Source organism: Heterodontus francisci, chromosome 4, assembly GCF_036365525.1.
Source record: "Heterodontus francisci isolate sHetFra1 chromosome 4, sHetFra1.hap1, whole genome shotgun sequence".
NCBI lineage: Eukaryota > Metazoa > Chordata > Chondrichthyes > Heterodontiformes > Heterodontidae > Heterodontus > Heterodontus francisci.
The window spans coordinates 139472402-139544490 of NC_090374.1; the positions used below are offsets into that span (position 1 = coordinate 139472402).

General features: G+C 42.5%; 1 protein-coding gene across 3 annotated transcripts; it reads left to right on the plus strand.

Moving 5' to 3' along the window:
• The first annotated feature begins 3451 nt into the window (after window positions 1-3451).
• LOC137369272 (caspase activity and apoptosis inhibitor 1) lies at window positions 3452-50950 on the plus strand. 3 transcript variants are annotated; one of them, XM_068030249.1, is made up of 6 exons: window positions 3452-3629; window positions 6316-6504; window positions 7231-7318; window positions 11105-11186; window positions 38335-38408; window positions 48723-50950. In XM_068030249.1, the coding sequence occupies exons 1-6, from the start codon at window positions 3525-3527 to the stop codon at window positions 49067-49069; spliced, it is 885 nt and encodes a 294-aa protein (XP_067886350.1). In that variant the 5' UTR covers window positions 3452-3524; the 3' UTR covers window positions 49070-50950. The 3 variants fall into 3 exon arrangements, with proteins under 3 accessions (XP_067886350.1, XP_067886351.1, XP_067886352.1); XM_068030250.1 differs by having other exon boundaries at window positions 3453-3629; window positions 7234-7318; XM_068030251.1 differs by having other exon boundaries at window positions 3514-3588.
• Window positions 50951-72089: the final 21139 nt, after the last annotated feature.

Below are 72089 nucleotides of genomic sequence, written 5' to 3' on the forward strand. Positions count from 1 at the left end.
CACAGAAACATGGTTGAGGGAAGGGCAGGACTGGCAGCTTAATATTCCAGGGTATAGAATCTTCAGGCGTGACAGGGGTGGGGTGTAAAAGAGGAGGTTGCATTGCACTACTGATCAAGGAGTCACTGCAATAAGGAGGATTGATATCTGAGAAGGTTCCTCAAATGAGGCCGTATGGGTAGAACTTAAAAACAAAAAGGGGACAATCACTTTGCTGGGAGTGTACTACAGGCCTCCAAACAGTCAGGGAGAGATAGAGGAGCAGATATGTAGACAAATCTCAGAGAGGTGTAAAAATAATATGGTAATAGTAGGGGATTTCAACTTCCCAATATTAACTGGGATAGTCTTAGTGCAAAAGGCTTAAAGGGGGCAGAATTCTTAAAACGCATCCAGGAGAGCTTTTTGAGCTAGCGCGTAGAAAGTCCTACAAGAGCAGGGGCGGTACTGGACCTAATCTTAGGGAATGAAGCCAGACAACTGGTAGAAGTATCAGTGGGAGAGCATTTTGGGGATAGTGACCATAACGCTAAGATTTAAGGTCATTATGGAAAAGGACAAAGATGGACCAGAAATAAAGGTACTGACTTGGGAGAAGGCCGATTTTCAATATGATAAAACAGGATCTGGCCAAAGTGGATTGGGAGCAGCTACTTGTAGGGAAGTCTACATCAGACCAGTGGGAGTCATTCAAAATGGAAATAGAGAGAGTTCAGGGCCAACATGTTCCCGTAAAGGTGAAGGGTAGGTCCAATAAGTCCAGGGAACCTTGGATGTCAAGGGATATAGAGGATTGGATCAGGAAATAAAAGGTGGCTTATGGCAGATTCAGAGGGCTGAAAACAGCAGAGGCCCTAGAGAAGTATAGAAAGTGTAGGGGGTTACTTAAAAAAGTAATTAGGAAGGGGGCAGGAAAAAACACTGGCGGGCAAGATAAAGGAAAATCCCAAGGTGTTTTATCAGTATATTAAGGGCAAGAGGATAACCAGGGAAAGAGTAAGGCCCAAAGAGGCAATGTGTGTGTGGAGTCGGAGGATGTAGGTGAGATTTTAAATGATTACTTTTTGTCTGTGTTCTCTTTGGAGAAGGATGATGTAGGTGTAGAGATCAGGGAGGGGGATTGTGATATACTTGAACAAATTAGCATTGAAAGGGAGGAGGTATTAGTGGTTTTAGTGGGCTTAAAAATGGATAAATCCCCAGGCCCATATGAGCTGCTATGTGAGGCAAAGGAGGAGATAGCAGGGGCTCCGACACAAATTTTCAAATATCTCTGGCCACAGGAGAGGTGCCAGAGGACTGGAGGACAGCGAATGTGGTACCATCATTCAACAAGGGTAGTAGGGATAAACCAGGTAATTACTGGCCAGTGAGTCTAACATCAGTGGTAGGGAAACTATTGGAAAACATTCTGAGGGACAGGTTTACTCTCCACTTGAAGAGGCAGGGATTAATCAAGGATAGTCAGCATAGCTTTGTCAGGGGGAGATCATGTCTAACAAATTTGATTGAATTTTTCGAGGAGGTGACTAGGTGTGCAGATGAGGGTAAAGCAGTTGATGTAGTCTACATGGACTTCAGTAAGGCTTTTGATAAGGTCCCACACGGAAGATTGGTCAAGAAGGTAAGAGCCCATGGGATCCAGGGCAGTTTGGCAAATTGTTCTACAATTGGCTTAGTGGTAGGAGGCAGAGGGTGATGATTGAGGTTTGTTTTTGCGATTGGAAGCCTGTGACCAGTGGTGTACCACAGGGTTCGGTGCTGGGATCAGTGCTGTTTGTGGTGTACATTAATGATTTAGATGTTAATATAGGAGGTATGATCAGTAAGTTCACAGATGACTTGAAAATTGGTGGTGTAAGTAGTGAGGAGGAAAGCCTGAGATTATGGGATGATATTGATGGGATGGTAGGATGAGCAGAGCAGTGGCAAATGGAATTTAATCCTGAGAAATGTGAGGTGATGCATTTTGAGAGGACGAACAAGGCAAGGGAATATACAATAGATGGTAGGACCATAGGAAATACAGAGAGTCAGAGGGACCTTGTTGTACTTGTCCATCGTTCACTGAAGGCAGCAGCACAGGTAGATAAGGTGGTTAGGAAGGCATATGGGATACTTGCCTTTATTAGCCGAGGCATAGAATATAAGAGCTGGTGGGGTGGGGGTATGATGGAGCTGTATAAAATGCTAGTTAGGCCACAGCTGGAGTACTGTGTACAGTTCTGGTCGCAACACTATAGGAAGGATGTGATCGCACTGGAGAGGGTGCAGAGGAGATTCACCAGGATGCTGCCTGGGCTGGAGCATTTCAGCTATGAAGAGAGACTGGATAGGTTAGGGTTGTTTTCCTTAGAGCAAAGAAGGCTGAGGGGGCACCTGATTGAGGTATACAAAATTATGAGGGTCATAGATAGGGTAGATAAGAAGAAACTTTTTTTCCTTAGCAGAGGTGTCAATAACCAGGGGGCATAGATTTAAGGTAAGGGGCAGGAGGTTTAGAGGGGATTTGAGGAAAAACATTTTCACCCAGAGGGTGGTTGGAATCTGGAACACACTGCCTGAAGGAGGTGGTAGAGGCAGGAACCCTCACAACATTTAAGTATTTGAAACGCCAAAGCATACAAGGCTACAGGTCAGTGCTGGAAAATGGGATTAGAATAGATAGGCTTGATGGCTGGCGTAGACGTGGTGGGCCGAAAGGCCTGTTTTTGTGCTGCATATCTTTATGACTGCATGAGAAGCTTGCTTTGTTTTGCCAGATTTATTTTGCTTTATATGAGCCAAAATTTAAAGTTTTGTATGTTACTGATGAAGTTTAAGTGGATTTATTACAAGATCAATACAACTGGTGTGCAATCCCTGAGTGCAGATTTATTGAGTATTCTAGGTCCAGCGCGACATTCTATTTGTCTCAAAATGAATTTAACAGCATCTCAAGCTGGCCATTTTAAGCCAACAGAGTGATATATTTACACATTTTTTGGGGGTATTTCTATGTCTGTAGTAGAATATCCTCTTTAGCAAAAGATAGGGAAGAAAGGAGAAGGGGTAGCAGTATTGATTAAGAACAACATTACAGTGCTGGAGAGAGAAGATTGCAAGAGGGGTCAAGGATAGAATCCAGTTGGAGCTAAGCAACATTAGAGGTACTATCACATTGCTGGCTGTATTCTATCATCCACCAACTACTGGGAAAGATATAGAGGAACAAATTTGCAAAGAAGTGCAAGCATTATAGAGCAATGATAATGGGGGACTTTATTAATTTCCCAGTCTATATTAGGATAATTAGTAGAAAGGGAGAAGTGTTTCGAGAATATGATGGAAAGTATTTTCTACTACAATATGTTTCCATTCCATTGAAGGGGGCATTGTTGGATTTGGTTCCGGGGGAGGGGGAGGGGGAGGGGGAGGGGGAGGGGGAGGGAGCAGCTCGCGGTCCTTCTCGAAAACAGTCAGAGGAAGAGGGAGTTGAGTGAAAGGGTCACTTCCGGCGCTGGTTTGCCGGCTGCGAGCGGGCGATGGCGGGGAAGAAATCGGCCAAAGACAAGAAGCGGAAGCGCTGCCACGGGGAGGAGAGTCACGGTGAGAGGAAATGGCTTAACTCGGACTCGAGCACCAACGAGGTGAGCGGCCGGCGCAAATGCAGCGGCGAAGAGGGAGCCCGCGCGTCAACCCCCCCCATCCCCGCGCGTCAACCCCCCCCATCCCCGCGCGTCCACCCCCCCCATCCCCGCGCGTCCACCCCCCCATCCCCGCGCGTCCACCCCCCCCATCCCCGCGCGTCCACCCCCCCCATCCCCGCGCGTCCACCCCCCCCATCCCCGCGCGTCCACCCCCCCATCCCCGCGCGTCCACCCCCCCCATCCCCGCGCGTCCACCCCCCCATCCCCGCGCGTCCACCCCCCCCATCCCCGCGCGTCCACCCCCCCATCCCCGCGCGTCCACCCCCCCCATCCCCGCGCGTCCACCCCCCCCCCAATCCCCGCGCGTCCACCCCCCCAATCCCCGCGCATTCCCTCGCCCCCAGTGTGCCCCTTCCCTGCCAGCTCGCCCCCAGTGTGCCCCTTCCCCGCCTGCTCGTCCGCTCCCAGCACACGCCCTCCCCTGCCCCCTCTTAGTGGGGTTACAGTTGTCACCTTCCAATCTGTAGGAACCATTCCAGAGTCTATGGAGCTTTGAAAGATGACTATTTCATCTACTGTCTCTACAGCCACCTTTTTTACACTTTGGAATGTAGATCATCTGGTCCAGAGGATGTATCTACTTTAAGTCCCTTTAATTTCTCCAGTACTTTTCTTTCACTAATATTAACATCTTGCAGTTCCTCGTTTACTCTCGTCCTTTGATTCTCCATTATTTCTGGGAGGTTTTTAGCATTTTCCTCCCTGAAGACAGACACAAAGGGCTGAATTTTACACGGCCCCAGTGGGTCAGATGGTGGCGTTGGGGCAGTGTAAATTGAGCGGGAGGCTCTGGGAGGCCTTCTCGACCAGCTCCCTCCTCCGGCCAACTTTACGGTGGTCGGGCGGGGGGGCTGCGCTGTGGGCGGGCACTTAAGGGTCCTCACCCGCCTCCACGGGTATTTTACCCCTGGCAAGCGGGCGTGCTGGGGACATGAAAGGCCTCCCGGCGATAGCTGCAGGCCTTTCTGCGCGCTGGGGGATGCCATGGCAGTTGGCTACAGGGTGCCCGGTTGAGGGCTGCCCCCGCCTCCCAACCCACCCCCGCCTCCCAACCCTCCCCCGGGACCCTGATGCCTCTCTTCCCCCAACCAAACGATCACCCTAGCCTCACCAGGACACGAAAGATCCCCCTGACGAGGTATGCCCAACTTACCTTCACTCCTGGCTCCATGTTGCCGGCTGGGCTGCAGTCCAAGCAATGGCCACCGCTCCCAGTGGCACCGCTGGGACCTAAGAGCTGCTGGCCCGCTGGTTGGACGGCAGCTAACTAAGCAGGACTTCCTCCCTCAAACGAGTGGAAGTCTTGCCTCGAGACAATAAAAGCCTGGGAACCTGTAAAATGCCGGATGGATCCCGGGCTAGGTGGAAGCGGGTTCGCCACCGACTTTTAGGTCGGTGGCGAATTCCCATCCACCTAAGGTAGTAGAATCCAGCCTGAGGTATTTGTTTAGTTTCTCTGCCATTTCCTTATTTCCCATTATAAATGCTCCTGACTCATGATCACACACCAAGAAAAAAACTTCATTTTTGCACACTTTGAAACCATGTATTTGCATTGTTGCATTTGCTAAGTTTTTTGGGGGCTTTTTTTCCCTTGTCAAATTTAAATATTTATGTCTGATCAGAGCGTGGTTTCTTAGTTTCAGTGACAGTTGAGGTCTGCTACCTTGTTGGACATTTGATCCTCTGTTTCTGTCCACGCATTGGTTTTAGAGTGTGAAAAAGTTGTTAGGTGTCCTTTTTGAGAATCAAAACCTTAGATAGACCCATTACTGAACAAAAAGTAGTTTAGTGAGTTGTAGGGATGGATCTCTATGATGTTACCTTGCTAGTCAGTGAATGTTAGACCTTATTTAGCTAATGTGTACAGGATTTACTGCTTCCATACTAAAAAGTGGAATATTTTGCATACTTTTACTCATTATTCTTTGGCAGTTTGAGTTAATGAGCACGTTGATGCAGCTCTCTGTCAAACACGTCTCCATATGAATATAGTCCCATCTGCTTTTACTGTACAACCTGGTTATTGCTATTTGTGTATATAATTTTTCCTCATCCATTCAGTCTTGGGTATATCCTCCTTGTTCAATGAATGTTGTTTGACTTTATATAGGTTTTGACTTTTCGTTCCCTTGTTTTCTTTCCAACATGATACAACTTGGAGCTTTTCGTTATTTTATGTTTGTTCAGATCTGGTTCAGTATGTTTCCCAGTGAAGCACTTAAAACAAGGAATTGGGAATGACCACCTTGTTAAAATGGATCACCAGTACTGTCTCCCAGGGTTGCATGCAAACCTCCTTGTTGCAGTGTGGCTGACAGGGCAGTGCAATTGGGAGGTTTCCCTACAGCATCAGGATATGCGACAGGTTCAGATGTTTTGGTATTCAGCCTTAAGGTTCAAAAATTTATAGAGCTGTATAATTTTCTTGTGGAGCCTAAATTGCATTCGAAGAATGAGTAATTGAAAACTTTTTGACATTTATCCTTCAAGATTGTGCATTATCTTCCTATTCACATTTTTGCAAATGTGGCAATGGATTCATTTCTTTTAAATTTGTAATAATTTTTGCTCTGTGTATTATGTGTTGCAATTGCAGTTCTGTAACTGTTTTGTGTCCTTGAAGGCAGGAAGAATTGCTTCAGAAAAAGAGACGACCAATGAGACCAGTGACTTGGAAGAAGGGGGCCTTGACCTCACTGTTGCCTTGAAGCCAATCAGTTCATATATCTCTGACAGAAAAGAAATGTTAGAACAATGCTTCAAAGTCATAGGGGAGAGAAAGCTTCAGAAAATGCTCCCAGATATTTTAAAGGTACTGCAGCAAAAAAAATCAAAGAAAATATGCTAGTGTACTGCATGTAACTTGGATATTTAATTTTTTTGTGTTCTGGTGAAATAAAACTCACTGCTTTCCCCAGGATATGTAAATGGGGAATGGGTTTTCTTATCCAAGCACCTGTTTTTTAAACTTTTACTCGACATGCATTGCGATCCCTTTCGACTCATGTTAATTCCTACCTCATAATTCAAAAATAACATTTTAACAAAGCTTAATCTTTGTAATACGGCCACAGATAATCCAGCTCAAATAAATATTCGTGTTCAGATAGATCTGGAAGAGATTGAATGGAAGTGGACTAAGAGAAGACAGGAAATTAAGGCACTAAACTAATCCAGAATCAGTTTTTATTAATGCTATTTGATAGCCTATGAAGTTGCTCAAAACCTGAAAAAAATTGGAATTGAGTAGATCTCAGAAGCTAATACCTCTGACTGGGCTTGCCCATAAAGTGACCTTGTGGCCTGTCCAGTAGCCAACTGCTTCAAATTGGTTAAATCTTTCCTTTCATGTTAAATGTATTCTGTTACATCTTGCTGTTTTCTCACTCTGGGAATGCCCAAATTCTTAAAACAGCAGCTTATTTTCACATGTTATGATCCAAAACAGTTTTTTCAGTAAGTGCGGTTGTATTTGCATTTGCCCAGGTAATGCAGTGGGATTATTTCTCGCAAAACAGTAATTGTATTTTGTCTCCAGCAGAACTGCTCTGTAGAAGAAATTAAGGCACTATGTTTGGAACAACTGACAATTTTATCTGATAAGAAACTTCTTCAAATTATTGAGGGTAAGAAGTAGTTGGTAACCTTTTTTTTTACTCATGGAAAAGGAACAGCTATTTGGCAGAGAATAATTTCCTGTGAAGATCAAATAATTTGTATACATTCAGTTTTGTCTGTAAACCTTCTTGAAGAAAGTCTGAATATTGTTTAAAGTATTTTTCCTCCTCCCTTTCCATTCTATTAATAATGAACTTTCATTGCCTTAACAACTGTACGTATAAAAGGCTGAGTTCAGAAGAGGGGGAACTAAAATGTTGACCATATGCTAAGTGTGTATAAGGGTTTATTCTTTTGCACAATAACTGAGCCATATTATGATCTAAAACTACTTAAATTAGTTAATACCTCCACTAAAATAGTGAAGAAAGGAACATGATCCCTGGTAATTTACAGGCTTAGTATAATTTGACTTAAATATAGATCACAGCATTGCAGCCAGCCCAGTTCTGATTCGGTTGCTGGAGATTTTTGTGTACAAGTCTAATCATGCTAGATGCTACCATGTTCTTATAAATATAGCTGTAACTGCTGATTATGAAAGATATGTTTGCCTGTGTCAAGGAGTCCAATTACTAACGAGACGTTTGTACAAGATGAAGCAAAGTGAGAAGGGATGACTTTCTCGAAAGGCATGCTGAAAGGAAGAAAAATGCCAAAGCTAAGTGATACAAAGGAGTAGGAGAGAGATGTATTTCCCTCGATCTTGGTAGTGTGGAGGAACAGAAGGATCTTAGGGTCCACGTCCATAGATCCCTCAAAGTTGCCACCCAAGTTGATAGGGTTGTTAAGAAGGCGTATGGTGTGTTGGCTTTCATTAACAGGGGGATTGAGTTTAAGAGCCGCGAGGTTATGCTGCAGCTCTATAAAGCCCTGGTTAGACCACACTTGGAATATTGTGTTCAGTTCTGGTCGCCTCATTATAGGAAGGATGTGGAAGCTTTAGAGAGGGTGCAGAGGAGATTTACCAGGATGCTGCCTGGACTGGAGGGCATGTCTTGTGAAGAAAGGTTGAGGGAGCTAGGGCTTTTCTCATTGGAGCGAAGAAGGAGGAGAGGAGCCTTGATAGAGGTGTACAAGATGATGAGAGGCATAGATAGAGTGGATAGTCAGAGACTTTTTCCCAGGGCGGAAAGAGCTATCACCAGGGAGCATAATTTTAAGGTGATTGGAGGAAGGTTTAGGGGAGATGTCAGAGGTAGGTTCTTTACAAAGAGAGTGGTGGGTGCGTGGAATGCGCTGCCAGTGGTGGTAGTAGAAGCAGATACATTAGGGACATTTAAGCGAATCTTGGATAGGTACATAGATGATAGTAGAATGAAGGGTAGGTAGTTAGTTTGATCTCAGAGTAGGTTAAAGGGTCGGCCCAACATCGTGGGCCGAAGGGCCTGTACTGTGCTGTTCTATGTTCTAATTTATTGATTTAGTTTCTCAGCATCTTGCTGGACACTGAAATTAGTGAGATACCTGGCTTTTTTTTTGCTTGCACAAGTAGTCAATGTTTTCCCACACACTAGTTGAGTGATGCAGTGTATTACAGATAGATGTCCATCTGTCAGTTGTAATGAAAGGCCACAGATCTGAAACGTTATCTCTGCTCCTCTCCAGAGATGCTGCCCTGACCTGCTGAATATTTCCAGCACTTGGTGATTTTTTACCATCTGTCAGAAGTAAATTTGATCGATCTTTCTCTATCTCTCTCTCTTTTACCCCCTCGGTGTTGTTCCCGCCCACCCCCCCTTTTCATGCACCCCCCTCTCCGCCTGCCCTTCTCCGCACCCCCCTCCGCCGCTCCCCCTCCCCGCTCTGCCCCCCCCTTCTCTGATCCGCCCCTCTCCACCCACCTCTCTCTCGCGACCCTCTCTGTCTCTCTCGACACCCCTCTCTCTCTCTCGACACCCCTCTCTCTCTCTCGACACCCCTCTCTCTCTCTCGACACCCCTCTCTCTCTCTCGACACCCCTCTCTCTCTCTCGACACCCCTCTCTCTCTCTCGACACCCCCCTCTCTCTCTCTCGACACCCCTCTCTCTCTCTCGACGCCCCTCTCTCTCTCTCTCTCGACGCCCCTCTCTCTCTCTCTCGACGCCTCTCTCTCTCTCTCTCTCGACGCCCCTCTCTCTCTCTCGACGCCCCTCTCTCTCTCTCGACGCCCCTCTCTCTCTCTCGACGCCCCTCTCTCTCTCTCGACGCCCCTCTCTCTCTCTCTCTCGACGCCCCTCTCTCTCTCTCTCTCTCGACGCCCCTCTCTCTCTCTCTCTCTCGACGCCCCTCTCTCTCGACGCCCCTCTCTCTCTCTCTCGACGCCCCTCTCTCTCTCTCTCGACGCCCCTCTCTCTCTCTCTCGACGCCTCTCTCTCTCTCTCGACGCCCCTCTCTCTCTCTCTCGACGCCCCTCTCTCTCTCTCTCCGCCCCTCTCTCTCTCTCTCTCTCTCTCTCTCTCTCGACACCCCTCTCTCTCTCTCTCTCTCTCGACACCCCTCTCTCTCTCTCTCTCTCTCGACACCCCTCTCTCTCTCTCTCTCTCTCGACACCCCTCTCTCTCTCGACACCCCTCTCTCTCTCTCTCTCTCTCGACACCCCTCTCTCTCTCGACACCCCTCTCTCTCTCTCTCGACACCCCTCTCTCTCTCTCTCTCTCTCGACACCCCTCTCTCTCTCTCTCTCTCTCGACACCCCTCTCTCTCTCTCTCTCTCTCGACACCCCTCTCTCTCTCTCTCTCTCTCTCTCTCGACACCCCTCTCTCTCTCTCTCTCTCTCGACACCCCTCTCTCTCTCTCTCTCTCTCGACACCCCTCTCTCTCTCGACTCCCCTCCCTCTCTCTCTCGACACCCCTCTCTCTCTCTCTGATCAAGGAGAAATTTCTCATCTCTGAAATGCACCCGCGGGCCTGATAGAAGCCTTTGGCGGGTCCTGGACAACCCTGTTCTAGACTCACCAGCCAGGGGAACATCCTATCTATATCCACCCTGTTAGAATTTTGTAAGTTTCAAAGCGACCTTTGAAACTCTGGAGAATATCGGCCCAGTTTCCTCAATCTCTCCTCATAAGACTTGGGATTCATGGCTCTGCTCTGGCAATTTGTACGGTAAGGGTAACACCGTGTGAGATGGGAAGTCTCAATGTGGGAATAAATTGTCAGAACAAACTGTGCCATCCACTTCCATGTAAGATCAGCTGTTTTTGTTTTGTTCACACGTTGCGACGTGTTGTAAAGCAAGCTGTTGCATTGTAATGCTAATTTTGCTTGTTACATTTAACCGGCAAATGCAGTATTTGATACCTTGTGTGTGGACAGTGTAATTTTTTTGTCCGTTACAACAAGATGCTATGCAATCTCCCTGTCCTGTCCCCAGTAGAGAAAGAACATGAAAACCAGAAAGGGAATATACAGTGTAGATTCACCTGGGTGATATCAGGGAAGAGAAACTATTTTGAGGAAAGGCTTGAAATTCTGGGATTATTCTGCTGAATATGTGAAATCTTCACATGTTATATTGATTTTTGATGTTGATAATCACACATTTAAGGGAACCATCATGACGATGCACTGGAAGCTGTTGTCATGATGGAAATGTAATACTTTTGATCCAAACATTAAAAGAATTAATACATAATGCGGGTCAAACTGATATTAATTCTGTGATCTGATATATTCTGTGTTTTTGGTAACGGCTTATCAAATCTGATAATGGCTAAATTCTACATTTGCAAATACAACTTTTAAATATTCCAACGCAACTCCAGGCTCCCCATTAATATCACAATATTCCAATCAATATTTTTATTCTAGGTGATGACCTTGGTTCATCTGATACTGAAGAAGAGATAGGAGAGCATGACAGACACAAGAAGAAACTGGAAACAGAAAGTCAGTAAGTGCAGTTTTTAATTTTTCAGGAATGTATGTTGGGCGTCTGAAGGTGCTTGCAGTGTACAAAGAAACTATCTTGATTTTTTTTTTCTGTTAAGCATAATTAATGCCATGTCTGTATATACACCAAATGAATTCAAACTAATTTATTTTAATGAAATTACGATCAAAAAGATTTCATGTCCTTTTCAACTGCGTCTCAGCGAGGGTTATATGAGTCTTGTCCGTATTATCCTCATTTTGTATGTTGCAAGCCTGTTAGTGGGAGCTGCAGAGGTCTGTGACACTGCTCCTTTTAACCTTTTTATAATGGTGGAGCTGTGAGACTATTGATCATTGAAGAATTTGATGTAAGTGTCTCATGAATAATTGGACATTTTGTAGAATGTTCTTTTATGATGGAAGTGATGGAGAATAGTGCGTAAAAAGTTATTCATGTCAATTCACTGATTTTGTATTGATTATATATGCGAAGATTCCAACAGCACACCCTATGGAGGAGCAGGGTATCACTAACAGCACGTTCTCGATTTCCTTGTTTGTCTGCAGATGCCACAAGTTGATGTCAATTTTACATTGTAATGATGGCGAGTGCCAACAGTTTTGCCGTCATTACAATCGCAAACTCCTAGCCATTACTTCTTTTGACAACTAAAGATGTCTTTGTTGGTCCAGTGGGTATAAACTTTGGCCTTGTTCACTCATTGCTTTGACTTGTGCTTGGATGCAACCAAAATGATGTAAAAAATCTAAACCATGTTAATCCTCTTGATTCATTTATCCAGCAATAACTATCGGCCAAAACCCTCCCCGCCACTAAGCTACCTGCAAAGAGAGAATCTGACTCTTAGAATAGGTCTCATATCTATGCTGTCAGACTCATGGATGGAGAATACTATTGTGGAAAGTTATCCCTTTCATTTGAAGGGAAATTCTTCTCCAGTTTGAGGTTATTTTATCAGATTAGTACTTCCTTATCAGTGTACTCTCAACTGCGGATCGCCTAACATATCATTTAAAACTTTCCAAATTAAAGAAAGATCCAAACAAATCGTACCATCTATTAACCCCTGAATGAGGCTAACCAAACCAGGTGTCTTTAAATCAACAAATTAACTCTTCAATGAGAAGAATTAAATTCTTAAACACTATGAAGATATAAACAACATTTAAAATAGAAAAAATGGAGTCCTTGCAAATTTACAGTCCAGTGTTGCTCGAAGTCCTCACAGGATGTTGCTTTCCTTCTCCAGCGAATTTCACCAATTAACGACTTGCAAACACTTTCAACAGAATCAATCTGACTTTAGAGTTTGAGGGATAAAAGATTGTCCCAGTCTAACTTCCCTTTCTTCAATTTAAATTACCAGAGATCTCTGTTTTGGCTTGATGTTTTAGAATTTTGAGAGATAATAATTAAACAGACTAAAATCCTCTTCCTTCAGTTTAAATGGTTGAGAGCTCCTTTTCAGGTGTGCTCGTCACAGCTGTGTCTTCTGTCTGTTAGAACAAACTGTCATCCTAATAGCAAGTTTAAAACTGAATTGTAACAAATGTATCGCATCAGGCTCACTCCCAGTGGCTATATCTATGGTAACGAGAATGCACCCTTTGAATCGCAGTCTCCAAATGGCTGTTTCTAAGGCAACGAAAATGCACCTTTCTATAACTCCTGAGCCTTGTTAGTTCTTAAAGCAATACTGATCCCTTGCAAGCCTTAAAGGCAAACCGCATATTCCCGAAAAAAACCACAGGACCGTGACACCTCTCCCCCAGTGGAATAAAACGTCATTCCTGAAACACGTTTCATTACAATGGATAAAAAAAATACAAATTGAAAGAACGCTAAAAAAACTTTTTCACGCATTTACAGATATACACATTTCTAAAAACAAATGTTTAGACTATAGCAACAAGTTTCACCAGAACATTTCAGCTTTAAATTTTCAAAAGGTTGTTCCAATTAACCCATTTATAAATTTCCAAGCATAGTCTTCCAATTGTTTTGTGTTTTCCTTCCATGTGTCCCTATTGTCCATCACCTCAGCCAGGTGAGCTGCACAGCTAGGAGCACTGACTACTACTGGGCTCGCTATTCTCTGAGAAATATCTCAAGTACCCCTTAACTTATGTGGCATCACTTGACACTGGAAAACATTGTCTGGTGTAACAGAAGCTGATTTTTTCTTACCCTGGGGTGTCAAAGGAATTTGACAGTATCCTTCCAACACATCTGTTTCTTTAAGACACATTGTGTTTGCCACTCTGTCCATACAGTCCTTTAAATGAGAATTTGGGTAGGAATCTGCCGCCTTTACCACACTGACATTTCTAGAGTCTATACAAGTTTGAGCTGTCCCACCAGGTTTAGTCATCAAGACCATCTGCGAATTCCAGCTGTCCTGACTAGGTTCAACTAAGCTGCCCTTCAGCATGCATTGTACCTCTGCTTCCACTTGGGCCTGTCTGTCTGGACCTAAGCAACAAGGATGTCGTTTTAAAGGAGTGGCTCCCCCTATACCCACATCATGTATGGCTAAGGTTGTACATCCTGGCTTATCCCTACAAAGTTTTTGAAACATTGTGAAAACCCTGGTTAGGACTTCATGCTGGTTTTCCTCTAAGTGTAAAAGCCTATTGTTTAATTTTCCGAACCATTCTGCATTCGCTGATTGGATAGTTGGAGGTTCAATATGAGAAGTTCCTCAGCCTACTTCAGCCTCATCCTCACTATCCTTTTCCTTCTCCATAGTCCCGATTACCGGACCTGCCAGTACTGGCTTATCCTCCTCCCTGCGGTAATATGGTTTGAGCAAATTAATGTGACACAACCAGTTCTTCATCCGGCGATCAGGGGTCTCAATCAAGTAATCTACCTTACCCACTCTTTTGATCGCTCTAAATGGGCCACTGAACCGTGCTTACGCTGGTTCTCCCTGTGACGGTAACAACACTAATACCTCATCCCCTGGTTTTTTGGTAGGTTGTGGTTTTCTCACTGTTTGACAGGTGTGGCATGCCCTACAAAATTGTCTCACATCCTTTGTAAGACCTGGCTAGTAGTAATGTTTGCTTATCTGTGATTTTGTCTTCCGAATTCCCCTATATCCTGCAAAAGGAATGTTGTGTGCTAACCTTAATAATCCTTGTCGATATTTAGGTGGTACCACTATCTGTTCAACAACTGTCTAGTCTTTGTCGGCAGGTGTGTGAGGTGGTCTCCATTTCCTCCTCAAAACCCCGTTTGCCATATAATAGCCTTCCGGAACTCCTTTCACCTCAGCTTCTGACAGAGCTGTCTGTGCTACTTGGTAGATCTCAGCTTACTGTGCTGCAATGATAGACGATCTGTTAAATATCTCATTTGGATTATCTAAATCCCCAAATAAGGTTTCAGATGCCTGATTATCTATTTGTGGTGCCCCTTTTATCTCCGACAATGGATCCTGTTTAGCCATTGCTCGGGTAACTACACACGCAGGAAATATTCTCGGAACTTGCTCTTGTAATTGCTCCATTTCCTTAATTTCACATGGCTGCTCTGTAACCATAGGAGAAACTGATATTTTTGATCCTGCCAAATCATTTCCTAGGAGTAGATCAATTCCCTTTACTGATAAACTGTGGACAACACCTACAGTTACTACCCCAGTTATCAAGTCACTCTCTAGGCGTACTTTATACAAAAGGTACAGGTATACATACTTCGCCAATTCTATTTACTAAAACTTAAGCGTTCAAGGTACTCTCTGGTGGAAACCTCATATCTTACCCCAGCAAGAATGTTTGGGTCGCTCCTCTATCCCTGAGTATAATGATAGGTTTTCCTGCTTCACTTACAGGATACAGAGTTACTCTCCCCTTTGACAAAAATTCATTATAACTCTCAGGTATTTTATTCTTAACCTCTACACTCCTCTTAGCTTTAGTATCTGGTTTCACATTCACAGCTGTTGTTAAAGCTATAGCCTGGTCTGCTATACTCTCAGTCAGAGTCTTTTCCTCTGCACTAACTTTGCATACCCCAACAAGTCCTATGGGTTTACCTCGCAATTTCCAGCACTCTGAACGAAGAAGACCTGTTTTGTTGCAATGATAACACTTTGGCTTGCGAACGTCACTTCTACCCTCAGCACCTTCCTTTCTGACTCGAGGAGGTGATCCTGGGGCAGTCCCAGCTGTTCCTTCTTGTCCCCGGCTACTTGCCTTCCTTTCACTCTCCCACTTCCTATCTTTCTCGGGTTTATGGGGGTGACGGACAAAATAGGCTGGCTTATTCACAAGCTCAAAATCATTAGCAATCAGATTACCTGTGAGTGACTGTTAGTGCGCCTATCCGATTGACATGTTAATTTTATCCCGAATTATCATGTCTAAATGCGTTCCCACCACCCATGTTAAGCTGACTGGCCTGTAATTACTGGGTTTATCCTTGCACCCTATTTTGAACAAGAGTGTAACATTTGCACTTCACCTGTCTTCTGACACTACACCCGTATCTAAAGAGGATTGGAAGATTATTGCCAGTACCTCCACAATTTCATGCCGTACTTCCCTCAGCATCTTTGAATGCATCCCATCTGATCCTGGTGACTAAGTATAGCCAGCCTTTCTAATACCTCCTCTACCAGTTTTTAACCTATCCATTATCTCAACCACCTCCTTTTTCACTATGACTTTGGCAACATCTTCTTCCTTGGCAAAGACAGATACAAAGTACGCATTTAATACCTCTGCCTCTATGCGTAGATCCCCTTTTTGGTCCCTGATCAGTAATGTCATAGAATTGTAGAATGGTTACAGCACAGAAGGAGGCCATTTGGCAACTCTGCAAGAGCAATTCAGCTAGTCCCACTCCCCTGCTCTTTTCCCATAGCCCTGCATTTTTCTTCCCTTCAGGCGCTTATCCAATTCCGTTTTGAAAGCCATGCTTGAATCTACTTCCACTATATTTTCAGGCTGTACATTCCAGATTGTAACCGCACGCTGCATGAAAAAGTTTTTTTCCATGTTGACTTTGATTCTTTTGCCAATCACTTTAACTGTGTCCTCTGGTTCTCGACCCTTCTGCTACAGAGAACAATTTCTCTCTATCCACCCTTTCTGGACACCTCATGATTTTGAACGCCTCCATCAAATCTCCTCTCAACCTTCTCTAAGGAGAACAGCCCCCAGATCTCCAGTCTATCCATGTAATTGAAGTCCCTAATCCCCAGAACCATTCTCGTAAATCTTTTCTGCACCCTATCTAAAGCCTTCACATCCTTCCTAAAGCGCAGTGCCCAGAATTGGACACAATACTCTAGTTGAGACCAAACCAGTATTTTATAAAGGTTCACCATAACTTCCTTGCTTTTGTACGCTATGCCTCTATTTATAAAACTCAGGATTCCTTATGCTTTTTTCATCACTTTCTCAACCTGCCCTGTCACCTTCAAAAATTTGTGCACATGTGCCCCCCTGTCCCCACATCTGTCTGTTTCTGCACCCCCTTTAAAATTGCACCCTTTTAAAAGTGGTGTCCCAGTTGCAAAACAGATAAACCAGAGGTGGTGGCACAGTGGTTTACAGTGAAGGCAGCCCTGGGAGTCCTCAATATTTGACTCTGGACCCTGTGAAGTTTCACGGCATCAGGTCAAACATGGGCAAGGCAATTTCAAAGAACAGTACAGCACAGGAACAGGCCATTTGGCCCTCCAAGCCTGCGCCGATCTTGATGCCTGCCTGAACTAAAACCTTCTGCACTTCCGAGGACCGTATCCCTCTATTCCCATCCTATTCATGTATTTGTCACAATGCCCCTTAAACGTTGCTATCGTACCTGCTTCCACCACCTCCCCCGGCAGCAAGTTCCGGGTACTTACCACCCTCTGTGTAAAGAACTTGCCTCGCACATTCCCTCTAAACTTTGCCCCTCTCACCTTAAACCTATGTCCCCTAGTAACTGACTCTTCCACCCTGGGAAAAAGCTTCTGACTATCCACTCTGTCCATGCCACTCATAACTTTGTAAACCTCTATCATGTCATCCCTCCACCTCCGTCGTTCCAGTGAAAACAATCCGAGTTTATCCAACCTCTCCTCATAGCTAATGCTCTCCAGACCAGGCAACATCCCGGTAAACCTCTTCTGTACCCTCTCTAAAGCCTCCACGTCCTTCTGGTAGTGTGGTGACCAGAATTACACGCAATATTCTAAGTGTGGCCTAACTAAAGTTCTGTACAGCTGCAGCACGACTTGCCTATTTTTATACTCTGTGCCCCGACCGATGAAGGCAAGCATGCCGTATGCCTTCTTGACTACCTTATCCACCTGCGTTGCCATTTTCAATGACCTGTGGACCTGTACGCCCAGATCTCTCTGCCTGTCAATACTCCGAAGGGTTCTGCCATTTACTGTATACTTCCCACCTGCATTAGACCTTCCAAAATGAATTACCACACATTTGTCCGGATTAAAGTCCATCCGCCATTTCTCCGCCCAAGTCTCCAACCGATCTATATCCTGCTGTATCCTCTGACAATCCTCATCTCTATCCGCAACTCCACCAACCTTTGTGTCGTCCGCAAACTTACTAATCAGACCAGCTACATTTTCCTCCAAATCGTTTATATATACTACAAACAGTAAAGGTCCCAGCACTGATCCCTGCAGAACACCACTAGTCACATCCCTCCATTCAGAAGAGCACCCTTCCACTGCTACCCTCTGTCTTCGATGACTGAGCCAGTTCTGTATCCATCTTGCCAGCTCACCTCTGATTCCGTGTGACTTCACCTTTTGCACCAGTCTGCCATGAGGGACCTTGTCAAAGGCTTTACTGAAGTCCATATAGATAACATCCACTGCCCTTCCTTCATCAATCATCTTCGTCACTTCCTCAAAAAACTCAATCAAATTAGTGAGACATGACCTCCCCTTCACAAAACCATGCTGCCTCTCGCTAATAAGTTCGTTTGTTTCCAAATGGGAGTAAATCCTGTCCCGAAGAATCCTCTCTAATAGTTTCCCTACCACTGACGTAAGGCTCACCGGCCTATAATTTCCTGGATTATCCTTGTTACCCTTCTTAAAGAAAGGAACAACATTGGCTATTCTCCAGTCCTCTGGGACCTCACCTGTAGCCAATGAGGATGCAAAGATTTCTGTCAAGGCCCCAACAATTTCTTCCCTTGCCTCCCTCAGTATTCTGGGGTAGATCCCATCAGGCCCTGGGGACTTATCTACCTTAATGCTTTGCAAGACACCCAACACCACCTCCTTTTTGATAATGAGATGACTGAGACTATCTGCACTCCCTTCCCTAGGCTCATCATCCACCTAGTCCTTCTCTTTGGTGAATACTGATGCAAAGTACTCATTTAGTACCTCGCCCATTTCCTGTGGCTCCACACATAGATTCCCTTCCCTGTCCTTGAGTGGGCCAACTCTTTCCCTGGTTACCCTCTTGTTCTTTATATACGTATAAAAAGCCTTGGGATTTTCCTTAATCCTGTTTGCCAATGACTTTTCATGACCCTTTTAGCCCTCCTGACTCCTTGCTTAAGTTCCTTCCTACTGTCTTTATATTCCTCAAGGGATTCGTCTGTTCCTAGCCTTCCAGCCCTTACGAATGCTTCCTTTTTCTTTTTGACTAGGCTCACAATATCCCGTGTTATCCAAGGTTCCCGAAACTTGCCAGACTTATCCTTCTTCCTCACAGGAACATGCTGGTCCTAGATTCTAATCAACTGATGTTTGAAAGACTCCCACATGTCAGATGTTGATCTACCCTCAAACAGCCGCCCCCAATCTAAATTCTTCAGTTCCTGCCTAATATTGTTATAATTAGCCTTCCCCCAATTTAGAACCTTCACCCGAGGACTACTCTTATCCTTATCCACAAGTACCTTAAAACTTATGGAATTATGGTCACTGTTCCCGAAATGCACCCCTACTGAAACTTAGACCACCTGGCCGGGCTCATTCCCCAATACCAGGTCCAGTACGGCCCCATCCCTGGTTGGACTATCTACGTATTGTTTCAAGAAGCCCTCCTGGATGCTCCTTACAAATTCTGCCCCATCCAAGCCCCTAGCACTAAGTGAGTCCCGGTCAATATTGGGGAAGTTAAAATCACCCACCGCTACAACCCTGTTACCTTCACATCTTTCCAAAATCTGTCTACATATCTGCTTCTCTCCCTCCCGCTGGCTGTTGGGAGGCCTGTAGTAAACCCCTAACATCGTGACTGCACCCTTCCTATTCCTGAGCTCCACCCATATTGCCTCGCTGCATGACCACTCCGAGGTGTCCTCCCGCAGTACAGCTGTGATATTCTCCTTAACCAGTAATGCAACTCCCCCACCCCTTTTACATCCCCCTCTATCCTGCCTGAAGCTTCTGAATCCTGGAACATTTAGCTGCCAATCCTGTCCTTCCCTCAACCAAGTCTCTGTAATAGCAACAACATCATAGTACTAAATGGATTCAACTCCGATCAGATCGAGCAACTCAAAACTGGGCATCCATGAGGTGCTGTGAGCCATCAGCTGCAGCAGAATTATATCCCACCACAATCTGTAATCTTGTGGCCTGGCATATCCTTCACTCTACCATTACCATCAAGCCTGGGGGACCAACCCTGGTTCAATGAGGAGTGTGGGAGAGCATCCCAAAAGTAGCACCAAGGGTACCTACAAATGAGGTGCCAACCTGGTGAAGTTACAACATAGTACTAAATGCAAACTAAACAGCGGAAGCGACATGCCACAGACAGAGCTAAACAATCCCACAATGGATCAGATCAAAGCTCTGCAGTCCTGCCACTTCCAGTCATAAATGGTGGTGTACAATTAAACAACTAACAGGAGTTTCCATGAATAACCCCATCCAAAGTGATGACGGGATCCAGCAGCTGAGTGCAAGAGACAATGCTGAGGCGTTCGCAGCCATCTTCAGCCAGAGGTGCCAATTGGATAGTCTATCTTGGCCTCCTCCCGAGATCCCCACCCTCATAGAAGCCAGTCTTCAGCCAATTTGATTCACCCCAGCTGATATCAAGAGATGGCTGAGTGCACCAGATACAGCAAAGGCTATAGAGCTAGACAACATCCTGACTATAGAGCTGAAGACCTGTGCTTTGGAACTAGCCATGCCTCTGGCCAAGCTGTTCCAGTACAGCTACAACACTGGCATATATCTACCAGTGGGGAAAATTGCCCAGGCATCTCCTGTCCAGAACACTAACTAGGAGCAGGAGTATACCATATGGCCCATCGAACCTGCTCCACCATTCAAAACAATCATGGCTGATCTTAGGATTCAACTGCACTTTCCCGCTCACTTGCCATACCCCTTGATTTCCCAAGAGACCCAAACACTATCTATCCCAGCCTTAAATGTATTCAATGAGAAAACAGGATAAATCCAATCTGTCCAATTATTGCTCCATCAGCCTACTCTCCGCAATCATTGACAAAGTGATGGAAGGTATCACTAACAGTGCTATCAAGCAGTGCTTACTCAGCAATAACCTGCTCAGTGATGCTGTGTTTGGGTTTCGCCAGGACCACTCCAGCTCCAGACCTCATTACAGCCTTGTCTTCAAACTGAACTTTCAACAAACAGAGAAATCTACAAACACCCCAGGCCTGCAACTAAAGAGAAATTGACCTCCGAGAAAATGCAACAGGTTTACTGTGAACCCTGAAACCCTACCTCACTTCAAACCACTTGCCCTTTTTCCTCTATCTGTCGTGTGTGTGTGTGTGTGTGTGTGTGTGTGTGTGTGTGTGTGTGTGTGTACACTTGAGTGGGTGCGGTTGTGAAAATTTCGGGAGAAGACATATTGCGCAATAAATAATTAATCTTCTGTTTTCAACCTACAAGAAAATCTGTCGCTGTCTGTTTATTTGTCAAATAAAATACAAAGGGGTTAAAACCCTAATGACAAAAACACTTGCTGCGGTCAGGTGGGAGTTGAACATTGGCGACCACCCACACCCCTCACCATGTGGCCGTAACTTTGTACGTAAATCACAAAAGTCTGCATGCAGGTGCAGCAAGTAATTAGAAAGGCAAATGGTACGTTGGCATTATTGCAAGAGGGATGGAGTATAAAAGCTGAGTGTTTCCAGCATCCGGAGTATTTTGCTCATATAAAAACAGGAAGTCTTGCTACAACTGTAGGAGGCATTGGTGATCAAATCAGCCATGATCGGATTGAATGGCAGAGCGAGCTGGAGGGGCCGAATGGCCTACGCCTGCTCCTCTTTCTTATGTTCTTTAATTCTGTTTTAGGAATATAGAATATAACAAAGACACTATTGTCAGCTTATCGTCAATTAGATACTTCCTCAGTCTATCCCATACTGTAGTATCTGTATGACAATGAGAGGCAGCCAGCATTGGCTTAGCTGATGTGATTCAATCTAAGAAATCTCATGGAAAATGGAAAGTGGAACTTCCAATGATGTAGCTTATTTGACCTTTTAGAATGCTTTTGATACTGTTCCATAAAAAAGACTTGTAATTAAACTAAAAGCCCTTGGAATCCAAAGTAGAAAATGGATATTTCTGTTTAAGGAAAGGAAGAGTAACTATATGAACAATAATGACAGTTTGGGAGCTGGTGTTGAGTGGGGTCCCACGATAGTTGGTGCTGGGACCCTCTTCTAATCTAAATTCATGACCTGATATTGAAACCGCAATACAACTTTCACATTTGCTGACAGCAATAAAGCGGGAAGAGCAACAGAGTCCAGAGTATACAGCAGAAGATTTGTAGGACTTATTGGTTTTGCAATGAAGCAAACTAACAAATTAAGTATAACACTAATGTTGTAAAGTATTAACTGATGGTCAAAAATGTGCTTTGTTTGGATACAGTAAATGGAATTGAATTATCAGAAGGAGATTAGAAAGGGTCCTGAGAAGAATAATAGATACACACTGGCGAAGCAATTTTTTTAAAATAAGTAATAGAATGCTGGCATGTATAGGCAGAACAGCGAAATCATCAGAGGTTATGCTAAGGGTTTGAAATGCACTAATATGACCATGCTTGCAGAACTCTTCTGTTCTGGTCACTATGCCTCAAAAATATACATACATGGGGCAGCGTGCAGAGACGAGCAGTATGTTGAATCCCAAATGTAAAAGAGATGAGTTATTAGAAAATATTAGATGTACAAAACAAATATCCAGAAAGAAGGCAGTTAAGGATGGACCCTACTCGATGTAAATGAAGTCAGCCAAAAGTATTACTGAAACATAAACCTGAAAAGTAGGACCGGAGGGCATAAATTTAAATGTGTGAATTTAGAATGGATATTGGGAAGACTACTTATTCAAAGGTGATAAGTGTGTGTAGTAATCTGCCAGAGACAAAGCATGCCTATTATGTTCAAAATGTACCTAAATTCTACAAGAGCTAGGGTGTTGCTGAAGGAATGAGCTTAATGAGGTGAAATAGCCTTTTGTCAGCCTTTACTTTCGTTATACTGTTGTCTGTAAGCAGGCAATGGGAATTGTAAATGCTGGAATTTCAGCTGGTTGCCCCCAAGAATTGTGGGGCTCTTTGAAAGTGCATTGTTGAATGCATAGCATTAGTAAATGCAGTCAATTGTAATATCATAAACTTCTGCAGGATTGCATTTCTTCAGGTTGCAAATCACAATGAAGAACTTGTTATATTTTGAACAGGTATGTAATAATATCAGGGACTTATAACCAGGAGAAACATACATTTAAAAATGTTTTATCTGGCTGTGTTCATGGGGATCAAAAGTGAAAAAGAGTGAAACAGTTTTTCCTCTTAACATTGTTACCCAATTTGTCCCAGAAAATCAATGATGGAAATCTAATCCATTTTGTTCTCCTCTGTTATCTCTAACCTATTGATATCACTATTACATAATATTGATCAGCGAATAGATGACAACAGTAATAAGAGGACTGATCTCCAGTGCTGAATAGATAGAAATGTTTTGTGGTAATTAAATATTTTGCATTGGTGTAATAGAAAGCATTATTAGGAAACAAAATTAGGATAAATATATGTGTATGTATATGTATATAGTGTGTTTTTAATAAGACAAAGCAAGCTGAAAATACAAGTAGTGTTTCCTAAAATAGTAACCATAAAATGAGGGGTTAAACATAGATTATACAGTGTTACATATCAATGTTCAAACATTATTAAACATTACTTTTGTAGCAATTATCTCAGTCTAGAATAACTGATTCAAAGTTCATTATTTAATATGGTATAGCAACCTAGAGCAATATGTTGAAGGTGCCACAAGTACTTTAAAAGTTTGCGTTAAGTGTAATATACATTTTTATCCAAATTCTTAGTTATTCTCTGCAGTTCAATCCCTGTACATTTTACATCTTTAGATCAAATTAATAGTAGTATTGAGAAGGATATTGTAGTTATGTGTTGAACATGTGTGGTAGCCAAGTTGGTCAGATTTTTAAAATAAATTCAAAGTAGCTCGTGTTTCAGTGAATGTCAAATGGTCAGCAAACTCTGTGCAAAATAATGCCTATTCCTGTCAGCAATATTTAGATTTGTTTATTTAATAGCAGCGCCTGATGGACAAAACCTATACTGTGGGGGAAACAAATCAGGTTTTCCACGTTGCCATTCAAAGCAAGAAGGAAATGTGTAAAATAGTTTGCATTATTTTAATATATAACTTCAGGCTAATGCTGCTAAAGGAACAGCCACTCCAATAAATAATAATTGAATTTGGGAAACTGTTGAAACAAGTGATTTGTCATTATATAAAAAAAAAAGTGTAAAGTTGAAAAGCATGTTGTAGAAATGTCCCATTAAAAGCTATGTAAACATATAAGAAGGTGACATTTTCTAGCAGCACCCGCCTGATGAGCTACAAAAATCACTCGGTTCAGTCAGTGTTTACTATTTCCATGTGTTCTGGCTATTATAAAATAAGTTGATCTCTCATGGCATTATACATAGGGAGTCGAGACCAAAGGCCAGTGGAGGTGGGAAACAGGACCCTGGTCTGGTTTTGGGTCTGAAACCTGCCTCCTCTGGGAAGTTTTTTCAAATTGCATTTTTCAAGTGGGAAAGCCATTAATTGTTACGGAGTCAGGTTTCTTGCCCTCTTAGAGCCAGTGAGATTGAAAATGGCAGTGGGTCCGATCAAATGTGAGGCTCATGTATAGTTCCACAGCAGCCATCACTGAGGCTTCTGGTTGTCCTGAGGGAGAGACCTGCCAAGGGGAAGTGAGACCTCACAGGGGAGCTGGAGGCCTGGCACTCGAGCTAGGTCAGACCCTCGCTTCATTGATGCTGACCTGGATCTAATGCTGGAGGCCATAAGGGAAAGGAGGGAGGTCCTCTTCCCGGAGGGTGGCAGGAGGAGGCCATCTCGTCGTGCAGCAGGAGCACCTCTCTATTCAGTGTTATCCCCCTCCGCTCGCTCTTCCTCCTCTTCTCTTACCTCCTGCTCCTCTCCCGATGAACTATCTCCTTCCAGGGCTTCACTATCCTCAATGTCCACACCTCTGGAGGGCCATGTTTTGGAGAGCGCAGCAGACCACCATAATGACTGACACTCATGCAGGAAGGCATTGGCAGGAGCCACCCAACCGATCCAGGGCACTGGAATCGCATTTTCAGAAACCCAATGGCCTGCTCAATTACAAGGCAACTCTCTCTCCACACGCGCACATGTGTATTGATGTTTCTTTTTTGATTTGCACTATCGTGCATTTTTTTTTGAAGAGTAAGCAAGTGGCCTTTCTGCAGACACTTGTCACTGATGCTCTTGATGTGGCAGCAAAGGGTTGAAATTCAGTAACTCAAGTGACTTGGTTGTCAGCTTTTCCTGCTTTTGCTATAGTGAAAGACTTGCTTTACACAACCAAAATCAGAAGTTTTGTATGTAGGGAATCATGTAAACCTGCATTGTTTCTCTTCATGCCACAATATGTTGGAGTGCCAGCACACTTATTATTTACTTTGGTTTACTTGATCTTATCTGTTTTGCAAAAAATACTTTAATGAAGTTACATTTTAATTATGCTATGTTTTTAAAGAATAACTGTCTATCTTGATCCATCAGTCCAGCAGAAGTTCTCAGCATAACACTGTCTAAAAGGATGGCAATACTTTGCAGACTCACCCCAACAGGCTACATGACCTTGTAAAGAAGGAAGGCTGGTGCAGTCAAAATCCTTTTTGGAGATACTGGTTTAGATGTTAGCAAAGATGTGATTTGCATTGGAGTTAACCTATGCCACAAATAGTATTGTTTAATATCATTACTGTCTACAAATATTTTTAAATTTAACCTTTGATGATTTTTTGTGTTTTATGCAAGATTGTTGTAGTAACTCTTTTTTCCTGCAGATTACTGATTATCCATAATGTTGCATCTCTGGGCATGCAGTAAAAATTAAAGATACATGATGTGAATGTTTAAAAATAGCTCTTGTGTAATTAATTGCAAGTGATCTTCCTACTGTGATATTTTTCTCCCCTCGCCCCATTTTCTAAAAGTAGGACTTCAGAATTTTACTGAAGCTTACCTTGAAGTCCAGTTTTTTTTTAAACATACTGGGCTTAATCTGTGTCTGTTTACACCAGTGATTTTTGAAGCTTTTCCGTGCGAGGGCCCTCACAAATATTAATACAGTCCAGCGATTCTTTGTCCAAGCTTCCAAAAAACAGAATCTACTACCCAAAATAAATAGTGCTATTGTTACAGAACTTTATTGGTATACAAAAATGATGTACTCAAGTCAATAAATCCCCCAAAAAAACAGAATTCTAATAAACTTGGGAATCCCCATGGAAATTCTTTGGGGAACCTCTTGCATCTAAGTACCCCAATTCGTAAACCCATGCTTCATACATTTAACAGCTGAACCCCAGGTCGATAACAAAGTCTGTATATGATTACTAACCATAGATTCACTTGTCACCTGAGATTCTGGAGTGAAAGCAGGAGCTAGACCAGGGAAAAACAAAAGATTCTTGAAGATTGGCTGATATATTGTACAAAACAAGAGAGGACTGATTGATTGCAAGGTCCCTGGGTGTTCCACAATTGGTATATGAGGCAATGTTAGAAAAAAAGCCCAGGTTTGAAGAGGAGGTATAGACTGTAAAAGTTAGGTTTGGAGATGAGGGTAAAAGCTTTTTTATTTATTCATTCTCAGGAAATGGACATTGCTAGCAAGTCCAGCATTTATTGCCCATCCCTAATTGCCCTTGTGAAGGTGATGGTGAGGTGTTGTCTTGACAACTGAGTAGCTTGCTAGGCCAGTTTAGAGGGCAATTAAGAGTCAACCACTTTGCTGTGGGTCTTGAGTTGCATACAAGTCAGACCGGGTAAGAACAGTAGATTTCCTTCCCTAATGGACATTAGTGAACCAGATGAGTTTTTGTGACAATCCAGTAGTTTCATGGTCACTAGCTTTTTATTCCAGATTTATTTAGTTAGCTGAATTTAAATTTCCCAGCTGCCATTAATGGGATTTGAACTCCTATCTTTGGATTACTAGTCCAGTTTCATAATCACTATGCTACCATTCCCTATCTAGGAGATGAGCTGAATTCCTGTGGCAGTCAAAAGATATAGGTAAGCTGAGTGAGTTTGTGTTCATTCATGAGATCTATGTTGATTTTCACCAAAAACCCAAATAACTCTTTTTCTACCGCATGCCTTCTAGGAAGGTACTCGGGCTGTTGTTATCTTCTTGGTTTACCATGCAAACTCTTACTAAATCATAGGACCATCAGGCTTGCACTTTGTAGCATTTTTGGTGCTCCAAACCTTCTGGGAAAAGTCAGCAGGGAGATAGCATCTTCCTTGATTGAGGGCCATTCAGATTTTATAAGCTGTTCAGGGATGGACATATGTATGTAGTATCCTAACACATCTGTTTTGAAGAAACTGATAGTAGAAAAAAAAACAAAGGAAAGTAACCACAGAATTGTACAGGGGACACTGGCTGGACAGCTCGAGATTTATCCTTTGACAGGAGTTGGGATGTCAGGCCAGATGAAGTGATGGAACAAGGTCTTGGAGATAATTAGAGATGTGGGTGAGGACCTAGAAGTCGTTTGGAGGGGGGTGAAGATTTGTAGAACTCTTGTGTAAGAGAGGACATGTGTAGCAGCATTGACTTCTCAGCCTGTCTTCCTATTCATTTTGCCCTGCTGGAACTATTCTGCATATTTTCTTACATAAAAAAGTTATTTATTTTTCTATGTAATTTAGAAACACTCTTTGTAAGACAGGGCAGATTGGATTTTAGAAATTCTTGTTGAGCCTTGTGGTAGAAGTCTTTTGGGGTTAGAATTGAAGGATACTGTATAATGTAATCGTGTATGATATTAGGAGGCAATGTGGTTTCTTAAGTACATTTTCTAAAGGGACAATGACCCTGCAGGTTTTCTAACACTTTATGTATGCTGAATGAACCACTTGAATATAGGTTTAGACAAGGTGCACATTTCATGAGGGAGAAAATTGTTTTATCTTTCATTAATTTCGGTCTTGTAAGGTTTAGTTGTATTTATTCAGATTGTTTGTCTGCATTGTGAGCACCATGTCACATAACTATTCATGTTCTCTAATTTTGTATTGCCATCAGTTTTCATCTTGTAGAGCAAAAACCCATTAATACTGTAGAAGTTGTGTTCAAATTTCACTCGTTGTCCTTTAACATTTCCCCAAGTGTAGTTATTTTTGATAGAGTAGCCGAGTTTCCTCACCTTGGCCTGTCATCCCTCAGCTGCTCGGTCCCGGCCTTGCCGCTCCCTGCCCAGAGATGTGGTGGTGGGGAGCGAGGGGTGATGGGGCAATGCGGAAAATTAGCGGGTGGGTGGAGGTGGCGAGGCTGGGAGTGGCAGGGGGAAAGCAGTGAGGCGGGGTGCGAGCGACGAGTGCGGGAGGGAGCAGGGTATTGGAGGGAATGGAGGGTTGCTGGGGGTGGTTAGAGGTGGTGATCGCAGCCATTGAGGGGGTTTGGGTTTAATTTGTTTTGTGTCAAATTGAGCAGTGCCATCTTTATTACTGGCAGCTGCCTGAGATGTAACAGACAATGATGTTTCAGTCGATGAAGCTGCATTTGCTCATGTACCAGCACTGTGCCACCTAGTGGTTGCGTGGTCAGCAAACACAGCCTTTATTCCATAGGCTTCAACTTTGCCTATCAGCCTGTTATGTAGCACTTTATCAAATGCCTTTTGGAAGTCCATGTACATCACATCAACCCTCTCTGTCTTTTAACACTCATGTATCAAATAGAGATAATATCAGTGGGCAACCACAAATGCAATTTGTTTCTTCCAATCCTCGTCTAAAAACTGTGGTGCAGCTGTGATTTTATTACTACTGAAAACAGCACAATATATCATTTAAAATGGCTAGTTGTCTAACATGCCTAAACTAATTTTAAAGGACTTGGAAGTCAGCCTTTTCAAGAGGCTGTTGATGCATTTTTAGGCTGGTGAAAATGACAAATCACTCATGCTGAAAAAATTTGGTTTCATGGTGCTTCTGAATTATTGAAAATAAAGTTTATAGTCTGGTGGAACATGTTAAAAAACACCATTGTTCTGCTCAATACTTCAAAATGTATTGCTGAATGCATAAACAAAATCTAACATTTTAAATCTCTGGTTCAAAGACTCCTCCCTGGAATTAGTCATTTTAGGTACACAGGTTGAATCTGATTGTTAAAGCCCAATGGGCACTGAATTTTTAAAAGTTCCAGCGAGTGGTGACCTGACAACAGCACTAAATGAGTGGTGAATCTTTCAGGAGGCAAACCAACTACATAAAAATCATTGAAACTACAAGAATTGAGTGAGAAGGTTGTGGGAGGAAAAGGCAAATTGAAGGTGCAAGAAGTTTAAAAGGCTCATAACATTGGCAAGATGAGTGGTAAGGCTGAGGACTTGAAGAGTTTTAGAAACCAGCAAAAGATTGCCACAAAAATGGTAGAGAAAATAGAATACAAAAATAAACTAGCAAGAAATATAAAACAGAATGTGGAGCTTCTATAAGTATGTAAAAAGGAAGAGAGCAGCAAAAGTAAACATGACTCCTTTTAGAGGCTGAGACAGAGGAAATTATAATGGGAATACGAAATAGCAGCGTTAGAAAAATAATTTGTATCTGACTTCACAGTAGATGACACAAGAACCATTACAGAAATAGTGAGGAACCAAAAGTTTAATGAGTGAGGAATGTAAAGTAATTAACATTAGTGTAAGAAATTGCTGTCTAATGACCTTGTAAAATTTTCAGAAATTAATTGGCTATAGAAATAACCCACTCTCTCTCCCTTAAGAAAGATTGTATATAGAGCATTGTGTATACAGCATTGATGAGGCCACACCTGGAATATTGTGTGTAATTTTGGTCCCGTTGCCTGAGGAAGGATATACTTGCCAGAGGGATTGCAGCAGAGGTTCACCAAACTGACTCCTGGGATGATGGGATTGTTCTTTGAGGAGAGATTGAGGAAACTGGGCCTGTGTTCTCTGGAGTTTAGAAGAATGAGAGGTGATCTCATAGAAACTTACAAAATTCTTAAAGGGATAGACAGGGTAGACGCAGAAAGGATGTTTCCCCTGGCTGTGGGGTCTAGAACCAGGGGGCACAATTTCAGAATAAAGGGCAAGCCATTTAGGACTGAGATGAGGAGGAACTACTTTACTCAGCGTGGTGAATCTTTGGAATTCTCTGCCCCAGGAGGGTGGTTAAAGCTCAGTCAATAAGTAAGTTCAAGACAGAGATTGATAGATTTCTAGTTACTAGTAATCAAGGGATATGTGGATAGTGCGGGAATATGGCGTTGAGGTAGACGATCAGCCATGATCTAGAATGAGGGACCAGACTGAAAGGGCTGAATGGCTTACTCCTGCTCCCAAGTTCCTATGATTCTATAGCAGCCTTCCAGAGCTAACAGCATAGGCCTGTTATCTCCGCCAAGAACATAACTCTAGGCACAGACATTTGTGTAGGCATTCCTGGAATTGATAAGATGGGACTTATTTAGAGATACAGCACTGAAACAGGCCCTTCGGCCCACCGAGTCTGTGCCGACCATCAACCACCCATTTATATTAATCCTATACTAATTCCATATTCCTACCACATCCCCATCTGTCCCTATATTTCCCTATCACCTACCTATACTAGGGGCAATTTATAATGGCCAATTTACCTATCAACCTGCAAGTCTTTGGCATGTGGGAGGAAACCGGAGCACCTGGAGAAAACCCACACAGACACAGGGAGAACTTGCAAACTCCACACAGGCAGTACCCAGAATTGAACCCGGGTCCCTGGAGCTGTGAGGCTGCGGTGCTAACCACTGCGCCACTGTGCCGCCCACATATCTAAAACAAGCTTTCTGGAAGAAGATAGCAAGATGTCCGTTCAAGGGATAAGTGAGGAAGTGATCAAGGGGCTGGAATATGGTGGGGTGGGGGGGGGGGCGGTGATCTACTTTGATGAGTCCCCTGGCAATTGGACAATTGAGTCGGAAGATGTAATTGAATGAGTGATTGGCATATGATATCTACCAGCCCCTAGAGATAAGGTAGGTAAACAGGCACCTGGGAAGTGAAAATTATATCGGACAGAGGCAAGGGCCAAAGGAGAAAAGATCATTACCGCTAGCTACATAAATCAAAACACCTCGCCTCTTCCATCTGCGCATTCGATCTGGGATCGGTATATTGTCCGCTTATTCTGTTGTATTTGAACTATGGTTCTGTCACTTCTCAATAAACTACTTTAAAACACTTGTAATTCCAACTCTTGAGCAATGTGACCCTTATCAAATCTTACATTTTGAAAGAAAAAGTACTGGAGAAATTAATGGGACGAAAAGCTGACAAATTCCCTGAAACTGGTGGACTATATTTTATGGTTCTAAAAGAGGTGGCTGCAGAGCTACTGGATGCACTGTTTGTGATCTTCTAAGATTCCCTAGATTCTGAAATGATCCCAGTGGATTGGAAGGCAGCAACTGTAACATCTCTATTCAAGAAAGGAGGGAGAGAAAACCAGGAAGTACATGCCAGTTAGTCTGTCATTAGTATTTGGAAAAATGCTGGAATTCATTATTAAGGAAGTGGTAATGACACTTAGAAAATCATAATTTGATTAGGCAGAGTCAATGTGGTTTTATGAAGGGCAAATCATGTTTGACAAATTTATTCCTTTTTTGAGGATGTAACTAGCATGACATAATGGGGAACTAGTGGATGTAGAATATTTGGATTTTCAAAAGGCATTTGATTAGGTGTCAAACAGTAGGTTGTTGCACAGGATAGTGCCTCATGGGCTTGGAGGTAATGGCATGGATGGAGAATTGGTTAGAGGACAGAAAACAGCGTAGGAATAAACTGATCTTTTTCAGGTGCTGGGAAGATCAGTGCTGGGGCCTCAGCTGTTTACAATCCATGTTAATGACTTAGCTGAAAGGACTGAGTGTAATGCATCTAAGTTTGTTGATGATACAAAGCTAGGTGGGAAAGTAAGCTGTGAGGTGGACATAGTCTGAAAAGGGATATAGATAGGTTAAGTGACTGGGTAAGAAGGTAACAGATGGAATATAATGTGTGGAAATGTGAAGTTATTTACTTTGGTTGTAAGCATAGAAAAACAGAATATTTTAAAATGGTGAGAAACTATTAAATGTTGGTGTTCGGAGGGATTTGGGTAGCCTTATACACAGTATAAAAGGGGGAGTTTTGTGCTCTCCCCCTCAGCGGGTTTGGAGGCGGAGAGAGCATAAAATCGGTTGGGACAGTGGCTGGTGGGCCTCCCTCCACCAAAATTTAGTCTGCGGCAGGAAGGACTGTGAATGGCCTTCCCACCCCACTACCAATTGAGGCCCTTAACCAGGCAATTAAGGATCTCTTCTTGCTGCAGCCATAATTAGCTATGCGAAGGGCAGCCCGGTCACTGAATGGGAAACATGGTACAGAAAGACACTTAGTGCCTGAACGAGGGATCCCACCGACATCAGGAAGGGAGGGGCCCGCTAAGAGCCACCCCCACTGCCCTTGTTGCTGACCACTCTCCGTGATCCCCACCTCACGATACACCTCCCGCCCTGAGATGCCTGAGGCCTAGTTCCAGTGACGCTCCTCGGTGTTCCTCCAGCAGCAGCCACCACCTCTGCAGCGGTGCTGCAGCTACCAGCAGCTGATTGGCTGGCAGCTCTCCAAGGGTGGGACTTCCAGCAACAGGTTCCTTGATCCCGTGGAAAGCCTGATTGGCACTAGGTTCGGCGGGACTTCCAGAGAAGAGGCGACACAAGGATCTCAGTGTTGCTTTTTCCGGACATCAAGACCCCTTCTGCCAGGATAAAATTCCCCCTAAAGTTAACTTGCAGGTACAGCAAGCAATTAGAAAGACAAATTGTATGTTGGCCTTATTGTAAGGGGGTTGAAGTACAACATTAAAGAAGTCTTTCTGTAATTGTACAAGGCTTTGATGAGACCACACCTAGGAGTACAGTGTACAGTTTTGGTCTCTGTACCCAAGAAAGGATACATTTACCTTGGAGGTAGTGCAGCGAAGATTCACTAGATTGATTCCTAGGATGAAAGGGTTGTCATTTGAGGAGAGATTGAGCAAAATGGCCTATACTCTCCTGAGTTTAGCAGAGATAATCTCATTGAAACATATATGATTATGAAAGGGTTTGACAGTGTAGATGCTAAGAAGCTGTTTCCTCTGGCTGGCGAGTCTAGAATTCAGGGTGGTAGTCTCAGGATTAGGGGTGGCCATTTAGGACTGAGATGCGAAATTTCTTCACTTCTTTGAATTAGGAGCAGGAGTAGGCCACTTGTCCCCTCAAACCTGCTGTGCCATTCAACAAGATCATGGATGATCTGATTATAACCTCAACTCTACATTCCCGCCTACCCTCAATAACCTTTCACCCCTTTGCTTATCAAGAATCTATCTACCTCTGCCTTAAAAATATTCAAAGACTCTGCTTCCACCACCTTTTCAGGAAGAGAGTTCCAAAGACTTGTGCTGGCTGTTTGAAAGAGCAATCGCACTTAGGTGCATGTTGCCACTTTTTATCCATAACCCAATAAGTTCCTCATCCTCAAAATACCTGTCTAATTCCTTTTCATAATTATTTATGGAATCAGCTTCCACCACTTTTTCAAGTAGAGCGTTTCAAATCCTGACAGCTTTCTGAATCAGAAAGCTTTCTCCTCATCCCCACCCCCCCCCCTAGATATTTTGCCAGTGACCTTGAATCAATACAGTGTGGTCATTGATCCACCCGCTAGAGCAAATAGTTTTTCTCTATCTACTCTATCCAAACTCTCATCATCTTGAACATGCCTATTAGATCACTTCTTAACTTCTGTTCCAAGGAAAACTGTCTTAAAACTTTTCCTTCCTCTTATAACAGAAGTCTGTCATCCCTGGTAACATCCCGGTAAACCTTCTCTATTAGATCCTTAAATCTTTCCTGAAGTCTACCCAGAATTGCCCACAATACTCCAGCTAAGGCCTAACCAGTGATGTATAAAGTTCTCTCATGATATGTTTGCTTTCATATTCTATTCCTCTATTTACAATCTCAAATTACCCATGTGCTTTTTTATTTTAAAAAATCCTTATTAACTTAAGGATTTGTGTATATGGACACCATTTTCTCATTTGCTGGTGTATATGGACACCTCTGCTGATTTACACTTGTCAAAATTATGCCATTTATGGTATACTTTCCATATTCCTCCCAAATTGCATCACTTTACATTTCTCCGCACTGAAATTCATCTGCCATGCTTTTGCCCATTTCACCAGCCTGTGTCTGTCATCCTTCAGCCAATGATAATAAAATAGCTATATGGGAAAAATTTCTCAATATTGTTTGTTCTTCTATTGATGATCAATCTACGGCCCCGTTGTTACCAGTTCACCAACCAGTGGAAACAATTGTTCATCATTTACAGTGAAAATTTTTCACTATTTTTTGAAAACTCATTTGGTCACAGCTCTCCCATTCCTCACACTTAATCTTTTGGTATTTTCCGTCACTGGGAAAATAAATTTTCAGAGCCTGCATAACTCGATCACGTGTTCCCAGTATCTAGTGAATCTTAGCATACTCTTTTCACAGCTCCAATGCTGCAATTAGTTCCAGAGATGTAGAGGAAAGGATAGCGAAGATGATTCTCGACAGGGGCGCGAGTAACAGGGTAGTTGTTATGGGGGACTTTAACGTTCCAAATATTGACTGGAAATACTATAGTTCGAGTACTTTAGATGGGTCAGTTTTTGTCCAGTGTGTGCAGGAGGGTTTTCTGACACAGTATGTAGACATGCCAACCAGGGGCGATGCCACATTGGATTTGGTACTGGGTAATAAACCCGGCCAGGTGTTAGATTTAGATGTCCTTAAGTTAATAAGGTGAGCACTTTGGTGATAGTGATCACAATTCGGTTAGGTTTACCTTAGCGATGGGCAGGGACAGGTATATACCGCAGGGCAAGAATTATAGCTGGGGGAAAGGAAATTATGATGCGATTAGGCAAGATTTAGGATGCGTAGGATGGGGAAGGAAACTGCAGGGGATGGGCACAATCGAAATGTGGAGCTTATTCAAGGAGCAGCTACTGCGTGTCCTTGATAAGTATGTACCTGTCAGGCAGGGAGGAAGTTGTTGAGCGAGGAAGCCGTGGTTTACTAAAGACGTTGAAGCGCTTGTCAAAAGGAAGAAGAAGGCTTATGTTAGGATGAGACGTGAAGGCTCAGTTAGGGCGCTTGAGAGTTACAAGCTAGCCAGGAAGGATCTAAAGGAAGAGCTAAGAAGAGCAAGGAGAGGACACGAGAAGTCATTGACGGATAGGATCAAGGAAAACCCTAAGGCTTTCTATAGGTATATCAGGAATAAAAGAATGACTAGAGTTAGATTAGGGCCAATCAAGGATAGTAGTGGGAAGTTGTGTGTGGAATCAGAGGAGATAGGGGAAGTGTTAAATGAATATTTTTCGTCAGTATTTACAGTAGAGAAAGAAAATGTTGTCGAGGAGAATACTGAGATTCAGACTACTAGGCTAGATGGGATTGAGGTTCACAAGGAGGAGGTGTTAGCAATTTTGGAAAGTGTGAAAATAGATAAGTCCCCTGGGCTACATGGGATTTATCCTAGGATTCTCTGGGAAGCCAGGGAAGAGATTGCAGAGCCTTTGTCCTTGATCTTTATGTCGTCATTGTCGACAGGAATAGTGCCGGAAGACTGGAGGATAGCAAATGTCCCCTTGTTCAAGAAGGGGAGTAGAGACAGCCCTGGTAATTGTAGACCTGTGAGCCTTACTTCGGTTGTGGGTAAAATGTTGGAAAAGGTTATAAGAGACAGGATTTATAATCATCTTGAAAAGAATAAGTTCATTAGCGATAGTCAGCACGGTTTTGTGACGGGTAGGTCGTGCCTCACAAACCTTATTGAGTTTTTTGAGAAGGTGACCAAACAGGTGGATGAGGGTAAAGCAGTGGATGTGGTGTATATGGATTTCAGTAAGGCGTTTGATAAGGTTCCCCACGGTAGGCTATTGCAGAAAATACGGAAGTATGGGGTTGAAGGTGATTTAGAGCTTTGGATCAGAAATTGGCTAGCTGAAAGAAGACAGAGGGTGGTGGTTGATGGCAAATGTTCATCCTGGAGTTTAGTTACTAGTGGTGTACCGCAAGGATCTGTTTTGGGGCCACTGCTGTTTGTCATTTTTATAAATGACCTGGAAGAGGGTGTAGAAGGGTGGGCTAGTAAATTTGCGGATGACACGAAGGTCGGTGGAGTTGTGGATAGTGCCGAAGGATGTTGTAGGGTACAGAGGGACATAGATAGGCTGCAGAGCTGGGCTGAGAGATGGCAAATGGAGTTTAATGCGGAAAAGTGTGAGGTGATTCACTTTGGAAGGAGTAACAGGAATGCAGAGTACTGGGCTAATGGGAAGATTCTTGGTAGTGTAGATGAACAGAGAGATCTTGGTGTCCAGGTACATAAATCCCTGAAAGTTGCTACCCAGGTTAATAGGGCTGTTAAGAAGGCATATGGTGTGTTAGCTTTTATTAGTAAGGGGATCGAGTTTCGGAGCCACGAGGTCATGCTGCAGCTGTACAAAACTCTGGTGAGACCGCACCTGGAGTATTGCGTGCAGTTCTAGTCACCGCATTATAGGAAGGATGTGGAAGCTTTGGAAAGGGTGCAGAGGAGATTTACTAGGATGTTGCCTGGTATGGAGGGAAGGTCTTACGAGGAAAGGCTGAGGGACTTGAGGTTGTTTTCGTTAGAGAGAAGGAGGAGGAGAGGTGACTTAATAGAGACATATAAGATAATCAGAGGGTTAGATAGGGTGGATAGTGAGAGTCTTTTTCCTCGGATGGTGATGGCAAACACGAGGGGACATAGCTTTAAGTTGAGGGGTGATAGATATAGGACAGATGTCAGAGGTAGTTTCTTTACTCAGAGTAGTAGGGGCGTGGAACGCCCTACCTGCAACAGTAGTAGACTCGCCAACTTTAAGGGCATTTAAGTGGTCATTGGATAGACATATGGATGAAAATGGAATAGTGTAGGTCAGATGGTTTCACAGGTCGGCGCAACATCGAGGGCCCAAGGGCCTGTACTGCGCTGTAATGTTCTAATTTGTTTTGTTAAAAATGAGTATTGTCATGCTAGACCCCCACCTGCCAAGAATGAGGCCTATTAATTTCACTATATGGACATTAAATTTCAAACTGTTGAAGTGAAGAAAGGACTTGTTTAAAAATTCACCAGGCCCTTGGCTGGAAAAATATTTTTGCATACTAACAGCCAGTGCTTGGAAGGACAAAGGGGCTATTCCCTGATCCAATTTAACCCACAATGAACTATGTGCACCAGGTATTGTGTGTAAGGAGAGACATTCCAGGATCGGCCATGACAAGAAAATCCACAAACAGACATGGTCAGACGAGCTAGTCACATGACTAACCGGATTGGCAACATGGGTTTTTCTGAATTGTACAGTTTGAACTGAGAAAGACTGTTTGCTCCTGGAGTGAGAAGACCTCTCCTGTATGCTCCCATCTCTTTCACAAGCCTCTGGACCCACTGAGGATACATGAACTTCGAGAGAAAAGTCTCCTACATCAAACAAGCTTTAAGAAGAATACTGGGCCCCAACAAAAAGCAAGACCTACCTACAATCAAGGACTTTACAGTGAGCTCGAAGAAGAGTAACCAAAATCAGCTTCAGATATTGTCTCAAACCTTTCCACTTTATTTCTTCTCTTTTCTGTCTCTATCTGCATGTGTGTATCGCATATGCGTGCTAGCATGGACGTGTTGCGTATCCATAGGCGTTTAACCGATAAGTTGAATAAATTTCAACCTTTTTTCTTCAAACCCAAGAAAGCATGTTTGGCTAGTTACTTTGCCTTATAATTGGAAGTTAGTGAACAAGGATTCACTAAAGGGGGAGCTAAAAACAGTGTTTTAAAAATTAAACCCTGTTACAATAAGACAAGGTGAAGGCTGAGAGGGAACCCTAGACACCTTTCTCACCTGGCCGTAACAGTATTTATTCAAGAAAATTTGGGAGCCATTATTTGAAAATATGTAAATGGTTGACTGCTATGTAGTTCTGAGTAATTGATCCTGAACAAAAAATATTGCACGTGTATTTTGTCAATTTAGGTTTTGTGCAGCTCCTCTAAGCAAACTAAAACATCATAGGAAGTTGATGGTAATTAATTGATGAAAGGTATGCATATGTCTCTGAATGTACGGCATTCCAAGGAACATAGTAGTAGGTATGGCTATTGGTTGCAGTGCTAGATTTTCCTACCCTGTTCGGACAATATTTTGTGGAAGCAATAAGTATTAACCGAATTTCTTTTATATATTTGTGTTTTTTGTACAGTTATATCGCTTGCTTTTAGTTAGTGACATTGTTGCTAAATTTTGTACAGCATGTACTACCTCAAAATGGCCACAAGATGGTAGAAGTTGTCTTAGAATTTTTCTTCTGCTGTTATTGGATACTGTAATTTTAAATTTTGTTTATTAACCTGCATTGTTAAATATATTCTGACAAAAAAAAGAGAAAAAAAGAACAAGCTATGAAGTTTGACATTGTTCTCCAGACAGGATAACATTATAGATTCCACCTCTTCCTACAAAGAGTGCAATGAACAAGAGGCACCTGAACTGAAACAGGGTAAGTTAAATTTAAATTGGTATTGGGATGCTGCATTTAATTTTTTTAAATGTTTTTATAACATTTGGGAGTACCCTTTGTGACTTGAATTAACAAGTTTTCATAATTATAAATAAGATCAAGGAAATTATTTTAGTTTTGCCTAAAATAAAAGCAAAATACTGCGGATGCTGGAAATCTGAAATAAAAACAAAAAATGCTGGAATCACTCAGCAGGTCTGGCAGCATCTGTGGAAAGAGAAGCAGAGTTAACGTTTCGGGTCAGTGACCCTTCTTCGGAACTGTTCCGAAGAAGGGTCACTGACCCGAAACGTTAACTCTGCTTCTCTTTCCACAGATGCTGCCAGACCTGCTGAGTGATTCCAGCATTTCTTGTTTTTATTTTAGTTTTGCCTAAAGTTTGACTTCTTGATTACCTGTTTTATTTCTATGAAAATGGATGTCAAACATTAATATAATAACTCTTTGCTATTAAATTATTCCAGTTATCAAAATTGGGCTGATGATTCAACTGTTACTGGAATGGCCATTTTGTTTATATCGAAACATGAAATATTTCTGGTGTCAAAAATTGTACAAAACGCATAGGTTAATGAACACTAGAGGGTGCCATTTTACAGGCATTTCTTTAGTGTTGTATCCTTTTCATAAATTATGCTGTAGATTCCATTCCAGTGTTCCCTTCTGATTCCTGATTTTGTTTCATTATAAACTGTAATTTGTTGAACCTTAACAAATGAAGAAATAAGCAATTTTGCATTGATTAATTCTATGCAAAAATAAAAGGAATTTTCCTGTGCCCATTTAAACAGGAGTATGGCAAAATATACCCCTCGTGTCCAGAAACACAAGTAAACTTCTGTTGGAAAAGGCAGGATACCTTGTCAGTGTTATGCAGATAGCATTTTAGCTGTTTGGATAGGGTGTCAGCATTTGCTTACAAAAATCAGTGTTTACTGGCCAACCTCTCCGGATAGTCATTCCTACAAGAGTCCTGCTGCTACTAGAAGGGATCCTGGCTGCTGCATACTGTAGATGAATGCTTGTAAAGATAGACACCTTCCATTTGCAGCAAGACTCTGGTAGAGGTAGTGCTTAGGAACAGGAGGAAATGGATGCCATTGAAGGATAAAGGGAAAGAAAGGGGAATAGATGGCAAAATAGTGGTTTGTGCTATTATACATTAGTAATTTACATCATGTTAAATAATTGATAGACCATGTCAAACACATCTTTAAAGAAATGAAAAGTTTTGTGCTTGATCTTTTACATGTGCCTTTCAACTGACATATACACTTACTCTAGCTGTTTAATTATGCATTTTTGTTCCCTTGCATATCAACAGAAAAGCCTGTGAAGTATATGGTTTCTGGCTACAGGTAGTAGAAAAATCATCAATATCACTAACGTGATGGTTGATACAGTTGACATTATCGCAAGTTAAGCATAGTTAGCTGCAGTTCCTCTTTAACTTGTTTACGCTATTGCCGCATTGTGGCATTTGAAATGTAAATGCCACAGGTCAAAAATAGTGCTGCAGCAGTTACTCTCTTTAAACGTTCTCAACAGTAAAGATTTGAAACTTGTTATCCTTAATTTAGTGATTCAGCACTATTGATTCATATAAATTATATGAAAATTATTTTAGAAGAATCCAAAGTGTTAAAAGTATTTGGTGCAGTGTTTCAAATTGCTCTTGCATTTTATCAGCTTTAACGATCTGAAATGCACAACAATAAAGTTGCTTTAGTGACACCTACAACACTGGCACCTACCCGGCAATGTGGAAAATTGCCCAGGTATGTTCCATGCACAAAAAGCAGGACAAGTCTGACCTGGCCAATTACTGCCCTATCGGTCTACTCTCAATCATCAGCAAAAAGATGGCAGAGGTCATTGACAGTGCTATCAAGCAGCACCGGTTAAGCAATAACCTGTTCAGTGATACTCAGTTTGGGTTCCACTGGGGCCACTCAGCTCCTGACCTCATTACAGCCTTGGTCCAAACATGGCTAAAAGAGCTGAACTCCAGAGGTGAGGTGAGGTGAGAGTGACTGCCCTTGACATCAAGGCAGCATTTGACCAAGTGTAGCATCAAGCAGCCCTAGCAAAACTGGAGTCAATTGGAATTGGGGAAAACTCTCCACTGGTTGGAGTCATACCTCACACAAAGGAAGATGGTTGTAGTTGTTAAACAGGCAGATGTCTATTCATCAAAATGAGGAAACCGTTGACATTGTCTGATCCACAACTGTTTTATTGTCAATTCATAGTTCAGTCCAAATATCAGTTCCCACTCTTCCCTTCTGGACTAACTCTCTGTCCAGAGACAACTCCCCAACCAAGTGAAAACCCAACCCTTAAATTCAAAACTATAATGAGCATCACCTGCTCTCTATTAACACTGAAATGAGTCCTGTTTAATTAAAAGGACCAGCATTTTCAATATTGTCAGTAGTTGTTGGAGGTCAGTCATCTCAGTCCCAGGATATTACTGCAGGAGTTCCTCAGAGTAGCGTCCTAGACCCAACCATCTTCAGCTGCTTCATCGATGACCTTCCTTCCATCATAAGGTCAGAAGTGGGGATGTTCGCTGATTGCACTATGTTCAGCACCATTTGTGACTCCTCAAATACTGAAGCAGCCCGTGTCCATATGCAGCAAGATCTGGACAAATTCCAGGCTTGGGCAGATAAGTGGCAAGTTACATTCCTGCCACGCAAGTGCCAGGCATCTGGAGGGGAGGGTGAGTTGTGAGGAGGATGCAGAGAGGCTTCAGGGTGATTTGGACAAGTTTAGTTTAGTTTAGAGATACAGCACTGAAACAGGCCCTTCGGCCCAACGAGTCTGTGCCGACCATCAACCACCCATTTATACTAATCCTACACTAATCCCAAATTCCTACCACATCCCGACCTGTCCCTATATTTCCCTACCACCTACCTATACTAGGGGCAATTTATAATGGCCAATTTACCTACCAACCTGCAAGTCTTTTGGCTTGTGGGAGGAAACCGGAGCACTCGGAGAAAACCCACGCAGACACAGGGAGAACTTGCAAACTCCACACAAGCAGTACCCAGAATTGAACCCGGGTCGCTGGAGCTGTGAGGCTGCGGTGCTAACCACTGCGCCACTGTGCCGCCCATAAGTTGAGTGAGGGGCTAATGCATGGCAGATGCAATATAATGTGGATAAATGTGAGGTTATCCACTTTGGTAGCGAAAACAGGAAGGCAGATTATTATCTGAACGGCTATAAACTGAGGGAGGGGAATATGCAGCGAGACCTGGGTGTTCTCTTACACCAGTCACTGAAGGTATGCATGCAGGTACAACAGGTGGTAAAAAAGGCAATTGGTATGTTGGCCTTCATAGCGAGAGGATTCGAGTACAGGAGCAGGAATGTCTTGCTTGCAATTATACAGGGCCTTGGTGAGGTCACACCTGGAATATTGTGTGCAGTTTTGGTCTCCTTATCTGAGGAAGGATGTTCTTGCTACAGAGGGAGCCAGCAAAGGTTTACCAGACTGATTCCTGGGATGGTGGGACTGATGTATGAGGAGAGATTGAGTCGGTTAGGATTATATTCGCTGGAGTTCAGAAGAGTGAGGGGGGAATCTCATAGAAACCTATAAAATTCTAACAGGACTTGAAAGGGTAGAGGTAGGAAGGATGTTCCCTATAGTGGGGGAGTCCAGAACCAGGGGTCATAGTCTAAGAATACGGGGTAAACCTTTCAGGACTGAGATGAGGAGAAATTTCTTCACCCAGAGATTGGTGAGCCTGTGGATTCGCTACCGCAGAAAACAGTTGAGGCCAAAACATTGTATATTTTCAAGAAAGAGTTAGATATAGCTCTTGAGTCTAAAGAGATCAAAGGGTATGGGGCGAAAGCGGGAACAGGCTACTGAGTTGGATGATCAGCCATGACCATTATGAATGGCGGAGCAGGCTCGAAGGGCCGAATGGCCTACTCCTGCTCCTATTTTCTGCATTTCTATCTCGAGAGAGAATCCAACCATCTCCCCTTGACGTTCAATGGCATTACCATCGCTAAATCCCCCACTATCAACATCCTGGGGTCACCATTGACCAGAAACTGAACTGGACCAGCCTCAAATGCTGTGATTGCAAGAGCAGGTCAGAGGCTGGGGATTCTGCGGCAAGTAACTCACCTGGCTCCCCAGTGCCATCTACAAGGCACAAGTCAGGAGTGTGATGGAATACGATCCACTTGCCTGGATGGGTGCAGCTCCAACAACACTCAAGAAGCTCGACATCATCCAGGACAAAGCAGCCTGCTTGATTGGCACTCCATCTACCACTTCCAACATTCACTCCCTCCACCACTGACGCAGTGTGTGCCATCTCCAAGATGCACTGCAGCAACTTACTGAGGCTCCTTAGACAGCACCTTCCAAATCCATGACCTCTACCAGCTATAAGGACAAGGGCAGCAGATGCGTGGAAACACCACCACCTGCAAGTTCCCCTCCAAGCCACGCACCATCCTGACTTGGAATTATATCACCATTCCTTCACTGTCGCTGGGTCAAAATCCTGGAACTCCCTTCCTAACAGCACTGTGGGTGTACCTACCCCACATGGACTGCAGCGGTTCAAGAAGGCAGCTCACCATCACCTTCTTAAGGGCAATTAGGAATGAGCAGTAAATGCTGGAATAGCCAGTGAAGCCCACATCCCCCGAATGAATATAAAAAACCTTGCCAAGCTTTCTATGCTGTGGAGATTTAGTTAGTCTGTGAAGGTTTGTTCTGTATTCGGCATCTTGCACTGCATGGGCAGAGGCGAAGGCTTTTTTAAAATTGACATCCAGAAAAGTAGCAGCCCTGAATATCAAATTGGAGATAACCAATGTCTTTCTGGGTACGGTAACTACTGGAATCTAAACCCTCACCCTAGTTCAGTGACTAAATGTTGTGAATGTATTCTTACTTAAGCCAAGACAATTCGGCATATTTAAAATATAAAACAAAACTCAAAATCAGCAAAAATCTATGTAGCCCTTTCATTTGATTCCTTTCTATCCACCACATAGTTTGCACAACTGTAGTTGTCGCAGGTTTATGTCCTGAGCGAAATAACCAAAAGTTAAAGCTCCCTGACAAACTGAAAGGTCTCTTTTGAGCCAAGCTCAAGTTTAATAAGCTAACATTATATCTGTTCTACCCTAATAAAATACATTCCGCAGATGACCTTTCTACATGCCCAAAAGGACTGGTAATATATTGTAATATTGATAATTTAGTCTCCTTGCTACCAAAAAGGGAGTAGTTAATGTACGCAGAAAGGCATTGGTTATCTCCAATTTGATATTCAAGGCTGCTACTCTTCTGGATGTCAATTTTAAAAATGCCTTCGCCTCTGCCCATGCAGTAACGGATGCCGAATTTTCAAGATGGCAGCCATTATTGTAAGGGGTGGCATTGTATTAAAGCATTCAAGGCTTCATTGTAGCTAGATTAAAATTGAAATATATACCTGTGATGTAAAGGATACACTTAAAGGAATGCAGTATTTGTTTATTTAGAAGGGAGCCCTCTAATTTACTGGTAACCATCATATGAAAGTTATCATATTTTTTTACATTTATAGAATGCTGCATTTGTAGCTCCTTATTGAATATCCTGTGGCTGTGTGTGAAAATTAGTTGTGCAAGACTAGTTGAACAACATCTCAGCCAAGAATTTTCTTACTGACCTTGGTCAGCGTGACTAAGGGAAAGAGTAGGCAGGGAGCAGATGATGTACGCAAAGGGACTGGTGGTCTGAGGTGCATTTGTTTTAATGCAAGAAGTGTAGTAGGTAAGGCAGATGAACTTAGGGCTTGGATTAGTACCTGGGAGTATGATATTGCTATTACTGAGACTTGGTTAAGGGAAGGGCATGATTGGCAACTAAATATCCCAGGATATCGATGCTTCAGGCAGGATAGAGAGGGAGGTAAAAGAGGTGGAGGAGTTGCATTACTGGTCAAAGAGGATATCACAGCTGTGCTGAAGGAGGGCACTATGGAGGACTCGAGCAGTGAGGCAATATGGGCAGAACTCAGAAATAGGAAGGGTGCGGTAACAATGTTGGGGCTGTACTCCAGGCCTCCCAACAGCGAGCGTGAGATAGAGGTACAAATATGTAAACAGATTATGGAAAGATGTAGGAGCAACAGGGTGGTGGTGATAGGAGATTTTAATTTTCCCAACATTGACTGGGATTCACTTAGTGTTAGAGGTCTAGATGGAGCAGAATTTGTAAGGAGCATCCAGGAGGGTTTTCTAGAGCAGTATGTAAATAGTCCAACTCGGGAAGGGGCCATACTGGACCTGGTGTTGGGGAATGAGCCCGGCCAGGTGGTTGAAGTTTCAGTCGGGGACTACTTTGGGAATAGTGATCACAATTCCGTAAGTTTTAAAATACTCATGGACAAAGACGAGAGTGGTCCTAAAGGAAGAGTGCTAAATTGGGGGAAGGCCAACTATACCAAAATTCGGCAGGAGCTGGGGAATGTAGATTGGGAGCAGCTGTTTGAAGGTAAATCCACATTTGATATGTGGGAGGCTTTTAAAAAGAGAGGTTGATTAGCGTGCAGGAGAGACATGTTCCTGTGAAAATGAGGGGTAGAAATGGCAAGATTAGGGAACCATGGATGACAGGTGAAATTGTGAGACTAGCTAAGAGGAAAAAGGAAGCATACATAACGTCTAGGAGGCTGAAGAAAGACGAAGCTTTGAAAGAATATCGGGAATGTAGGACCAATCTGAAACGAGGAATTAAGAGGGCTAAAAGGGGTCATGAAATACCTTTAGTAAACAGGGTTAAGGAAAATCCCAAAGCCTTTTATTCATATATAAGGAGCAAGGGGGTAACTAGAGAAAGGATTGGCCCACTCAAGGACAAAGGAGGAAAGTTATGCGTGGAGTCAGAGAAAATGGGTGAGATTCTAAACGAGTACTTTGCATCGGTATTCACCGAGGAGAGGGACATGACGGATGTTGAGGTTAGGGACAGATGTTTGATTACTCTAGGTCAAGTCAGCATAAGGAGGGAGGAAGTGTTGGGTATTCTAAAAGGCATTAAGGTGGACAAGTCCCCAGGTCCGGATGGGATCTATCCCAGGTTACTGAGGGAAGCGAGAGAGGAAATAGCTGGGGCCTTAACAGATATCTTTGCAGCATCCTTAAACACGGGTGAGGTCCCGGAGGACTGGAGAATTGCTAATGTTGTCCCCTTGTTTAAGAAGGGTAGCAGGGAAAATCCAGGTAATTATAGACCGGTGAGCCTGACGTCAGTGGTAGGGAAGCTGCTGGAGAAGATACTGAAGGATAGGATCTATTCCCATTTGGAAGAAAATGAGCTTATCAGTGATAGGCAACATGGTTTTGTGCAGGGAAGGTCATGTCTTACCAACTTAGTAGAATTCTTTGAGGAAGTGACAAAGTTGATTGATGAGGGAAGGGCTGTAGATGTCATATACATGGACTTCAGTAAGGCGTTTGATAAGGTTCCCCATGGTAGGCTGATGGAGAAAGTGAAGTCGCATGGGGTCCAGGGTGTACTAGCTAGATGGATAAAGAACTGGCTGGGCAACAGGAGACAGAGAGTAGTAGTGGAAGGGAGTTTCTCAAAATGGAGGCGTGTGACCAGTGGTGTTCCACAGGGATCCGTGCTGGGACCACTGTTGTTTGTGATATACATAAATGATTTGGAGGAAAGTATTGGTGGTCTGATTAGCAAGTTTGCAGACGACACTAAGATTGGTGGAGTAGCAGATAGTGAAGGGGACTGTCAGAGAATACAGCAGAATATAGATAGATTGGAGAGTTGGGCAGAGAAATGGCAGATGGAGTTCAATCAGGGCAAATGCGAGGTGATGCATTTTGGAAGATCCAATTCAAGAGTGAACTATACAGTAAATGGAAAAGTCCTGGGGAAAATTGATGTACAGAGAGATTTGGGTGTTCAGATCCATTGTTCCCTGAAGGTGGCAACGCAGGTCAATAGAGTGGTCAAGAAGGCATACGGCATGCTTTCCTTCATCGGACGAGGTATTGAGTACAAGCGTTGGCAGGTCATGTTACAGTTGTATAGGACTTTGGTTCGGCCACATTTGGAATACTGCGTGCAGTTCTGGTCGCCACATTACCAAAAGGATGTAGATGCTTTGGAGAGGGTGCAGAGGAGGTTCACCAGGATGTTGCCTGGTATGGAGGGCGCTAGCTATGAAGAGAGGTTGAGTAGATTAGGATTATTTTCATTAGAAAGACGGAGGTTGAGGGGGGACCTGATTGAGGTGTACAAAATCATGAGAGGTATAGACAGGCTGGATAGCAAGAAGCTTTTTCCCCAGAGTGGGGGATTCAATTACTAGGGGTCACGAGTTCAAAGTGAGAGGGGAAAAGTTTAGGGGGGATATGCGTGGAAAGTTCTTTACGCAGAGGGTGGTGGGTGCCTGGAATGCATTGCCAGCGGAGGTGGTAGACGCGGGCACGATAGCGTCTTTTAAGATGTATCTAGACAGATACATGAATGGGCAGGAAGCAAGGAGATACAGACCCTTAGAAAATAGGCAACGTGTTTAGATAGAGGATCTGGATCGGCGCAGGCTTGGAGGGCCGAAGGGCCTGTTCCTGTGCTGTAATTTTCTTTGTTCTTTGTGTGAGGTGCCTGTGTGTTATATAACTGCCTCCATCCTGCACAACTCAATGTGTAACTCTTAATGTTCAGCCTGTAGATGGTAAAATCTCTATTTTTTAAAAATAAAGATTATTACAAAGTGGAAACAAAAAGACAAACACATAGTACAAACCAAATCCCTTTTGTGTTCATGTAAATGTTTCTTTTTCCTTCACCAACTTGTGAATTTGATAATCATAACCCACCCTTGAGTTTCACATTGTTTATGTTATAAATAACATAAAGTTGCTTAGGGCAGTGGAAATGGGTGGGTTATGTCTTTTTTTTTGCTTGACAAACTTAGAATGAAGTTAGGAAATTCCCTTTTGGTCTGCATGTGAAATGTTATATTTAAATTGTTTTATTGTACGTTGTGAAGAGAGATCCAAGGTTGGTTCCATGAAACCCCTGCGGGGAACAACTATTTTCTTGTTGGTGACATTATTTCACAGTGCAAATTAAATATGATTCTTCAGTTAGAGGAAGTTTCTCCAGACCCTTTTGCTACATTCCAATTGCTATTCTGAGCACATAAGGGTTTTTAGGGTGGGAAAGAGGCATGGAGGAATAGTTTTAACTCTAGTTTGACATTCATACACCACTCAGAAGCTTTGATGATCTAGCCAAGAATTGTACCAAATGGGAACCTTCCCATGCCAGTTGAGAGGGGGCCATTGATGGGATTTGTGGAGGTGTATTGTTGAAAATGATAGTGTTTTAAATGGGATGGGGTGGTATCCTTGTAGTCCAGTATCTATTCTTTAGACCACTTATATCACATTAATTTTAATATTAATTTCAAAAACTGATGCATTAAATTAGGGCGACGCAGTGGCACAGTGGTTAGCACCGCAGCCTCACAGCTCCAGCAACCCAGGTTCAGTTCTGGGTACTGCCTGTGCGGAGTTTGCAAGTTCTCCCTGTGACCGCGTGTGTTTCCGCCGGGTGCTCCGGTTTCCTCCCACAGCCAAAGACTTGCAGGTTGATAGGTAAATTGGCCATTGTAAATTGCCCCTAGTGTAGGTAGGTGGTAGGAGAATGGTGGGGATGTGGTTGGGAATATGGGATTAATGTAGGATTAGTATAAATGAGTGGTTGTTGGTCGGCACAGATTCGGTGGGCCGAAGGGCCTGTTTCAGTGCTGTATCTCTAAATAAATAAATAAATGTACTCGTATACATTCAAACCAATGATTTATTCACTCAGTTAAATATTTACACATTTCATTTAACCACCATTTTAATATTCTGGAAATTCTGAATGTTATTTTGAAATGCAGTAGTCCTTTGTGATTTTAGTTCAGCATTTCTTTGTTAGTGAGCCATGCATTGATCATACCTGACTCCATTAGCTTTTTTTTCCTCTCATAGATTAAATGCAACTGCATAAACATAATGAGTAAAAATGATTAATTTTAATTGGATCATAATATCAAGAGCTTGTCATGTGTGGAATGTTACTAGTTCAGTAATGTATCAGATTTGAAATGGAAATGCAACAGCTTCATTTTCTTGTTACATTCTTGGTATATTTTATTTACAAAGCTCTGTGGCTGTGTTTTTTATTAATTGAAATAATACATTTAGTTGGTAAATAATATGGATCTGTCCTTTCTGAATCAGGTGGGGCCTCTGGAGATGAAAGTGATGCCCTTAGCATTAATGCTGAAGCATATGATAGTGACATAGAACAAAACTGCAATGAACAAGAAGACTTGGTACCTCAGAAAAGTACGACAACTCGTGTTGGTGTTGAAGATGAAATTCAAAAGGATATCGAAAAGAGTGTAAATGAGATTCTAGGTTTGACGGGCTGTCCCACAGGGAGACATCAGTCAGCTGGATCTCCCAATCCTGATGGGGATGGTCTTCAGCCTTCAGCACAGCAACTGGAACTGCTCGAGCTAGAAATGCGGGCCAGGGCAATCAAGGCTCTAATGAGGGCTGGTGACACCAAAACGCAGTCTTAAGAATTATAACTATGTTTGTGCACCAGTTAACCGAAGTGCGATCAATTGTAACCTAACACTACCAGGCCAAATAGAATACTATAGAACTCTCTTTAGTTCCCATTCTCGCCCTTTTTGTCCCACCTCCAAACTGCAAATTTACTTGGTTTGTGCTTCCTCTCTGCTAGGACATCTTTTTGATATTTTGCTTCTCATATTTGAGCTCCATTAGTAATCTGCTGTTCAGTAGTAAATTATGGACCCTAAATATGCTGTTGGAAATACTTTGCAAAAATGCTATGCTGTAATAATGGGTACAGATATTTTGAATTTGTGCAATGTGTGTTTACAAACATAGTACCCAATAATTAACTGTACTCTGGATGGCCTGGCAGTGAAATGGTAAGTGACTTTTCCTCATTTAGTCAAATGTTTACATCCTAGTGCAGGTGTAGACGTGACATGTTTGTCAACTTTTAACTAATGGGGAAAAAATGCTTATCTTGTCCTCTGAGTAGAGTCTTACCAGTTAACTGGAGTCAGCAGTATGGAGGAATCTTCACAATAACTGAGGTAAAGTAATAGAAGGGGAGAGAAGTGCCGTGATTTAAAGAAGAAAGCACATTTTGTGAATGTGTTTTAATGCCTTTGAGCACTAATATAAAATTGCAATGATTTTGAATGTCATTATTTGTACACCTCTGAACCGTAGTTATAGTACGAGGCTCCTAAACAGTTATTTTTTTTAAAGAATCTTCGACTGGCAGCCCTATTTGAAGTTGGTAAAGTAGTAGTTCCATATTGCACATATCTAAAAATGCTTAAATAGGGTTATTGTTGTAGAAATCAGGCACATGCATGGAGCAAGGAGCTCTCCGAAATGCAGAATATTTAGTTGTTGTACATATATGTTTCAACGAAATATATTTGTCCAGCTGAAATTTTGTTTTTTACTGCTAAGTTTAGCTAAAAAAAATTAGTAAAATAGTTGAAATTGTTAAGACCACACTTGTTTCATTTACCAGCTTTTTTGAAGTTCAAAATGTGAAGTCATTGTATTCTGAATTGTGGTTGCTATAATTCAGTGGAGTTAAAGATGAATGTTCTTAAATATATTGGAGCATGAGAAAACCATTTATTGAATGATCAGGAAACTTCCATTATATCTAAAAGTAAGATATATTTTAATTTGGTTTGAGAGAGATGCTTTGGTTGCTTTTGTTGAAAGCTCTATTTTCAACATGAGCTCTTGAAAATGAAATTGCACCAATTCAGCCTAGATCTGAAAGCATACTATTTTTATGTCATAAAATAAGATTGCATTATTCTAAAATCTTGCAAACAGCCAGTTGTTTATATTATATATTTTAGGAAGCTTATTTTTTCCTGGAAGGATAAGATTTTTGTTTAAAGCAGACTCCCCATAGCTTTTAATTTTTGGAAAACTTACAAGCAGTTTCCTACTTTACAGCCGACTTCTGCTGAAACCTGCTCCTTTAAGGCGAATGAAGCAGAATTTTCTCAGGTGAAAGTAGCCACAGGCATCTCTAAATTCAACAGAGCAATTATTCCACGTGCTGTTAAGATTTCAGAACATTCCCCGGAAAGCAGAATGGCATTTTCTAGTGTTTACCGTTATATTAATTGTGGCTCTTTGACATGATCTCAGTTGTCTAGATTCAAATATAATTAAACCACAATGTGGTATGGAAAATTTTTCAATAGCTTGTATGTGTTTCCTTAATATTGAATTGGTTTGAATTATACAGACTTGCTTTATCTAACCACCTTGTAATTGTTAATGAGTTGGCATTTATAATATGAGTGAATGTTGACTGAAGTACTATCTTGAAAGTGCATTTGGCCTCATGATTTTTTAAATAAAATCAACAATTAGCATAAGTTTTTATGAGCCTGCAAAGATCATGTTGAAACAAGGGCATTGAGAGCCACTTGTGAGGGATGGAAGACTTTGCAACACAGGAGCTACTGAACTATAAATTGGGTGCTAGAGACTTCAAATCAAAATTAAGTTGAATATTTTTATATTTCATTGCATATTTGAACTCTTTTGTTCCCTTCCATATTTTTGCTATAACATTTTAAGTCTACCCACCGAATCATTCTGCATTTAGTCTGGTTCTGGTATCTGCCATATGGTGTCTGGTAGGAGAAATCCTGCTGATCATTATCGTGAATGCTGATCGGAACCTAAAGCAGTATTTAAAAAAATATAGACACAAAGCAACTCTTAGTTTGTGAACATCATAAATTAGAAATATTGCCTTTTTATGTCCTTAGGATATCCCAATGCGCTTCACATTCAAGAAGTTACTTGGCACAGTGGTGCAGTGGTTAGCACCGCAGCCTCACAGCTCAAGCGACCCGGGTTCAATTCTGGGTACTGCCTGTGCGGAGTTTGCAAGTTCTCCCTGTGACCGCGTGGGTTTTCGCCGGGTGCTCAGGTTTCCTCCCACCGCCAAAAACTTGCAGGTTGCTGGGTACATTGGCCATTATAAATTGCCCCTAGTATAGGTAGGTGGTAGGGGAATTGAGGGAAGGTGGGGATGGGGTAGGAATATGGGATTAATGTAGGATTAGTATAAATGGGTGGTTGATGGTCGGCACAGACTTGGTGGGCCGAAGGGCCTGTTTCAGTGCTGTATCTCTAAATAAATAAATAAGTGTAGTCACCATTCTGATATAGGGAAATTTTCTGATTTTGCTGTTTTGAATTCTACTCAGCCCCAGAACCAAAAATAAACACATTACTTGCATCAGAAGTAAATATTGTAAAGCCAATAAAGCAAGTAGGGTAAAAGAAATCAATAATGTAATTACATTAAAAATAGATTTTGGGAAGCGGAAAATAAAGTTATTCGCATCTTAAACAGGCTTTATGAAACAAGTGCACCTTTCTCATTTGCGTACTGTAGTCATAGGTTAGATGCCCATCTTACATCTGTGTTTGAATGCAACACAGGCTAATAGGATGGACATTTCCTCTATTTGTTGATTATAAGGCCCATATAAGGAATGTTTAGGTAGCTTCAAGCCAGTTCCTTATGAGTATAGGCCCATAGCACAAAACCGTGGACAATTTCATTGACAAATGCATAAAGCTTGTGTAGAAAATGGAAAAATTCACATTTTTAGGGTAGTACGTGGGTCCTCTTTTGAGTTGTGGCTAAAGCTCATTAATGAGGCAGAGCATAGGGTGTTGTCACAGATCTGCCTGTACTTGATGCTGTTGCTTAGCTGACAAAAGTGGAAAAAGTTTTCAGCCCCATACTGACATCTTTTGGCATGACCACAAGACCTAAAAGTGAAAAGACAAACTTCAATCACTTAAATGGAAAAAGTCTTAAGACAGTTGCCCAGTGATTTCGTAAAATTGCTGGAGATAATAACTGGTGTTACAGCAAACATCTTCAGATTTAATATCCTAATAAAAAGTAATCCTGACATCGCTGATGATTAATGTTTGAGACGTTGTCACAAATAAAAATTATTAATTGCACCTTCTATTCAACATGCCCAATGCCCTACCAAATTCACAGCCATGATAACTGTGTCGAGGACTGTGAAATCTCGCGTCGTATATTAAATCGGCCATTTTGTGAACTCTTATTGATTAACTCAAGGCTGAACTTGCTGATTGCTGGGCATGTTGTGAACATCACACATTTTAATGATTGACACAAGGTTCAACATGCTGGTTGTCAGATGAAGGAATTCATTACAATGGAACTTGTGGATGCTTTTGCAAGTGTCAACATACCATTAGAAAAACTTGATCACCCAAAACTGTGGGTATTCATTCAGCGGAATGTGCAAAATGGTGGTTGCTTGCCAAGTGCAGATAAACTACGACAGTATTACTTGCGGAAGGTTTTTGCTGCACGTTGCGACGACAATTCCAACAAACTCTGGACACAGAGAGACCTGCGTCTAAGCACAGACAGGTAGGTGCTCACAGTGCTGAGACAGGGAATAAAGAAAGAGACATTTGCAGGTTGCTCCACGCTTACATTCAATAAAATAAAAGCAATAAAAATAGTGTAGAACTTTGCTCATGCCCTCAGGATGGCCTGAAGCACTTTAAAATCAATGGATTATTTTTGAAGTGCAGTCAATGTGGCTTGTAGGCAAATATGATGGTCAGTTTGTATACAGCTAGACCGCACAAATGACAAATAAATGATCATCTGATTTTGTTTTTCTTTTTGTGGAGCTGGTTGAGCGAAGAACGTTGACCAGGACACAAAGTTCAAATAGTGCCATTTTGATCTTTTACATCCACCTGAACAGGCAGAATGGATTTAGGTTAATATCTCAAACACTGCACCTCTGATGCTACTGTATTTTCTCAGTACAGCACTGAAGTGTTAAACCTAGATTATATCCTCAAATTCTGGATTGGGGTTTGACCCATAATCTTACTCTAAGGCAAGAATGCCAGCAACTAATTTAGCACTTGGTTACTGATGACCTTGTTTTATCTTATTTTAAATTTGTTTTTGGGATGAATGTCGCTAGCCCATCCCTAATTGCCTTTGAACTGAGTGGCTTGCTCGGCCAATTCAAGAGAAAGTTAAGAGTCAACCATATTGCTGTGGGTCAGGAGTCATGTTAGGCCAGACCAGGTAAGGACAGCAGATTTCCTCCCCTGAAAGGCATTAGTGAATCAGATAGGTTTTTACAACAATCCGATAGTTTCATGATTATCATTAATGAGACTAGCATTTTATTCCAGGTTTATTAATGAATTGAATTTAAATTCTCCTAGCTGCTGTGGTGGGGTTTGAACTCGTGCCTCCTGAGCTTTAGTCCGGGCCTCTGGATTACTAGTCCAGTAATATTACCACTATGCTACTGTTCTAGAATATGAGATCCTAATAGCCTAGCCTGGGGAGGTTCCTTTATTTGTTTTGGATTCCTTTCCATTGTTTCACTGATCCTAAAGCTAATAACAAAAATCAGGTGAAAAAACTAGAATTATTTGGGGCATCCGACTGTCTCAAGATTTTCTGACTCAAACTCCACTTTGTATCAAATGTTTTCTGCACCCAATAGCAAAAAGATCCCTTGTGAGCAATATTTATAACGTATTTGATTCTGAGATGAGCTTCCAACCACATATGCATTCCATTACCAAGACTGCCCATTCCCACCTCCTTAACATTGGTCATCTCTGCCCCTGCCTCAGCTCCTCTGCTGCTGAAACCCTCACCCATGTTTATGTTATCTCTAGACATAACTATTCCAATGCTCCCCTGGCTGGCCTCCAAGCTTCCACCCTCCATAAACTTGAATGCATCAAAACTCTGCTGCTCGTAACCTAACTGGCAACAATTCCTATTTTCCCATCACCCCTATGTTTACTGACTTACACATTGGTTCTTGGTCTGGCAAGGCCTCAATTTTCATCCTTGTTTTCAAATCCCTCCATGGCCTCTCCTCGTCCTATCACTGTAATCTCCTCCAGCCCTACAACTCTCCAAGATCTCTGTGCTCCTCCAAGTCTGGTCTCTTGTGCATTACCAATTTCAATCACTCCACCATTGTCAGCTGTGCCTTCAATTGTCTGGGCCCTAAACTCTGGAATTCCTTCCCTAAGCTTCTCCATCTCTCTTTCCTCTTTTAAGACTTTTCTTTAAACCTACCTCTTTGATCAAGTTTTTGGTCAGCTGTCCTAATATCTTCTTATGTGGTTTGGCATCAGATTTTGTTTGATAATGCTCCTGTGAAGCACATTGGGATATTTTAATTTGTTAAATGTGCAAAATAAATGTAAGTTATACATCAAAAAAAAAAGTTGCAATATCAACATTAACATTGTCTATTGACTAAGGCAGGATGAAGGTTAGTGTGAGAACAAGCTTTCAAATTTTCCTTCATTATATGCCCCTCCCATAAAAAGAAAGGAGTTACATTTATATAGTGCCTTACCAAACCTCGGGACCTCCCAAAGAATTTTACAGCTAATTAAGTACTTTTGAAATGTAGTCATTGTTGTGATATAGGAAAAAAAGTAACCAATTTGCACACAGCAATGTCTCACAAACAGCGGTGAAATAAATAACAAGATAATCTGTTTTAATGATACTGGTTCAGGGATAAGTATTGGCCAGGACAGCGGAGAACTCTCCACCTGTTCAAATAGTCCTGTTGGATATTTTATATCCATCTGACAGGACAGACAACGCCTCAGTTTAACATCTTATCCAAAAGATGGCAGATCTAACAGTACAGTGCTCCCTCAATACTGCACAGAAGTTTCAGCCTGGATTATGTGCTAAAGCTCTGAAGTACAGCTTAAATCTATAACCTTCTGACTCAGACAAAAATGCTATTACTGACTCCAGAACATATTGTTGGGTTTCCTGGCAACAGATAGGTGATTGAACTTGGATTATAAATACAAAACCTAGATGCTTGATCTTTTTAAATTGTTGTGCTTGTGTTTCAATTTTGCAATGAACTGCCCCGTGTTTTGTGCAAGGTTTTGCCTTGTTCATAGAAATTTCTGATGCAAATTAGATCAATTTTCCTTATACTAGCGGATTAGATGATGCTGTAAATTAGAAAGCCAATGTTAATTTACATAAGCAATTAAGTTCTTTTTTTTAAAACACAAAGAATTGTGTTATTTTCATACTTCAACTATGTGAAAATCAGAGTACACATCATAGAACTAATAATACACAATATTTCAGACACCTTGTGAAATATGGAAAATGTTTAGCTTTTGAGTACAATAAAATGGACAGTTATCCTCATAATGAGGAACTTCGCTAATTTGATTTTCAATAGTTTTCAAAATGTCTGCCCTATTTTAGTTTTCTGTACACTGAATTTAAATGTTTTCCAGACAAATTGAGACAACTTGTTTCGGAACAAGGCTCTTAATACTGTAATTGCATATTGCACAATCTGGTTTGAACAGAGCAAAGGGAAATGCTATAACAAAACAACAAAGGGTCACTGCAGAAACCCAGACACTTCTCTGTCTTAATGGGCCGAAATTTATGACCATACATCCTACCCCTCCAATTAATCAGGTAATATTTAAAGTTCAGCAGATCTTTTTTCATTTATAACTCCAATATTACATTCTGGTTAGTTTTGGAAAATATAGGATGTTTTCATGCAATGTGTTTTCCTGCTTAATGTTATTCTGGAAGAAAAACGTACTCTGCAATATATTAGCATACAGAAAAGAAAATGTCAAGTATTTCGGCCATTTGATCAGAGCTGAAAAACTAGAGATCTCTTCTCCAGGGTAAAGTGGAGAGCAGAAAGAGGGGTCAACCTAGGTGTGGTTGGATGATGGACGTCACAGAGCGGTTGCAAACGAGCTCCAATGGATGTGTGAGGATGGTGCAAGATAGATGAGAATGATATACCATGAAAGCAGATTTCCTGGTAGGAGTAGCGACAAGCAACAGCAGCCCTTCAGCCCACCATCTCTCTCCAGGTTTTGATATGCAGCATTCCAACAATGTTCATTCACTGTGGGACTTATTATGAATGCTTCCATTGGCATCTTGGCTTTTATAGAAAGTTGACTGATGAGTGGCCACACCTTTCCCCTTAGTGAAGCCTCTCCGCCCAGCTATACCTGCACTGCCCTAACTGCGACAGCGGCTCTCATCACCGAAACACATCTTGGTATTTTCAGCATACTTCTCTGGTACCTTCTCCTCTTCTGTGATTGTGCTTTATTCCCACTTTTCTTGCCACTCCGAAACAATCCTAATCTTTTCACTCCCCCCCCCCCCACCCCCCCCCCCCCCCCACCAAATCTCCTAACCCCATTCTACGTTTCTCACTGAATTGTCCTATCTATTCTCCCTCAGTTTCTGAACTGAGTCATTCTTCAACATCAGTCATTTTCATTTCCATTCAACTCACCTTCCCCTCTCTCAGCTGATTGTACTGCCTCCCATTCCTTCCTAAACCTCTCTCCATGTAAACTCTTCTAATATATTCACAGCTACTCCTCACACATCCACCGAAGCTCATCTGCAACCGCTCTGTGATATCCATCATCCAACCACACCTAGGTTGACCCCTCTTTCTGCTCTCCACTTTGCCCTGGAGAAGAGATCTCTGTAGTGTTTCAGCTCTGATCAAATGGCCGAAATACTGACATTTTATTTTCTGGATGTTAGTATATTGCAGAGTAAGTTTTTCTTCTGGAATAACACAAAGCAGAAAAACACAAAGCTATCCCCGTTGGCCATTTTATTCCTGTGGTCTTTCTACTCCTGTCATCTCAATCATAGACAATCAAAGCCACCTTGTATTCCATTACTCCCCATCCAACCCCACTTCTTTTTCCATCACCCCTGGAAGAGCACCACCTAAGGCACTTACAGCTGTACTTTCTGCCATCTGCCCAGCATTTGGCCCTCCATTTGCCACAACATTTATGCAGCTGTTGATCTGCTCAATCACTCTCTCCTCTCCAACTTTGATATCCTTGCCCTCATTAAATCCTTTTCACTCTCCCATCCTGATAAGTCCCCCAGATGTGGCCCTTGTCCTTGCTCCCTCAGATCCAGGTGCTGTAGATGTGAATGTATCTGCACATGACTGGCTTAGCCATTCAGTACCAGATCCACTTGAACCACATCAAGTGGTGGGCTTAGACCTGAGTGATCTGCATGGGTGGGCTTGGTGTTGGATGGTCTGCACTGGTGGCCTGGTGTCGGGTGAGAAGGTTGGGTGGCTATACTGCTGTTTGAAAGGGTCTGGTGGCCATTCTGTTAGTAATCTAGAGACCCAAGCTAATGCCCTGGCAACACTGGTTCAAATCCCACCACGGCAGCTGGTGGAATTTAAATTCAATCAATCTAAAAAATCTGGAATTGAAAGCTAGTCTCAGTAATGGTGCCATGAAACTATCATCAATTATCATAAAAACCCATCAGGTTCTCTAATGTCCTTTAGGACATGCTGCTGATCAGGCTTTCCCTTGGCCTGGGATAACTTTGGCGGCCGTCCTCTGGGTGCCTGAGGCTGGGAAGGCCCCAGTTGCCTGAGGGTTTCCTGCACAGGTGCAGGACTCTCCTCAGGCGTCACGGCTGCTGGAGCTGGGCTCACTGGCAGAGGGGCTGAGGAGCCACTGTCCACACTCAGCACCCTGAGGGGAGCCCCCAGCTGTGGAGGTGAGCCTCTCCTCATCCCTTTCAAGGCACATTTGAACATCCCTGCTCACCAGAGAAGGACGAGGAACAGGAGACGACTCCAGACACTTTTTCCTTCTCTTGCCTTGCCACTGCTGAGTTGAGCTCATGGCGAAGACAATGGTTTGCAGGTCTGCATGCATGTGTGGGATCTGGTTTTCCATGGGTGCCACCAACCTCTCATTGGAGGAAGCCATGTGCTCACATGCCTGAGACATGGCAGCACTCACGGCATAGATAGACTCCTCCATTGTCCACTCATGGATGCACATGGCCTTGGGCAGCTCCGCCAAATGTTGCCTTAACTCTCTTTGCAACTCCCGCATGCCCTGTGGTGTCGCCACCAGAGGCTTGTCATCAGCCTTGGGCTCAGCATAGGCCTGGCCACCCACAGTCCTTTGACTGTCAAAGGCCTCGGCTGTCTAAGCCCCAGCCAGCTGGTCAGGCGTGTGTGTGGTGGTCTCACCAACTTGTGACCCTGATTCTAAAGCCGAGCGGAAACCCACTGAGGTGAAAGTATTTGCGCTGCTGGAAGGTGCAGGAGAATCTGTGATGGTGCATCCTTTGACAGCTTATCCTCAGAGTTTGATGGCTGTCACCCTTTCGCTGGAGCCTCCTGTAGACACCAATCTGTATGAGAGAGCACAAACATGTGTTGGTTGGCAGTGCAGATCTTGTCATGCCAGCCATGCATGATGTGGATCTCCTGAAGTGTATTGGATCTCGATTAAAGACAACCCTCACACTCTTGCATGGAGGCTCCAGTTTCACCATCCACAATTGAGTGAGTACCCTGTATTCCCGCTAACTCCAGTGTCTCCTCCTCAGCTATTGACAGAGGCCCTATGTCTGGAATTCCTCCACCAGTCCTTGAGGTCTCCCTGTTGTTATGGGCACACTTGTCCTGCAAGTGGAAAGAGGGAGGTAGTCAGACTTTGCTGGAAGAGTAAGAGAACTAGTGGCAGCCCCTCGTCCCCTGCTGGGGTTTCCTACATGGCTCATCCCCACGTCTGCTCTTAGGGGAAGTAATGGGAGTGAGCTGTGAAAAAAAGTGTCCTATGGCTGAGATGAAGCCAAACAGCTGGAAGGATGTGGTTATGCCTGTTAAACTCCAGAAAGCTTGTTATGGAAGGATAATGTTGGAGTCTATCTTTACTCAGTTTCACATTTATTGTACAGAGTAAAAGGATTACAAACATGTAGCTCCTCACTCAAAACCCTCCACCAGTTTCAGTAAGTGTCTGCTTATAAATTCTCAAGTAAGACCCCAATTAACACCCACCACCTGCATATAATCAAACAATTGATAGCAATTAACAGATTAACAGATTCCCTTCTTTCCTTTATAACACAATGTGGATTAATATACTCAAACAATATTTCAAAATAAATTCCATATTATGCACAAATTATTAACATGCTCAAAGAACATTTCAAAAAAATCAAAATAAATTCCCTATTGGGTACAAAGTATTACATTGTGAGATGCCCCTCCTCTAGCACCCCTAACAATTTCTTTGTTTCACAAAAAGAAATGCTAGTACAATCGGATAGCTGATGACTTGCATCTACCCATTTAAGTTTGGTGGTTTTCTTTCTCTCCAGCATTTGTTTCAATGCAGCAAGGTCAATATATAATCTTTTCTCACTCACATTATTTGTAGAGTGTACATTGTCTGTTAGAGTGAAATTGACTAAAATGAATCACTCAATGTTCAGGTCTGTTCCAAGCGTCAAAAGGTTTATTTTACACCGGTGGGCAGTAAGACGCTGGGCTTACCATGCACTTCTCCACTGAACAAAGGAAAATCCACAACAGATATACAGTTACTCAGCCCATCCCGGCTGGACACAATCCAATCATAACAGTTATTGATTACATACATTATATTCATTACCAATAAAATTATTAATTATGCATCATGTGGTTGTGGGGATAGCTCATGGTAAGCCCCTGACCATCTCAGGATGTTTACCAAACCTCCTTATCAACTATCCTTGAGTCTTCACAATGAATCCTTCTACCTCTGTCAGGCCTGCATTCCTAGTTGCTTTGTGCAGTCCGCAATTAGACAGGGCAGCTGTCTTATGCACTGATATGAGGGGCCCTCCTTGGTCAGGCTAATTGCCTGTGCTAAGCAGTACCATGCTCAAGGCTGCAAGCTAACTAACTTGTCGCACAATTCCTTGGGTAAATACTCCATTTTGTATATATGTGTATATTTATTTAGCTGCATCGGCCACAATTTTCCCCCTACAATGTCCCACAAAGAATGATTATCTGCATAACATTCAATAGGTATCCTATCTTCAGTATGTTCCCTTGTTCAGAATATTACCCAAAATATTTGACAAATAGAAACCCATATCCACTGCCTCCACAAGACAGTGTTTCTGCAGCTGAAGTGCTTTAAATGACCCATTTTATTTTCTTAGTATCCCAAGCTAAAGGACAACATTTCCCATTTTAACCCATCAGAAATATTATGAAACCAGCTGCACTCAAATACCCATTAGCAAGATTAGCATCACTAAAAATTATTAGCTTCATGTTCTTTGGGTCACCTATGGATGGGAACTTCAGTACACATTTCTCCAGATTTAGTTTTTTAATGCTTTATTTGCCCTTAAAACATTTTCAACTTTCAGATGTTTCATCATTGTGCTTAACTCCACCACATCAAAACTAGCATCCAGCCTAGTCTGAGAGCACAACAGTTGAATTGACCAATCAAGCTTCGCAATTGCTCAGAATCTGCTTTAGATATATCATCATCTTTCTGTGATGATCTAACATGATTAACCGGGATGGGAGTAACACTCTCTAAACAGGATTATTAATTTAAAGTTATTCCATACTTAGTCTGCTTAATATCTAAACCAATATATTTAAAGGCCCCACAAGCTTGACTCCTAATCTTAAATTCTGCCCTAATCTTATTAATAACATATTTCTCAAAATCCGCAGTACCATAAGAAATCATCAATGTGCATCACGAAGATGCCTGAAAATGTCCCTTTATGATACCAATAAAACATTGCAGGATCTGCTTAGAGTTGAACACAACCAATTTTCAAAAAAACATATTTCACCAAGAAATACCACACCCAGAAGCATCATTAAGGCCATAGACGCATTTGTTCAGGTTCCATAGTTTTCCTTCTGCATCTGCTGCCTCTGGGTGGTTTCAGAAAGACTTCCCTCTGAAAAGTATTACCCTGCAGAAATGCAGCTTTTATGTCAATGGAATGACACTCCCATGAATATGTGGCTAAAAGAGCTAAAAGGATTTTCAAGATTACTTTTCCAGCTGTGGGAAAGTCTACTCTAACATTGGTATCATCGAGCCGCTCTTCAAAACCCTTGCAACTAGTCTTGCTTTAACCTTATAAGTTGCATCGGGAAGGACTTTTTCAGTACAAATCCATCTATGTGACAAGGTTGGCTGTCCGCTATCAGGTACCTCAGAATAAGCTCCAAACTCTCCAATTCTCTAATTCCTTATCTCTTGCTTCTCTTATTAGTTTATCCTCAAGTTTATTGGCAGCCACTAAAACTTCATGGTCATGAGGACTTCTGCTTCGAGTTCTATTCTGAAACTGCTCTCTAGCCTTCATTTCATTGTGAAATCTGCTCAAACTACAGCCTGTATTAGCACTTTTTTGTCTTTTGGGACTGCTACTAGAAGATCTCCCTCGCACATTAGAATTAGAATATTAGAGCGCAGTACAGGCCCTTCGGCCCTCGATGTTGCGCCGATCATCTGACCTACACTATTCCATTTACATCCATATGTCTATCCAATGACCACTTAAATGCCCTTAAAGTTGGCGAGTCTACTACTGTTGCAGGCAGGGCGTTCCACGCCCCTACTACTCTCTGCGTAAAGAAACTACCTCTGACATCTGTCCGATATCTTTCACCCCTCAACTTAAAGCTATGTCCCCTCGTGTTTGCCATCCTCATCCGAGGAAAAAGACTCTCACTATCCACCCTATCTAACCCTCTGATTATCTTGTATGTCTCTATTAAGTCACCTCTCCTCCTCCTTCTCTCTAACGAAAACAACCCCAAGTCCCTCAGCCTTTCCTCGTAAGACCTTCCTTCCATACCAGGCAACATCCTAGTAAATCTCCTCTGCACCCTTTCCAAAGCTTCCACATCCTTCCTATAATGCGGTGACCAGAACTGCACGCAATACTCAAGGTGCGGCCTCACCAGAGTTTTGTACAGCTGCATCATGACCTCGTGGCTCCGAAACTCGATCCCCCTACTAATAAAAGCTAACACACCATATGCCTTCTTAACAGCCCTATTAACCTGGGTAGCAACTTTCAGGGATTTATGTACCTGGATACCAAGATCTCTCTGCTCATCTACACTACCAAGAATCTTCCCATTAGCCCAGTACTCTGCATTGCTGTTACTCCTTCCAAAGTGAATCACCTCACACCTCTCCGCATTAAACTCCATTTGCCATCTCTCAGCCCAGCTCTGCAGCCTATCTATGTCCCTCTGTACCCTACAACACCCTTCGACACTATCCACAACTCCACCGACCTTCGTGTCATCCGCAAATTTACTAACCCACCCTTCTACACCCTCATCCAGGTCGTTTATAAAAATGACAAACAGCAGTGGCCCCAAAACAGAACCTTGCGGTACACCACTAGTAACTAAACTCCAGGATGAACATTTGCCATCAACCACCACCCTCTGTCTTCTTTCAGCTAGCCAATTTCTGATCCAAAGCTCTAAATCACCTTCAACCCCATACTTCCGTATTTTCTGCAATAGCCTACCGTGGGGAACCTTATCAAACGCCTTACTGAAATCCATATACACCACATCCACGGCTTTACCCTCATCCACCTGTTTGGTCACCTTCTCGAAAAACTCAATAAGGTTTGTGAGGCACGACCTACCTTTCACAAAACCGTGCTGACTATCGCAAATGAACTTATTCTTTTCAAGATGATTATAAATCCTGTCTCTTATAACCTTTTCCAACATTTTACCCACAACCGAAGTAAGGCTCACAGGTCTATAATTACCAGGGCTGTCTCTACTCCCCTTCTTGAACAAGGGGACAACATTTGCTATCCTCCAGTCCTCCGGCACTACTCCTGTCGACAATGACGACATAAAGATCAACAACAACGGCTCTGCAATCTCCTCCCTGGCTTCCCAGAGAATCCTAGGATAAATCCCATCTGGCCCAGGGGACTTATCTATTTTCACTCTTTCCAAAATTGCTAACACCTCCTCCTTGTGAATCCCAATCCCATCTAGCCTAGTAGGCTGTATCTCAGTAATCTCCTCGGCAACATTTTCTTTTTCTACTGTAAATACTGACGAAAAATATTCATTTAACGCTTCCCCTATCTCCTCTGATTCCGCACACAACTTCCCACTACTATCCTTGATTGGCCCTGTTCTAACTCTTATCATTCGTTTATTCCTGATATACCTATAGAAAGCCTTAGGGTTTTCTTTGATCCTATCCGCCAATGACTTCTCGTGTCCTCTCCTTGCTCTTCTTAGCCCTCCCTTTAGATCCTTCCTGGCTAGCTTGTAACTCTCAAGCGCCCTAACTGAGCCTTCACGTCTCATCCTAACATAAGCCGCCCTCTTCCTCTTGACAAGCGCTTCAACTTCTTGAGTAAACCACGGCTCCCTCGCTCGACAACTTCCTCCCTGCCTGACAGGTACATACTTATCAAGGACACGCATTAGCTGCTCCTTGAATAAGCTCCACATTTCGTTTGTGCCCATCCCCTGCAGTTTCCTTCCCCATCCTACACATCCTAAATCTTGCCTAATCGCGTCATAATTTCCTTTCCCCCAGCTATAATTCTTGCCCTGCGGTATATACCTGTCCCTGCCCATCGCTAAGGTAAACCTAACCGAATTGTGATCACTATCGCCAAAGTGCTCACCTACATCTAAATCGAACACCTGGCCGGGTTCATTACCCAGTACCAAATCCAATGTGGCATCGCCCCTGGTTGGCCTGTCCACATACTGTGTCAGAAAACCCTCCTGCACACACTGGACAAAAACAGACCCATCTAAAGTACTCGAACTATAGTATTTCCAGTCAATATTTGGAAAGTTAAAGTCCCCCATAACCACTACCCTGTTACTCTCGCTCCTGTCGAGAATCATCTTCGCTATCCTTTCCTCTACATCTCTGGAACTATTCGGAGGTCTATAGAAAACTCCCAACAGGGTGACCTCTCCTCTCCTGTTTCTAACCTCGGCCCATACTACCTCAGTAGACGAGTCCTCAAACGTCCTTTCTGCCGCTGTAATACTTTCCTTGATTAACAATGCCACACACCCCCCTCTTTTACCCTCTTCTCTGTTCTTACTGAAACATCTAAATCCCGGAACCTGCAACATCCATTCCTGCCCCTGCTCTACCCATGTCTCTGAAATGGCCACAACATCAGGATCCCAGGTACCAACCCATGCTGCAAGCTCACCCACCTTATTCCGGATGCTCCTGGCGTTGAAGTAGGCTCTTACTCCAGTACATGCAAGATGCACTTCCAGACCCACTATTAGAACTTGCACTGTGCTTTCTTCCCCTCCACTCTTTCACCCCATTCTGCCAGTCCATGGAGCTTGCTTCTTGACCATCATCTTGAACATTTAACCAATATTTAAACTTGCGTGTAGATTTTCCTGCATGTCCCACAATGGTTGCACCCCTCCATCTATTAGACCCCTCTGGAATGTTACCCAAGTACCTACTCAGGGCAATTGTCCTTTGGATGTGATAGCTCTTTCTTGAGCATCATGATCCCTCACATTACTATCCAACCCTTGATCTTCCTAATTCCGTTCCTCAGGACCTTCATCACAAAACACATGAGTATTTGAGGTGCATCGTTTCCCTCTATCGACTGCTCAGATTATGTGATTTTGTAATCAACCCTGATCAATCACGAGGAATGAACCTTAACAGTTTGATTCCATGTTTGATAACTACTGTCTTACCATCACAACTGATTACTTTACCAGGGCCCTTTCATTCCCTATGACCCTCTCTTTTATAATACACCAAATCTCCTGAATTAAATTCTGCTTCAGATGGCCTTATACAATGCCTCAGGCCTCTCCAAATTTTCTCAGAGACCTCAGCCTTGATGAAAGCCCATCTCCCTGCATCTAAAGCTTTCAAATATGCAGAAAAATTGAACTAATTGTAGTACCTTCTGGAACAGGACTGTTGCACAGTACAGAAGGCAATTTGGGATTCGCCCATAGACCAATTGATAAGGATTATATCCTCCAACCATCTGAAGTGAATTCTTCGCATGAACTGCCCACATACCAGGGCAGTTGTCAACTTACAGTTTGGCTGGTCAGCTGAGATCTTATGCAGCATTTCATCAACCACTGCATGATTTCTTTCACAAAGCCCATTGCTGAAAGGACTTTCAGCTGCAGTATTCTTAACCTTAATGTTCATATTTTCACACATGTCTCTGAACATGTCATTGGCAAATTCCCCTCCATTATCAGTCAGAAACTTAGCTGGTGCCCCCAGTCAAGTCCCTATCCATTTCTCCAAAATTTTATCTATAGTCAACCTTTTGTCCTTGCTATTTATTATTGCAGAAAGACTAAATCTAGTTGATAGGTCTATCAAATGTAGAATGAAAATATTCTTGTCTTTGTCTCACACCTATAAATCTATGGCAAGTACCTCATTAAAGTCACATGCCAATGGAAGGCTGACAATAGGACGTGATGATGTCCTCTGATACTTTTTACAGAATTAACACTTTTCACTAACCTCTTCTATTATTCTCTTATACTCTTCATCAATCACATATGAATTCTTTAGCAGGGTTTTTAATCCCTGACAAGAAGTGTGAGCAAATTGTCTGTATAACTTTAAGACAATTTGTTTTTTATCTCTCTGATTCTTAACACCTGATGTCATCAATACTGTTATAACTGTCTGACTAGAAACATCAGGTTTTGTTAAGGGGATACAATAATACCCTGACTGGGCAAACTGCAAATTCACTGAATTTCCAAAAACAATTGCCTTATCATGTTCCATTTCAAGTTTCATTTGTCCCTTTTTCATTGAAGGCTTACTCAACAGTAAAGGTATCTCACTAGAGATTATATCAGTGCTATAAAGTGGCTTACTCCAGCTATTTTACATGGAATTACTACTCTCTCTTCAGTGACTTCAATGTGTTGTTATCACCAAACATAAAGCTGGTAGTACTTTTATACTCCTTAACCTTGCATCGTTCCTCACTACTAAGTGAATCCAGATAAAATTGTAACCAGTTAGTTCCACATACATTCGACATGCAAGCACTATCCAATAAGCACAGTTGAATGAATCTGCAACTAACACATTCTTCACAGGACTAACACTCATTGTGACTAGTACAATTTGGTCAGATTCATCAGTATCTTCCTCTTCTGGCTCAGTATTCTCTGCATCATGTGTTATTTTGAGGACTCTACCCCCTCCACTTAGGGCAGTTCATTTCATAATGATACTGTGAGTCATATCTGAAGCACCTATTAACTGTTCCTTGGGCATTCCTGGGATTCATTCGCCTATGTTTGCTGTGACAATTCTGTCTTCCACTGTAATTGTCAGAAGTGCTAAAGGTACTTTCATCCTCATTCCTCCTGTCTTTAACTCTTCCATTGTACTTATGCCTGCTTCAAGTATCTGGACCATTTCGAAATCTAGTAAAAAGTGAGTCCTCCATTCTTTGTGTCACTGCAGAATTCCCTGTTTGTTCTACCAGGGCTGCAGGAAATGATTGTCTCCCCAGAAATATTTTTAAGGCAGCAGATATTTGATCCAACAGGGAGTCTTTGTCCAAGAATCAAACCCCAGTTAGAACCAGGAGCCTGTCCACATGTGACACCCTTGCACAATCTAGCAATTGTAGGCATGGCCATTTTTAAGCCTCAAATAAGCCCAGGCCAAAGCACACTTTAAATTCAGCAACTGCAGCCAAAGAACACTTTAAATTCAACCACTGTGGCCAGGACACTTTGAATTCAACTCATGTGGGCTGTCCCTTTAAATCACTAACAAATTGCCTCTGAACAACAGATTAAAAATCAATTAAAGAAATACAGGGGCAGACTATCAGGCACCAAAAAAAAAACAGGGAGTTCACCAGCCAATCTTTGAATATTCAAAGATCTGATAAGGGATGCCATTCCCTGGACAAGTCATTTCAAATAAAATAAAACAGGTTATCAATGAGCACCCACTCTAGACATCTCCAAGCTATCAAGACATGATCAGCTCATCTCTCCTCCATTTTCCACCTACTCTCCCCAAACGAGACAGTTAACCTTGTTCAAAAGAACTATTCAACAAGTTATATCTGGCCTGTCTGACACAAACTCACAGGACAATAGCAAGACAGTTTTTGGTGTGAACCGATAACACTATAATTGGTACAGGGTTTTGGAGCAGATGAGTTTTTTTCTTCAGCAAGAGCATTACAGGAACAGTAAGAAAAGGCAGGCCAGCATCTCCAGCAAGCTGTACAGAGCGAGTGCAGATAACATCAGCACATCGAGACCACGGAGCTCACGTTTGAGTTCAGGACACAGAGAAAAAGAGGGGCATTGAAGTATGGAGGTAAGTCCTCAACCCAAGATAGACTGTGCACTGCAACAACAACAGGCCGCTGCCAGCTGCAAGACATCGGACCTGTGAGTATCACCAACGAGACTACACGACACACTGCGTGGGCTAGGGTCCCTCTATCAAACATACCAGACACACACCTTAGGTTGGACTGGGTGGGTGGTGTTTTTATAGCCATTGTACAAGATAGAGTATAAGTGGTTTCACTGTTGGTTTTTGTTTAATAAATACCCTTGTTTGATTCATCATATATCTGAGTGTTGTTTGACATCATTTTCAAATTCCACTTCGCGATATCACACTGCCTTCACCAAGAACCCCACAAGTGGGTGCTGGGGGAGGAGAAATTTTCACTGTTTACGACCCCGCACAGGTCAATCACTTACACAATTTAAATGCTAGCACTGAACCAGGGATCTCCAAATTGAATTTCCTCTATCTTCTATACAGTCTGTTAAAGTCCATGATATATTCCTCCATTAAATAACCATCTGTTTTATGAAATCTAGCAAAGTCTGACCATGCCTCATGCGCATTCAATAGGCCATCTTTCTTGTAAATTTCGTCCAAGAATTCTAACAGAAGATCCATCCCTTCATCAGTATCCAACTGACGAGCATCCAGTTCACAAAACACTTTACTTCTGATTTTACTTTTGGTAGGAAGTGACAACGCCAAGGCCATACCTTGTTTCCTCTTTGGTAGTGATGTAACCCTTGTCCACATATCCACTTCATTCTTCCACTGGTCATATAGTTCAGACTCAGAGAACATAAGAGGGTAATCATACCCTGACAATTTACACTTGCTTTTTGCCATATTTTCCATAATAGCCCGTGAGATTTTAGTTTTTTATGTAAAAAAAAATTCCTTGTTTTCAACCTTCAACTTTAGGCAACCATCCTCTGCTACCATATTATACTCCAGAAAACTTGATATGGAGGATAATGCTGGAGCCTATCTTTACTTTATATATTGTACAGAGTAAAAGGATTCTAAACATGTAGCTCCTCACTCAAAACCAGTTTCAGTTATAAATGCTCAAGTAAGACCCCAATTAATACCCTACATCTGCATATAATCAAACAATTGATATACAATTAACAGATTAAGAATGTCTAACCCCCTTTGCCAGCGCCTTTGTGGTGCCTCCTTCCCCATGTGATGCTGAACATGTGGAGCCACATGCACGCTTCAAAGAGAGAAATATGGAGCCCTCACCTTGGCAGAATGAAGGAGGTCATTGACTCTCTTCTTGCACTGCACCCATGTTGGGGGTTTCATCCCACGGCTGCTGACCTCCTCTGCGATCGCCAGCCAGTCTTGCTTGGTCAGGTAGGAGGATCTCTTCCTGCCATCCCTGAAAAGAGGACCTCCCACCTTTCCCTTGCAGCCTACAGAAGAATCTCCAGGGAGTCATCACTAAACCACGGGGCTTCCCAGTGTCTTGTCTCTTCCATAATGCGCCGTCATTTGCCGAGGGGGGGTGGTGGATGATCCAGGAGTCATTACCACACAGGTTCAGCATCGCTCAGCAAAGAGTAAATCACTCAAAGGCAGCAATGTAAGCAGGACTGGCAAGGCTTTAAATATGGCACCAGCATCTGCTCTGGAGTCATCTGATTCCACAATCAGTACCTCGCCCCCTCCCCGATTATGTAATTAGATAGGCTCCGCGCCTCCATTGTGATAATTGGCCGCCTGCCGCATGATTGCGGTAGGCCGGCCACACATGTGAGAAGCGGTCAAGGCACCCACTTCCAGGTCTGCCGCCGGAACCCGTTACAGGTTAACTAAATTCAGCCCCATGTCTCTCCTGTAATTTCTCTTCCATCTCCCCTCATACCCTTTCAAGCTCATCTTTTCTTTGGCACTTTTTTCCAACCAAACTGTTGATCCTACACTTTCCTTCCTGCATTAGTTGTTGCATCTGTGCCAATCCATGCAATTGGAGAGTATTCGATCACACTCCTGCCTTGTACCTGGTAAGTGATGCAACAAATTTGGGGAGTCGGGAGGTGAACCATTCACCATGGAATATCCAGCCTTTGACCTGCTCTAGTGCCATGGCATTTATGTGGCTGGTTCAGTTGAATTCATGGTCAATGATGTTGGTGATGAGGGATTTGGTGATTGTATTGGCGTTGGAATGTCAAGGGGAGGTGGTTAGTATCTCTTGTTGGATCATTGCCTGTCATTTGTATCGTGTGAATGTTAATTGCCATTTATCAGCCCAAGCCCAGATGTTGTCCAGTTGTGATTGCATGAGGGCATGGATTGTTTCATTCTCTGAGGAATTGCAAATGGAACTGAATACTGCAGTCATCAGTGAACAGTGCTACTTCTGAACTTATGATGGAGGGAATATTTGGAATTTTCTGGGTAAAGCATATAAGTGTTATTACAGACCTCCAACTGGCAGCACAATTGGAAATGTGCCCAGTGATAGGAATTCCTACTACTGTAATACACTTGGTTCCAAGCAGGTCCCATGAATCGATTAATACCTCTGCTCCTGCTGACATACACAAGCCGGAAAAACTATTAGCGAATTATATATGACCTTGAGTCTTTGATTTCCAGCACTTATCTCAACTGAAACATTCAAGCTAAAGCTCAGATTGTGTAGAGTTAGAATCGGCCATGGTTGAAGAACTCTGGAAATCTCTTATTGGATGATTTGCCTCTATGTTAAGGACTTTTGATATCTTCCTGTTTTAATCACACGTATCCAGTCTTGTTTTTGTCCTAGATTTTGGAAGTGCCATTGGCATTGGTCTTAGCTAAAGTCCTGGTACAGTCTTTATTGCCAGTGCATCTGTCTCAATTGCATGAACAGTTATTCAGTCTGGTTTGATCAAAATGTTCGGAAGTCTGGAAGATTTTAGTGACCTGAGTAAATCGTTGGGGTATTCCAATTTAAAAAGAAGCTAAGAAAGTTAAGGATGTATTCCTTCTCATGCTCATATTTACTATCTCTTGGAGTTTACTACCTACATCAATTTTGCTTCTTCCTTTACATGTTACCCCTAAAGTTTCAATTTATAGCTTAGTACTGAACCTAAGTTACCTCTTCCATGGGCTTTCTTGAATTTCACTTTCCACCTTCCTTTGATCTATTAAATATTTAGAATTTTAATCAGTTATCCTCTGTTATGGTCAGGATAGTCAGAATTTACAGGCTCCGTGGCCACAGCAAAATCTTTTTCTCTTCCCAGTGCCTCCTGAGAAGGATGACAATGAATACAGGCAGTGTTAATTTGTATTTATTGCATTTAATTGTATGCAGGTGGTGAGCATTAACTGATGATTCACTTGAATCCCTATAAACAAAGACTGAAACTGGTTGTTGAGTTAGCTTGTAATGTGTAATTCTGTAAATAAATGTAAAAGTGTATAATGATTGGCTCCAGTTTTGTCTTCCACCAACTGGCTTTCTGGACATGATGGTAGTACATGGGAATGGTACAAATAGGAACAGCAAAATATCAAGTAAACTGGGTGAGATGTATCCACTAGTGACTCTCCCAGATTTAATCTGTTGCCAGGACAAAGCAAGGTAAAACATTTCTGCTGATGGATAATATTACACAGATTGAAAAGTAGTTGAAATGTGTTGTTAAAGCCTGTGCGGTACGAAGCTGCTTCCTGTTCCTCACTTAATGCCCAGCTGTGTATCTCTAAACTTCTTGAAATTTACTGTTCTTTTATAAGACAAACTCTTGGGGAACAGGTTCAAGGCATGCTGGAATTTCCTAAGGAAAACACCCAGAAAAACATGAAACACATCTCAAAAATGGCCCTCAACCCCAAGGGACAGCAAATTCCATTAGTAGCAAGTAAAGAACCTTTCGTCATCCAGTTCCCTGTATTTGAATAAAAACATTGTTCATAATCACCAAGACGCTCTGGGGATTCATACTGACAGTCTAGGAAGAAATAAACTACAAAAACATCCACAATTCAATTCTTTAGATCAACCAAGCAATCATCCATTTTGACTTTTTGGATTTAGCTAATTTCTCAAACTTTCTTTCTCTCTGTACCATAACCTGTATCTGGAGCAAAGGTCTGACATGGGAAATGAGCCGCTAAAATAATGGTAGCATTGCTCTCGTCATTAGTTCTGAAACATTTGATATTGTTGTCTATTAAGGAAACTTGAATGCCACAATAAGACTTTTTAAC

Excerpts from the sequence above, each read along its gene's own strand:
- LOC137369272 (XM_068030249.1), top strand. The coding sequence starts at position 3,525 with ATGGCGGGGAAGAAATCGGCCAAAGACAAGAAGCGGAAGCGCTGCCAC. Across the intron at positions 6,505-7,230 it reads TGCTCCCAGATATTTTAAAG|CAGAACTGCTCTGTAGAAGA; the intron begins GTACTGCAGCAA and ends TTTTGTCTCCAG. Across the intron at positions 11,187-38,334 it reads AAACTGGAAACAGAAAGTCA|ACAGGATAACATTATAGATT; the intron begins GTAAGTGCAGTT and ends ATTGTTCTCCAG.